This window comes from Sminthopsis crassicaudata, chromosome 5 (genome assembly GCF_048593235.1).
Source record: "Sminthopsis crassicaudata isolate SCR6 chromosome 5, ASM4859323v1, whole genome shotgun sequence".
Lineage (NCBI taxonomy): Eukaryota > Metazoa > Chordata > Mammalia > Dasyuromorphia > Dasyuridae > Sminthopsis > Sminthopsis crassicaudata.
Genome location: NC_133621.1, coordinates 265,080,163 through 265,152,251, shown reverse-complemented (window position 1 = coordinate 265,152,251; position 72,089 = coordinate 265,080,163). Strand labels below are relative to the sequence as shown.

The 72,089-nt window shown below is 33.7% G+C and overlaps 1 pseudogene; it reads right to left on the bottom strand.

The window, feature by feature from the left end:
* Positions 1–42,163: 42,163 nt before the first annotated feature.
* On the bottom strand, positions 42,164–44,891 carry LOC141544570 (cullin-2 pseudogene; annotated as a pseudogene).
* Positions 44,892–72,089: the final 27,198 nt, after the last annotated feature.

Here is a 72,089-nt window from a genome sequence, read left to right as displayed (position 1 = left end):
TGATTTGGCTGCTACCAACAGCGCATCTCCAGAACCATGGAACAGCTGAAGATAGCAACACTGGTATAGCAGCTTTGAGCTTAAAGTGTGACTGATTCAAGAGATTTCAAAGCAGGGTGTTGAGAGTTTGCCCCGTTTCTGACTCTAAGCCTTTCCTCATGCTTGGATCATTCCTGATTGGGGAGAGGAGAGTGGAAGAGAGAAGGAAAGAGAGAGAGGGGGGAAGTTGTTAGAGTAGAGGGGAAAACTATTGGAGAAGTACAATCTGGGGCAGCCAAAGAGTGCAGAACTTTGGGTCCTGAAGTCAGAAAACTTGAATTCAAATCAAGTCTCAGACACTTACTAGCTCTATGGTGCTGAAGAAATGAATTTCTTTATTTGTAAAATTGGGATAATAATAGCACTTAATGCTGAGAGTTATTGTGAGGATCAAATGATAATTATATATAATGTAATATTTCCTGTAATAATCATCCATATAATATAATATATTATTTAATATATAGATTCTATATTAATTATACAAGGTTTAGCAGATAGTAAGCCATCATAAATATTATCTGGCTGAGCATTGCTCAGTACTGTACATTAATCTCAGAATTAATGCACTTTAGAACCCTTTGGGCCTACATGATAATTATGCTACTTAATAATGCTATAGTATAACAGATAGTGTTGAAGTGGGAGGTAGGAAGATCTAAATTCAAATCCTAACTAAAACATTTACTAAGTGATTGTGAATAAATTTTTACTTACTCTTTTTTGTGCCTCTGTTTCTTTCTTTGCAGGGAATAATAATAACATCTTTTTTTATTTAATAGTTTTTATTTACCAGTTATATGCATGGGTAATTTTACAACATTACAACATTAACAATTGCCAAACCTTTTGTTCCAATTTTTCCTCTCCTTCCCAACCCCCCACATGGCAGGTTGACAAGTACATGTTAATATGTTAAAGTATAAATTAAATACAATATATGTATACATGTCCAAACAGTTGTTTTGCTGTACAAAAAGAATCAGACCTTGAAATAGTGTACAATTAGCCTGTGAAATAAATAAAAAATGCAGGCAGACAAAAATAGAGGGATTAAGAATTCTATGTAATGGTTCATAGTCATTTCCCAGAATTCTTTTGCTGGGTGTAGCTGGTTCAGTTCATTACTGCTCTATTGGAACTGATTTGGTTCATCTCATTGTTGAAAATGGCCACATCCATCAGAATTGATCATCATATAGTATTGTTGTTGAAGCATACAAAGATCTCCTGGTCCTACTCATTTTAATAGCATCTTATTTTAATGAGGTTGTCATGAGGGTTACATGACATAAGAAATATAAGTGTTCTGTAAGACTTAAAGCACTATATAATACTAGTTTTAATAATAATGATAATAATAATATCCCCCTTGTAGGCTATACATTGGGTGGAAAGTAAGGTATTATCTTCATAAATATGATGTACATATTTATCTTTTATATATGCATGCATGTATATATGATATTCATAAATATATTCTATATGTATACTCATAAGTGTGAATTTATTTATCTATTGTAAGGGTCCTTTAAATGGGTGGCCACAGTGCAACAGGAGATTTGAGTTGCCCAGAAGTAATCTCTATGGGCAAAGGACTGCCCCTTGGGCGGGATCCTGACCATATTGAGATAGCTTTGTAATGGGTGACAGCTCTCTCGCTAATTGGCTGTGTGTATGACCTCACAGATCCTTTTAAGCCCACTGCAGGCAGCAAGTCGCTCTCTTTAACCTGGGATAGCTGAGAGAGGTAAGAAGTTTGGTAGTGAACACATGGATCTTCAAACCAAGTGTTCACTAGAGACTTAACAAGTCGGGGCATTAAGTTAGGGCATTATGTGAGTAGGGATAATAAAGGCTTTAAGTTTACATGTGGCTGTTCTTGAGCTTGCTATGGTTATTAAACTATGATTCAAGAAATCGTGGTCAGAGACCTTTGAAGGCCTCAGAGGAGGCGAGTTGGTAGAATTAATTGACACTGAAAAGGTCAGTGGCCAAAGGTACTCTAGGGCCTAGGAATGAGGAAAGACTGGTGGTAATAGTAACTGCTAGGAGAGCATATTACAATCTATAAGATTATGGCCATTATGAAATTTGCAGCTTAATTGATCAATAATAATAACAAAGTACTTTACAAATATTACTTAATTTTATTTTCACAAGAACCCAGGAAGGCAGATACTATTGTTACCTACATTTGAAAGATGAGAATGAGGCAGACACAAATAGAAGTTAATTATTTGGTTAGTTAGAGTCACACACCTAGTGTCTGATATCAGATGTGATTCACTAACTCCAGCTCCGGAATTCTACCCACTGCTCTCCCTAGCTGTTTCTGCTAGGTTCCGAAATTTAGAACGAAGAGGAACTTCAAGAACCATCTAGTCCAGTCTGTACAGATAAAAAAAAAAAAAAAAAAACTGAGGCTATGATATGTTAACCTGGATACTAATTGTAAGAGATAGGATTTTAATCCCAATTCTTTATTTCTAGGAAGAGCTTTCTTTCTATTGTATCACTCTTCTTTCTTTGCCTATGGTTGCTCTCAATGTTTTGGTTCATAACATGTTCTTATCCTGGGTGTTTCTGTATCCATGACTTCCCCTCCACAAGGATTTGTCCAAGATGTCTGTGGATCTATCTTACTTAAGTTAACTCTTAAAAAATTTTTTTATTTATTTATTTAATATTTTCCCCTAGTTACATTCAATTTTTTTATTATATTTGTTTTTAAAGATTTTTAAGATAGGTTTAAGATAAGATTTAAGATATGTTCTCTCCCTTATCCCCACCCACGTGAAGTTATGCAAAACATTTCCAAAAAAGGACAGTTGTGAAAGAAAAAAGATCTCTCACCCTAATGAAAATAAAAATCCTCAAGAAAAATTATTACTTAATTACTTAACTCTTAACATTATGTAGGCACTAATGCAGCAATACAATTTTTCATTTTCTTTTTCATTGGTAGTAAGTTCACCCTTTTCATTTCTGATACTGGTGATTGGGTTTTTTTCTTTGCTTTTTTCTTATCAAACCAAAGATTTATCTATTTTTTTAATAAGACCAACTCTTAGTTTTATTTATTAGTTCAATAGTTTTTTTAGCTTCTAATTTATTAATCTTTCCTTTGAGTTTCAAATTTGTAATTTGCTATTTAATTGGGAGTTTAATTTTTTTTTCCCCTAGCTTTTTTAGTTGCATGCCTAATGAACTGATCCTCTCTTTTTCTATTTTATTCATATAGCTATTTAGAAATATAACATTTCTCCTAAGAAATGCTTTGACTGCAAACCATGAGTTTTGGTACCTTGTCCCATTATTGTCATTGTCTTGGATGAAATTATGGATTGTTTCTGTGATTTGTTGTTTCACCCTTCATTCTTTAGAATTAAATAATTTAATTTCCAATTGGTTTTTAGTCTATCTTTCCCTGGTCTTTTATCAAATATAATTTTTATTGCATTGTGTTCCGAAGAGGAAACAATTACTATTTCTACCTTTCTGCATTTGATTTTGAGGTTTTTATGCCCTAATATATGTTCAATTTTTGTGTAGGTGCCATATACTGCTGAGAGAAAAAAAAGTTTATTCCTTTCTGTCCCTATTCAGTTTTCTCCAGAGGTCTATCATACTTAGGATTTCTAGGATCCTATTAACCTCTTTGGTTTCTTTCTTATTTATTTTGGGATTAGATTTGTCTGATCCCGTTCTTTTTTTAACTCACCTTGCCTACTACCTTATCTTCTATCACCTTTCCTCCCTTGTCTTACTTTTCCCCCTAGTGTTTCTGTCCTTCTATCCTTTTATCTTCCCTTCTATCCTGCCTCTCCCATTTTTCCTCTTTCTCCTCTTACTTTTTTATAGTTTTACATAATTTTCTATATCCAAATGAATGATTAAGTTATTTTCTTTTAGAGCCAAAACTGATAAGATCAAGTTTCAGACAACATTCATCTCCCTTTCTTCTTTTCCTCTATCTTGTATTAGGTCTTTTGCACCTCTTCATGTGAACTAATTGTCCCATTATACCTCCCATTTCTTCTTTTTTTTCAGTGCAGACTTTTTCCAATCTTTAATGTCTTTTTCTTTGATATTATCACATCAGAGTCCATTCACAACCACACCACTGGTCCATGTCCAAACTCAGATAACTGTAATAAATGATATTAAAGAAGTATATGAAAGATTTGTAACATAGTGTTCTGTGAGATCTGAGGATAAATGAGGATCCTTATTGACCAGAAACATCAGGAAAAGAATGCTGTTTGGGCTAAGTTTTAGGGAATAGATAAACATGTATTACATGTTTGTATTACATGATGAACAGGAAGGAGTTATTTATATGAAAAGGAAGCATTAGAATAGTATGAGTAAAGGGCCAAAGGCAAGAGAGTATCTCACCTATTGAAGAAAGACTTTCGAATTGCCACTGAGCTACTATATGGTTTAAGAAATGGAATAATGGGAAATATTTCTAGCAGCTCTCTTCATAGTGACAAAGAACAGGAAATTGGAGGGATGCCCATCAATTGGAGAATGACTGAACAAGTTTTGGTGTAGGATTTTGATGGAGTACTACTGTGCTATAAGAAATGATGACTTCAGTTTTTTTAGGGGAAAAACCATAGAAAGATTTGGTCCAAATAATGCAGTGAAATAAACAGAAGCAAGAGAACATAACAATATATAGTAATAGCAGTGATGTTTTAAGAATGATTTTGAGCAAATAAGTTACTTTGACTCATGAATAACCAAATTAACTATAAAGGATATATGAAAAAAAAAACTATGTGAAGATAAAGAATTGATAAATATTAGTATGTATATAATAATTTTACACATACTTACCTATTTCTATCTAATTGTAGCCTTCTCTGGTGGTAGAGGGAAGGGGAAAAAAGAAATACATGGTAGCTTTGCTGTATATTTGAAAGGAATAGCAAGTTGTAAATAATAAATTTGCAGTTTTATGTGCAATCATATTTTTTATTTACTATGTGAAACAAGAGGCAGAGTCAAAATGGCAACGGCAGGAATTTACCTGAACTCTTTTCCAAACTTCTCCAAATACCTGTACATAATTCTTTAAACAAATTCTAGAGCAGCAGAACCTAAAAAAGATGAAGTGGAACTGTTTTCTAGCCCAGAATGAAGAGGTTAAAAGGAGATAGCCCAAGACATAAATGATTAACAGAAAAGTTTGTGTTAGAAGTTCTGTGTTAGAAGAGGTCAAAAGAGATAACCTGAGACACAAATGATTAATAGACTTTAACATACTTAAGAGAAATTCCTGTCTTAGACAAACTTCAAAGAATTTACAAGTGTCTTCAGGAACCTCTTTGTTATACAAACATCTCTATATCCAAAGGAAGCAGAAAAGTCCTTTGCAAATACAAACTCTGTTTTATGCTCCTGTTTCATGTATAAAATGAATCTCCAAAATTCTATTCTTTGCACTAGGATTTTCTCTGCCTTGTGCCCACTGACTTTGCTTCAGTGTCCCCTTTCAGGCAGTTTGGCCTTTCTCCCTGGAGGCCAATTGCCTGCCTATCCCTTTCCTAATCAATAATGATTTTGTTTTAACACAGCATGGAGTAGCGAATTCATTTGCTAACGAACCTGGCCTTGGTACTTTGGAAGGGAGGAGGAGAGAGATAATCAGAGAGCCAGGAAAAGGAAGCACTGACCCATCTTGGCCTTAGAGCCTCATTTTTCCCTCATCACAGGACAACTTAGACAATCAGCAAGAAAGTTCTGTCATACTGAGGTGAAGTAGTCACAATCCAGCCCAGGTCATCAACTTAGCTCTGGCCATGGAAGACTAGAAGCTCTTTGAAGCCACTGAATAGAGTGAGGTGTCCCTCACTTCTAGAGGTCTCAGCCTCCAGATGATAAGGAGGGGGAACACCTAGTCAGAGGGAAGTCTTTTTGCTAGCATTGAGGCAGGACTCTGTTGCTTTGCCCATACTCAGATCTGGGTCACAGTCCTTAGTGGAAGTCCCAGCGTGAAGAGCACACTACAACTTGCAGCAATCATGAAGTGTTCTTATCTTGTTCTACCAAGGTCTTATAAACTAAAAAGTATATCTTTCCTGGAACAAGAGAAATTAAGATACTAAAAGTGTTTTATTAATAGAGCAACCCCCAATTCTATTCATATTAGCCTAGAGGGAAATTGCTAAAGGTGCATTGCAAGATTGTATGCCCATCCTCTTTTTGGCTATTGTTTTATTAAAGAATTGGTGTGAGATGCAGGAGTCATATTTATGTAACTTGTGCATGACCCAAAACTGGGAAGGGGATAGCAACTCTTAGAATGACAGATTTAAAATCCCTCCAACCTTTCAATAGTATAGGGTAAAATAATAAAATAATCTAACAAACCTGCATGTAAGGATAAATATCACTGAGCATATAGGTACAAAAGAACAACTATACTAAATGGCAGAGGGAGAAAAGACAACATTTCCTGAGATAAAGACTCTAGGGTTTTGGCTGATTGCACGCTGTATATTTGGCTGGATTTTGTCAGACTGCAAAAAAGCTAAGACCATTTTAGGCTATATTAGTAGGAATAATCTATCAACAATCAATCAAGAAAAATAAAAAAATCAATCAACAGATATTTATTAGTCACCTATTGTATACCAGTTAGTGCTAGGTGCTGGCAAGGCCAGTATAAAGAGTGAAACAATCTTTATTAGCTTAGAGAAGAAGATGTACTGGCTTAGACACCATGAGGACCTGGATTCAAGTCTTCCTTCTGACACACTTAGACATTTTAGCTCTCAGTATTCTAAGCAGATTTTTAAAACTGAGCTGCAAATAAGATGATTATGTAAAATTGTAGAGAAAGTTTCCTAACTTGAAAATTCTGTGTAGCTTTGATAGATGTCCAGAGCTCCATGATGATGGCATATGGTAAATTAGACAGCCTACAGGAAAGCATGATACAGTCCTGAATGGGTAAACATTCCTCAAGTGAGGCTTCCAAGATAGGAACTCTGGAGTTTATAATAGATATTGTATTGAGGAGTTTTATAGTTACACACATATGCATTTGTAACATATGCATACATGCATTTTTCTATATACACATTGTCCTCCCCATTTGAATGTAAACTTTGAACTCAGTCCTTGATGATGTATTGCTATATTGATTATATAGTCTACATAATCAGCACTTAGCTTAGTAGCTGGTACACAATTTTATTTTTCAGTTGTTTTAGTTGTGACTTCTCTGAGACTTCACTTTGGGTATTCATGGCAAAGATACTAAAGTCATTGGCCATTTCCTTCTGCAACTAATTTTACAGATGAGGAAACTGAGGTAAACAAGGTTAATAGCTAGTAATTATCTGCTGCCAGATTTAAACTCAAGGTTTTTTTTTTTAATTAAGGCCTGGTGCTCCATCCATTGCCCTGGCATACAATAGACACTTAAAAGTGTTAATGAGTAATTCTCAATGATACTTTGCAAAACCAACTATATCTTTAAAAAATATCCCTAAAAGAACTTTGTGAATTTTCACAAACAGTCCCTTATTTTTTCTCCTGCAATGGCTAATTTTCCTCTAAAACTCTATATTATTGGGTTACATAGATTTAAAGCCAAAAAAGACTTCAGAAGCCATGAAGTACAATCTCCTTTTAAGAGGTGTGAAAACTGAACCCCCAGAGATGTTAAATGACTTTCCAAGAGTCACTTGGTTTATAAGAACTGATCCCAGATCCTCAGCTTCTGACACTAAGGTGTCAAGACTTTATTCAAGTTATGCTCTCCTTCAGTTTTAACTCCTTTGTACATCAGCAGCAATTTTTCTACATTTGATATGACCTGATTCCCATAGAAGTTCTTGGTAACTAGATTGTTTTTCTTTTCTCTTAGTGTTCCCAAATTTAGCAAAATAGGCACTTTAATAAATGTCTATTAAATTGAACTTCAGACAAATCTTATTAGGAAGACTTGCATTTTAATATGATAAATTCTAATCCCTCCAAATTCTAGTGTTTTCTCTCTGTAGTTGTCTTCAATTTTTTTATACATAACTTTGCTGTGCACAGTAATTTGTACATTGTCTCTTCAATTGGATTGTAAAATCCTTGTGGGCAAGAGCTGTTTTTGCCTTATATTGTATCACGAATGGTTATCATGAAACCCAGTTCAAAGCAATAAAATGCTTGGTGATTTGCCAACATATTGGCAAAAATTTTCCAATTATATGCCAGAAGGAATTCTAATTATTTCATATACTGCCCTTTCTCTCCTTAGAAAGCTGAAGTTCTGGGAATGCCTTTTCTTGGTCAATGAAACTATGTTTGGTCTTAATGTTTTTCATAATGATGTCCTCATTGTATTTAATGCTTTGCTTTTGTAAATGTAGTGTGTCCTATGTCGAGAGCAATATCTACAGTGAAGGTCACAACCCTTGTAGACTCATGAAGGGAAAAGAATGTCACCAAACAGTAGGTAGCAAAATATTTTGCTATTCAATGAACAACAAGGTCAATTGCTTCATATTTGTATGTGGTTCAACACAGCTGGAGTGAAAAAAAATCATAATGCTCGACTGACACTCTGGAGTAGATTAATGTGGAATAATAATGGAGTTGGAATCATCAGTTTATTTAAAAAAAATGTCAGTTTAGCAGGGCAAACATTGAAAGCTGAGGCAGCTTGTCTGTCCAAAAGGAAAAAGTGAGAAAAAATATTAGAAATATGTGTAAGGAATATAAAATGTACTACTTTTCTCTTTTAAATGTCAGACCTGGAAATATACATATATATATATATATGTATATTTCCATACATACATGCAAATGTACATATTTTTATACATATCTATGCAAAATATATTTTTGAAGAGTTGAATGCTTTTTAATAGCTGGACTGTAATTTGTCATTATGATTACATTTTTGAGTAAAAAAATAATCAGTGTAGGAATTTAGTTTGAGGTACAGTGATGAAATAGTTGCAGTAATTGGAATTAAATTCTTTATATCATATACCTCACTGCAAGTCTAACAAAATTGATAGTTTCCTTTCTTACCCCTTTATCCAAGAAAAAAGAAATTTAAAAGAAACATACTTGGAATCCTTTTGAAGGATCAAATATGGAAAGCACCAAATTCTGATAATTTTGCAAAAGAGAAATCAGATATAAACCATCTTCAGGATAGTGAGAAAAAGACCAAGTTGTCAATTAAAAGGTTGCATGTCCTGCTCTGAATTGATAAAGGCAAACCATTGCAAGGTATACTGAGAGTAAGGTTTGACATTTTAACCAAAGACTGAGGCTTCAACACCCTCTAAACCTAATATCTTTTGACTTTATTGGGATATTTACATGCATTATGAGCTGGGGATGAAGTTCCTTATGAAATATGTTTTGTTCATGGAATTAAAGAGTTTACCTATATATTATGATCATAATTAATAATTTATGACATTCAAGAATACTATGTATGACTTAATCTGAAGTGTTTTTTTTTTAAACTTAAGTAGGGCTGGGAAATAAATGACTAAAATAGCCATATCAAACACTGCTAGGCTAGATAGATATAGAGTTTTGCAGATGATTTATATGGTGAAAAGAGTATCAGATTCTTAAACTGAGTTGTTTTGAATAGTATCTGATATATTTTAGATATATGATACATATATATGTATGTATATGTATATATACATATATACATACATATACATATACATATACATATATATATATACACACACGAATGTATATAGGCTCTGTCAGTTGTGGGACTTTGCACAAGTTACTGAGAGCCAGAGGGATTAAGTGATTTACCCAAAGTTTCACAAGTAGCAAACTGAAGAAATAGTATTCAAGCTCATATCCCATGATTCCAAATTATCCCCCTTTATGCTACAGAATGTACCTGGTTTTCTAGATTCCATTATTTCCTCTTTATAATAATTCCTTGAAGCTATTTGTGATATTATAAAAATATAGGTGGAGGTGAAGCCAAGAACATGGAATAAAGCCATTAACTCACCAACTTTTTCTCCAAACAACTCCAAACTACTTTAAATAATGATTCTAAACAATTTTAGAGCATCAGAACACCTAAAAAGACAGAGTAGAACATTTTCTAGCAAAAGACAATTTAGAAGATCAACAGGAAAGATCTGTGGAACCAGGGTTGGAGTATTGCACACAATCCCAGTGCACGTAGCAAGCACCAAAGTGTCTCTAACCCTAGACCCAGTTCCATGTCTGCAAAGCAGGAACAGGCATACAAACCTCTGAATCATCATCAGCACTGACAATTTCTAGACCTCTCAGTCTAGAGACATCAAAAATGACTTGGAAGATCAACAGAAAAGGTCTGTGGAAATAAGATTAGAGTCTAGGGCACAGTCCCTGCAGAAGCAATGCCAGTGAAGCCCCAGCAGCCCAACCCAACAAAGCAAGAACAGGTCTAGCGACCCCTGAATCAATAACAGAACTGGTAGTTTCTTGTCCTTTGCCCAGAGACACCAAAAAATGACTTGGAAGGTCAGTAGGAAATGTTTGTCATTAAGGTGAGAGGACCTTGGGAAACCAGCAAATCAAGAGTGGGTGTGGGCAGTGTTGGCAGTAGTTGCTTTCTGGAGGTCTCAACTCAGAGGAAGTCTCTTAATTAGCAGTGAGGAAAGATGCTGTTGCTTTAGCACACTAGTTCTTATGGTTAGAGTGGACGCTAACAGCTCTAGGTTGTAGTCAGGTTTCTAGAAGGGTCTCTGAAAATAGCTACACAAAATTTCTGAACCTTGGAACAGTGTACCCTCCAACCTGGAAACAGAATCCTACTTTAACAGAGAGTTAAAAGCCAAGTAGTAGGCTAGGAAATGAAAAGAAAACAGAAAAAAGTTTCTGACCATAGAAAGTTGTTATGGTGACAAGAAAGATCAAAACACATACTCAGAAGGAGATAACAAAGTCAAAGTTCCTACATCCAAACTCTCCAAGAAAAATAAGAACTAGTCTCAGGTTATGGAAGAGCTCAAAAAATAATTTTGAAAATCAAATAAAAAAGAGAGAAAAAATTAGGAAGAGAACACAAAAGGAAATACAAAAAGCTAATGAAGAAAAGAATGCCTTAATATATGAATATTACGGAATATCATTGCTTTATAAAAAATGATGAGTAGAGAAATTCAAATTAAAACAACTCTGAAGTACCACTACACAAGTTTCATATTGGCTAAGATGACAGGAAAAATAATGACAAATATTGGAAGGGATGTGGGGAAACTAAAACACTAATACATTGTTGGTGGAGTTGTGAGCCAAATCAATCTTCTGGAGAGCAATTTGAAACTATGCCAAAAGGGCTATCAATTTGTACATACCATTTGATCCAGCAGTATCTCTCTACCAGGCCTGTATCCCAAAGATATCATAAAGGAGGAAAAGGGACCCACATCTGCAAAAAATGTTTGTGGTAGCCCTTTATGCAGTGGCAAGGAACTGGAAACTGATTGGATGGCCATCAGCTGGAGAATCTTTGAATAAGTTATCAAATATAAATGTTATGAAATATTATTGTTCTATAACAAATGATCAGCAGGATAATTTTAGAGAGGCCTGGAGAGAATTACATGAACTGATGTTAAGTAAAGTGAGTAGAACCAGGAGAGTATTATATATAGCAACAAGATTATGTGATGATCAATTCTGATAGGTATAGCTCTTTGTACCAATGAGATGATTCAGGCCAATTTCAATGGTCTTGTGATGGATGTAGCCATTTGTGTCCAGAAAAAGGACTGTGTGGATGAAATGTGGATTGCAACATGCCATTTTCATCTTTTTTGTTGGTGTTTTGCTTGCTTTTTGTTCTCTTTCTTATATTTTCCTTTTGATTTGATTTTTCATGTACAGCATAATAAATGTAGAAATATATGTAGAAGAATTGCACCCATTTAACATATGTTGTATTACTTGCTATTTAGTGGAGATTAGGGGAAGAGAGAGAGAAAAAATTGGAACACAAGGTTTGTAAGTGTGATTTTGAAAATTAAAAGCTATTATTTAAAAAAAAAGAGGCAAGAAAAAGCTTTTACATTGAAGGGGAAGAGAGGAAGGACACTAAATTGGATATGAAAATTTATTTTACACTGTAGGAAAATAGGAAGAGAATGGGAAATGAGAAAGGGGGAGGGAGATTAAAAGAGAGCATATTGGGAGACAAAGTGATCAGTAGCAAAACAGTTTTGAGGAGGACCAGGCTGAAAGGAGAAAGAGAATAGAACAAATGGGGGAAATATAGTTACCAATAATAATGGCAAAAAAGAATTTTGAAGGGGCAGCGAGTGGCGCAGTGGATAGAGCACTATCCCTGAAGTTAGGGGGACCTGAGTTAAAATCTGATCTTGGACAGTTAACACTTCCTGGCTGTGTAACCCTGGGCAAGTCATTTAACCCCAATTGCCTCAGCAGGAAAAAAAAAAAGAATTTTGAAGCAAGTTTTTCTGATAAGGCTTCAATTCTCAAACATATAGGGAACTGAGTTAAATTTATAAAATTTAACATGGCCAAGTTGATAAATGATCAACATATATGATCTATTCCCAAATGCCTATCAATTCATGCATATCCTTTGACCTTGCAGTACAATTACTAGGCATGAATAACAATAGATTTTTTTTTTAAAGGAAAAGCACTTATAGATAAAAAATATTTATAGAGCAAAAAACTGAAAATTCATTGTCTATGGTACCCTTTAACAAAATATAGTTTCCTTCCTCTTTTAATGAAGATCTATTTTTTGTTTTGCTTTGTCTGGGATCAGAATTGTTACTCTTATTATTTTTTGCTTCAGCTGAAACATAATGAATTCTCTTCCAGCCTTTTACCCTTATTGTTTATGCATCTCTTTGTTTCAAATGTGTTGCTTGTAAACAATCTATTGGAGGATTCTGGTTTTTAATCTGCTCTGCTATCCACTTATGTTTTATGGGACAAATACAGTTATGATTACTAGTTGTGTATTACTCTCCATCCTTTTTTCTCTTGTTTATACTTTTTTCCTTTCTTTTCACCCAGTCTTTCCTTAGTAGTATTTTGTTTCTCACTAACCCCAATTACTTTCCCTTCTACTCCTCCTCCTCTATTCTCTTACTCCTACTCTCCTAGTTTCTACCCTCTATCCCTCCTTTTTCTTTGCCTCATTTCTTCTTACATCTTTATAGGGTTAAAAATATTTCTTTACCCAACTGAATGAATATGTTATTCCCTTGTTGAGCCAAAACTAATGAGATTAAGCTTCAGACAATGTTCTTTCCCCTTATTGCAATAGATCTTTTATCCCTTTTTCATGTGATCTAATTAATTCCATTTTACCATCACATTCCTCATCTCCCAATTCGATCCCTTTTCCACTCCTCAGTGTCGTTTTTCTTTAATATCATCACATCAATTTATCCTTCCTTCCTTCCTTCCTTCCTTCCTTCCTTCCTTCCTTCCTTCCTTCCTTCCTTCCTTCCTTCCTTCCTTCCTTCCTTCCTTCCTTTTTTGTGACTTTTAAAGTTGAATTCTGCTCTTGATGTATAAGGTACTCTGTCCTAATCTTCTTGTACAGCTTTGAGCACAGGTTCTCTTCTGTTTTATGTATTGCTTACAAAAGGGGATAGTCTGACCTAGTCCTCCCAGTTATTATCTGGTTTCCTGGACTGGCAATTTACTTTCTGTGTTGGAACTGGGGGCTGCCCCACTGTTCTGTTCTGCTATTGAACCAGTACCTAGAGTCCTAAATGCTGAGTTGCTGTGATTAAGACCCTCTCATTGACTTTCCTTGACAGTATCTGAGCTGGGCTGAGCACCTCCTTTCACTAGTGAGACTGGCATTACTTGAAGTCCTTCCAATCTATCTTGAGCTGGAGAACAGTTTTATTCCATTTCTTCAAAGGATCTGTCATTCCACACTATGTTCTGAGGCATTATTTCATGTGATTTCCAAGGAAAATTATGTTTTATATATTTATTTTTTTGGTTTACCTTTTAAAGAAAATTTGTTGGCACAGTATTTCTGGCTTCCTTGAAATCATTCAGAAATAACAAACAAGATATTAAAAAATATTACTTTTCAGGAAAAAAATCAATTATCATAATTCTGCCTAAAGAATCTGGGATCATGGTTATGTTATGAGGAAAACCAAGCCTATGAAATAAATCCTGAGAGGTTTCTTAATTTTGCTTCCCTTTTGTAGTAACAAAAAATGTAGTTCTTAATTCAGATGATATTTCTCCCTCAAATTTATTTTATTTGCTTCAGGATACATTTTCCAATGCAGGGATTTCTAGAAGGTCTAAAAGAGATGTTTGAATTTCTTCATCTGAAAATTGTTTGTTCCTATCCTTTGACCACTTAGTAATTGGATAATGTATTGTATTCTTGTAAATTTGAGACAATTCTCTCTATATTGTAGACATGAGGCATTTTTTAAAACCCTAGGATGTAAATTTTTTCGCTAGTTTATTTTTTCCCTTCTATACTTGTCTGCATTGGATTTTTATGTACAAAACTTTTAAATTTAAAATAATCATAATTATGCATTTTGCATTCCACAATGTATTTCTTTGGATGCAAATGTTTTTCTTCTCCACAGATCTGAGAGGTAGATTGTCCAGGAGACAATACTTTGCACAAATCTTCAAAGAATAGGTTTTCTGGCAAAATGAGTCTCTACGTGTTTTTCATCATTCAGGATAAATTTCTTCTCTCTCCAGGTTAGTTGGACATAATGGTATTCCAGGCACAAGGTTCAAATTGTTGATGCTTCTTTTTTCTTGGTTAGCTGTGTGGAATAATGTTATATGAATAGTCTCTGAAATGGGGAGTTTCTGGGTTGCCTCTACTATCATTCATTTAGCCTCACTCCACCCAATTATTTAGGCAAATACAGAAGAGGGTCTGTTTCATGAGTTCTAAATTAGATTCCTGATATTAGTTGAAGAAGCAATAAAGCTTCTTCCACCTATTATCTTGGTTTAAATTGTGAATTATTATTAACCAGAAAATATATCACATCTTCATTGACTTTTGTAACCATCATTTTTCTTCCAAATGTCATCTTTAATTAGATTATATTTTGACTTCCGCAAAGAATCTTGAACTTCTCTAAAGAACACCATGAAGATGAAAATTCAGAGCCTCTGTCAAAACTTGTGGTTGTAGGTGAAAAAAGAGTCTTGGAATTTCAAGTAAATCCAAATTATTCTGAGATTTCAAGTCAGATTGCATCACCTGTCTTTTTTCTGAGGATTTTTGAGTACCAACAAAAGGAAACCTAGACCACTGAGTGATGAAGATATGACAGATTCAAGAATAAAGTCTTTCCTCAAAGAAATATCTTCTTAATGTCAAAACAAAATCTACTTCAGGAAGACATCTTGAAGAAAAGCAGCAAAAATTTAGGTTGTTTTTGTCAGATGATTCTGTGTATACTATTCATATAGAGAGCTGCCTTTTCTGAAAGAAAGAAGGAAAGGACAAGTTATGTCTACAAAGGTAAATTAGAAACTCATGTATTTCCTGTTTAATAAAATATATGTTGGAACTCATTTTGCAAGAAAACCTATTTTTTCATTTGACATTGTCTCCTGAAAAAGTCCTCAAAACATCTAACACAAAAACTAAATTTCCCCAAGGCAAACAGACCTTCCAGGAATTCCTCCATTGAACAATGTTTCATCCAAAAAATACAACAAACTTTGATGGAGAAATATCTTCTGAATTAAGCATTGCATTCTTGGTGACTTCAAAAGGGAATGAAAACTGAGAAACATCTTAGAATTTTTCTTTTAAGTTTGCTTTTTGACTTCCGGCCAAGATGGCGGCTTGGAGGCAGACAGCTGCTTGAGCTCCTCATTTTCTCTCAGAACTTACTTCATGACAAGCCTCAGATTTAATGCTTGACCTAGAAAGAAATCCACAAATAATCACCAAGAGAAGACATCCTTGAAAGTCGCCAGAAAAGGTCTGTGTTTGCTCGGGGGAGGGTCAATCAGACTGGGCGCAGACTGAGGGCAGGCAAGCCAGAGCAAGACAGGCAGCTCACACAGCTCAGACCAGAGGGGGAGGGGTACTATCTCTGCCGTTTCTGCAAAAAGACTTTTTCCCCAGTGTGGATACTCCGTCTTGGCAGCAAGCCAGGAGCAGCAGAGAGGGTGTAAACACTGGAGGTAAAGATTAAAACCCCAGAAAGCCAGCGTCTCTCAGAACCCGGCCACCCCAACCCCCACCTGGACTGACTCAGCGAGTTCTCAGAGCGCAGACTCAGTACAGTCATTGCTGTTCTGTTAGTGGCTCTCTGCTGCCCTACCCCCAGTCTGTAGAGGAAGCCCATTAATACCATCCAGCCCCATCCCCCCAAAAACAGACCTATTGTTTCTCTTGTCAATTTGTTTTCTTTGATTCCTACTCTGACAAAATGAACAAAAAATTCAAAAGGGCTCTAACCATTGACAGCTTTTGTATGGAGAGAGAGCAGACTTCAAACACTGAGGAGACTAAAAACAGACTGTCCCAAGAGGAATCCCCTAAGGGAGATATGAGCTGCTCCTCAATACAAAAGAATCTCATAGAAGAAATCAAAAAGGCTCTCACAAGAGAGCTGGAAGAGAAATGGGAAAAGGAAAGGGAAGCTTGGCAAGAGAGCCTGGAGAAGTCATCCCATGCATTCAAAGACAGAGTGGATAAAGAAATCAAATCATTGAGAAACAAGATTAGTGAGCTGGAAAAGGTAAACAACTCCAAGGAAAACAGGATTAGTGAGCTGGAAAAGGTAAACAACTCTCTAAAAAATAAAATGGATAAAATGGGAAAAAATTCCATAGAAGATAAAAACTCAATTGGACAATTACAAAGAGATATAAAAAAAGTGAGTGAAGAAAATCACTGAAAATTAGACTGGAACAAATAGAAATGAATGACTCAAGGAGAAACCAAGAGGTAGTCAAGCAAAACCAGAGAAATGAAACAATTGAAAAGAATGTCAAGTACCTTATCAGAAAGACAACAGACCTGGAAAACAGATCCAGGAGAGACAATTTGAGAATAATCGGATTCCCTGAAAAATGGGAGGAAAAAAAGAGCTTGGACACTATTGTCGAGAAAATTATCAAAGAGAACTGTCCAGATGTTCTGGAAACAGAGGGTAAAATAGACATTGAAAAAAATTCATCGATCACCTACTGAAAGGGACCCTAAAATCAAAACGCCAAGAAATATAGTGGCCAAGTTCAAGAACCATCAGACAAAGGAAAAGATATTGGAAGCTGCTAGAAAAAAAACAATTCAGATATGGAGGATCCACAATAAGGATAACCCAGGATCTAGCAGCATCCACATTAAAAGAAAGCAGGGCCTGGAACATGATATTCCAAAAGGCTAAGGAACTTGGTATGCAACCAAGAATAACTTACCCAGCAAGAATGAGCATCGTTTTCCAGGGAAGAAGATGGACATTTAACGAAATAAATGAATTCCATCTATTTTTGATGAAAAAACCAGACCTACATAAAAGGTTTGATCTTCAAATACAGAACTCAAGAGATTTCTAAAAAGGTAAAAAGAAATCTTGAGAACTATACTTCTGCCAAAAAATATGTAAAGAACATATGTACAATTTGTCTTAGAAACTAGAGGTGGAAGGGAAATTATATCATAAAAAAGTGTAAAGTGGTGGTACTACATCTCATGAAAAGGCAAAGGTAACCTATTGTATCTTAGAGAAAGAAAGGAGGGAGATGAACATAGTGTGTATCAATACACATATTCGATTTATGGTGAAACTTCTTCTACTTCATTGAAAAGTGAAAGGGAAGGAGTAAACTAAGGGGAAGGGAATACAGAAATTTGGAGGAAAAGGGGTAAAATAAGGGGAGGAACTTTAAGGTGGGGGAGGGATCCTAAAAAGTTTAATACTGGGTAGGGGGGTAAGAGGGAAGGAAAGGGGAAAAGCATAAGCAGGGGTTAATAGGATGGCAAGCAATATAGAATTAGTCCTTCTAACCATAAATGTGAATGGGGCAAACTGCCTCATAAAGAGGAAGCAGTTAGCAGACTGGATTAAAAGTCAGAACCCTACTATACGTTGTTTACAGGAAACAAACCTGAAACAGGGTGAGACATTCAAACTAAAATTAAAAGGGTGGAGCAGAATCTATTATGCTTCAGGCAAAACCAAAAAAGCAGGAGTAGCCATCCTCATCTCAGATCAAGCAAAAACAAAAATTGATCTAATTAAAAGAGATAAGGAAGGGCATTATATCCTGCTAAAGGGCAGGATCAATAATGAAGCAGTATCAATATTAAACATATATGCACCAAGTGGTGCAGCATCTAAATACTTAAAAGAGAAATTAAGAGAGCTGCAAGAGGAAATAGATAGCAAAACTATAATAGTGGGAGATCTCAACCTTGCACTCTCAGAATTAGATAAATCAAACCACAGAATAAATAAGAAAGAAGTCAAAGAAGTAAATAGAATACTAGAAAAGTTTGATATGATAGATCTCTGGTGAAAGCTAAATGGAGACAGAAAGGAGTATACTTTCTTCTCAGCAGTTCATGGAACCTATACAAAAATTGATCATATACTAGGGCATAAAAACCTCAAAATCAAATGCAGTAAGGCAGAAATAGTAAATGCATCCTTTTCAGACCACAATGCAATCAAAATTACATTTAATAAAAAGCCAGGGGAAAATAGACCAAAAAATAATTGGAAACTAAATAATCTTATACTAAAGAATGATTGGGTAAAACAGCAAATCATAGACATAATTTATAACTTCACCCAAGAGAATGACAATAATGAGACATCATACCAAAATGTGTGGGATACAGCCAAAGCAGGAATAAGGGGAAGTTTTATATCTCTACAGGCCTACATGCATAAAATAGAGAAAGAGAGGGCCAACGAATTGGGCTTACAACTAAAATTGCTAGAAAAGGAACAAATTAAAAACCCCCAGACAAAAACAAAACTTCAACAAATTCAACAAATAAAAGGTGAGATTAATAAAATTGAAAGTAAAAAAAAACTATTGAATTAATTAATAAAACTAAGAGTTGGTTCTATGAAAAAACCAACAAAATAGACAAACCCTTAGTAAACCTGATTAAAAAAAGGAAAGAGAAAAAGCAAATTGTTAGTCTTGAAAATGAAAAGGGTGAACTCACCACTAATGAAGAGGAAATTAGAACAATAGTTAGGAGCTACTTTGCTCAACTTTATGCCAATAAATTCGATAACTTAAATGAAATGGAAGAATACCTTCAAAAATATAGCTTGCCCAGATTAACAGAGGAAGAATTAAGTAATCTAAATAGTCCCATCTCAGAAAAAGAAATAGATCAAGCTATTAACCAACTTCCTAAGAAAAAATCCCCAGGACCAGATGGATTTACATGTGAATTCTACCAAACATTTAAAGAACAACTAACTCCAATGCTATGTAAACTGTTTGAAAAAATAGGGATTGAAGGAGTCCTACCAAATTCCTTCTATGACACAGACATGGTACTGATACCTAAACCAGGTAGATCGAAAACTGAGAAAGAAAACTATAGACCAATTTCCTTAATGAATATTGATGCTAAAATCTTAAATAAGATATTAGCAAATAGACTTCAGAAAATCATCCCCAGGATAATACACTATGACCAAGTGGGATTTAACCAGGAATGCAGGGCTGGTTTAATATTAGGAAAACTATTAGTATAATTGACCATATTAATAATCAAATTAAAAAAATATATAATCATCTCAATAGTTGCAGAAAAAGCATTTGATAAAATCCAACATCTATTCCTACTAAAAACGCTTGAGAGTATAGGAATAAATGGACTATTCCTTAAAATAATAAGGAGCATATATTTAAAACCTTCAGTAAACATCATATGTAATGACGATAAACTAGAACCTTTCCCTGTAAGATCAGGAGTGAAACAAGGTTGCCCACTATCACCATTACTTTTCAATATAGTACTAGAAACTCTAGCCTCAGCAATAAGAGCTGAGAAAGAGATTCAAGGAATTAGAGTAGGAAATGAGGAAATCAAATTATCACTTTTTGCAGATGACATGATGGTATACTTAAAGAACCCCAAAGACTCTGCTAAAAAACTATTAGAAATAATTCAGAATTTTAGCAAAGTCGCAGGATACAAAATAAATCCACATAAATCCTTAGCATTTTTATACATTACCAACACAATCCAACAGCAAGAGATACAAAGAGAAATTCCATTCAAAATAACGGTCGATAGTATAAAATATTTGGGAATATATATACCAAAGGAGAGTCAGGAATTATATGAGCAAAATTATAAAACACTTGCCACAAAAATAAAGTCAGATTTAAATAATTGGAAAGACATTCAGTGCTCTTGGATAGGCCGAGCGAATATAATTAAGATGACAATACTCCCTAAACTAATCTATTTATTTAGTGCTATACCAATCAGACTTCCAAGAAACTATTTTAATAACCTAGAAAAAATAACAACAGAATTCATATGGAACAACAAAAGGTCGAGAATTTCAAGGGAAGTAATGAAAAAAAAATTAAGTGAAGGTGGTCTATCGGTACCTGATCTAGAACTGTATTATAAAGCAACAGTCACCAAAACCATTTGGTATTGGCTAAGAAATAGACTAGTTGATCAGTGGCATAGGTTAGGTTCACAGAGCAAGATAGTGAATAAAAATAGCCATCTAGTGTTTGACAAACCCAAAGATCCCAAATTTTGGGATAAGAATTCATTATTTGACAAAAACTGCTGGGAAAACTGGAAATTAGTATGGCAGAAACTAGGCATGGACCTACATTTAACACCACATACTGAGATTAGATCAAAATGGGTCCAAGATTTAGGCATAAAGAACGAAATCATAAATAAATTGGAGGAACAGGGGATGGTTTACCTCTCAGACTTATCGAGGAGGAAGGAGTTTGTGTCCAAAGGAGAACTAGATATCATTATTGATCACAAAATAGAAAATTTTGATTACACCAAATTAAAAAATTTCTGCACAAACAAAACTAATGCAAACAAGATTAGAAGGGAAGTAACAAATTGGGAAAACATTTTTACAGTTAAAGGTTTTGATAAAGGCCTCATCTCCAAAATATACAGAGAACTGACTTTATAAGAAATCAAGCCATTCTCCAATTGATAAATGGTCAAAGGATATGAACAGACTATTTTCAGATGATGAAATTAAAACTATTTCCACTCATATGAAAGAGTGTTCCAAATCACTATTGATCAGAGAAATGCAAATTAAGACAACTCTGAGATATTATTACACACCTGTCAGATTGCCTAAGATGACAGGAACAAATAATGATGAATGTTGGAGGGGCTGTGGGAAAACTGGGACATTGATGCATTGTTGGTGGAGTTGTGAAAGAATCCAACCATTCTGGAGAGCAATCTGGAATTATGCCCAAAAAATTATCAAAATGTGCATACCCTTTGACCCAGCCATACTACTACTGGGCTTATATCCCAAGGAAATACTAAAGAAGGGAAAGGGACCTGTATGTGCCAAAATGTTTGTGGCAGCCCTTTTCATAGTGGCTAGAAGCTGGAAGATGAATGGATGTCCATCAATTGGAGAATAGTTGGGTAAATTATGGTATATGAATGTTATGGAATATTATTGTTCTGTAAGAAATGACCAACAGGAGAAATACAGAGAGGCTTGGAGAAACTTACATCAACTGATGCTGAGTGAAACGAGCAGAACCAGAAGATCATTATACACTTCAACAATGGTACTGTAGGAGGATGTATTCTGATGGAAGTGGATATCTTCAACATAGAGAAGAGCTAATCCAATTCCAATTGATTAATGATGGACAGAATCAGCTACACCCAGAAAAGGAACACTGGGAAATGAGTGTAAACTGTTATTTTTACCTTCTGAATCCAATTCTTCCTGTGCAACAAGAAATTTGGTTCTACACACATATATTGTATCTAGAATATATTGTAATATATTTAACATGTATAAGACTGCCTGCCATCTGGGGGAGGGGGTTGAGGGAGGAAGGGAAAAAATCTGAACAGAAGTAAGTGCAAGGGATAATGTTATAAAAAATTACCCATGCATATGTACTGTCAAAAAAAAAAGTTATAATTATAAAATAAAATAAAAATTAAATTAAAAAAAGTTTGCTTTTTTTTAACAATATAATATTCAATGTGTGTGCTTCATTAAACTGGAAGATAATAATTGCTTTTTGCTGCCAAATAATGGATTATTTCAATGATTTGTCTGCTATAGTTTTGGATAATTTCAAGAAATCCAGGAAAGCTGTGCCAACAAAAATTTTAAAAAAGAAAAAAAAAAAAAGAAGAATCTTGAACTTCTCTGAAGTGCTCCTCATTATATAATGAAGATGAAATGTCAGAGCCTCAAACAAGACTTGAGCTTGTAGGCTAAAAAAGGCCATGCTATCTTGTTTCTTGGAATCATCAGTAAATCCAAATTACTTTTGGATTGCAAGTCAGTTTGTATCATCCCTTTATTTTCAGATATTCCCTTCAATACATGAAAAGGGAATCTGGAGGGATGAATAATGAAGAAATGACAACTTCAAGAAGAAGCTTTACTTAGAAGAAATGTCTTCTCAAAACCAAAACATAATATCTTTCAGGAAGACATATTGAAGAAAAGAAATAAAAAAGGTTGCATTTTTGTCAGATTATTCTGGATATTCTCTTCATATAGAGATCTGCCCTTTCTGAGAGGAAGAAGGAAAAGTCAAATGATGGCTACAAAGGTATATGAAAAAGTGATGTATTTTGTGTTTTATAATCATTCACAATTTAAATCAATCTGATAGAAGTTATTTTTTATAATAGCTTGTCATTTTCAAAATTCATGCAAAGATAATTTTCAACATTAACCTTTGCAAAACCTTGTGTTTTCAGTATTTCTTCTCAGATTTGTGCCAAGTATCTAATTTAGAACTAATGCAAAAGGAATTCTTCTGTATTTGGCTAAATTACATGTGTGGAGTGAAGCTACATGAATGATGATAGAGACTGGACTTAAACTCCAAACTTTCATCTTTCTGAAACAATTCATATACCCTATATAGTTGACAAAGAAAAAGAAGCACCACTAATTTGAATCTAGTTCCTTCATGAGTGTAAAGGCTGGAGAAAAAAGATATTGAGACATCATGATAAAAATATTTTTGGACTAATTTTGCAACAAAAAAGAAGTATTTGGAAAGATTTTGACAAACTGTGGTCTCTAGAAAGTGTTCTCATAATATTTCATTATACAGATCTTCAAATCCTTCAATTCAATAATCATTCTCATACCTTACAAAAATTCTTCTATTAGAAAATATTTGCTCAAACAAATATCATAAATTTTGATGCAATATCACAACTAAATGAAGCATTATATCCTTGATAACAGCAATATGAAAGCCAAGTTGAGAAAACTCTAAGGAAAGATGTCTGAGCTTTCATTTGCCTCAATAAAATCTTCACCTTCTGAGCCTTAGTAGACTGCAGGATGATGATTGCCTTTTACAGCAAAACCATGGATTGTTCTCTAATTTGTCTGATATATTCCTGGATAGTTTTAAGAAATCTAGGAATCTTGCACTAAAACAAATTAACAAAATGTAGAAAATAGGGGGGAAATGAAAAGAAAAAGCTTGAGTTCCTCTAATTTGCTAGTGATTCAATAATGAAGATGAAAAGTCAAAGCTTTAACCAGCCAAAGACAGTTACCATTTTGAATAAATTAGTTGGGTTGTGTGGGAATATATGAATAACTAAAGTGGCTGGTCTTGAAATCAAGACCTCCACACTGATAAAACCATTCACCACACAGCTGACAAAGAAGCACCAGAAATTTTAACCTATGTATGTGGTTCATCATGCCCTGCTAATGCAGGAAAAAGAAGAGATTCTGACCTGATGATTAAAAATAAGTCTGGACTCATTTTGCAAAAAAACAAATTGAAGAGTTTTGACAAGATATCATCTCCAGAAAATTATGTCATAATATTTCATTATACAAATCCTCAAGTCACTTAAGTCAAACATCACTTTCAGACTTTGCAGGAATTCCTCCATTAGCAAATGTTCCCTCAAGCAAATGTAACAAACACGGATTAAGGAATATCAATGCAATAAAGAACTACATTTTTTGTAACTGAAAAAGATAAGTGAAATTGAGAAATCAGGAATTAACTCTGAGATTTGGGTTTCCTCATTAAAAACCTCACTTTCTCAGCTTGATTAGACTGAATGATGATGATTGCTTTTTGCTGGGGGAAAAAAGGTTTTTTCAATGTCTTGTCTGATATATTCCTTGATGATTTCAAGGAATACAGAAATGTTGCATCAAAAATAAAAAAAAATAGAAAATAGAAAAAAGAAAAGATTCTTGAACTTCTTTAATTTGCTACTTATCCAATAATAAGGATAAAAACTAAAAGTCTCAATAAAGACTTGAGATTGTGGATAAAATGCCTTTTTGCTTCCTTGAATCACAATTAGTCCAAATTATTCTTAGATTCCAAATCAGATTTCATCACAACTGCTTTTTTTCTGAGATTTTCTTCTGTAACTGAAAAGGAAATCTTGAGTGCTGAATGATGAAGAAATGTCATCTAGAAGGAGAAATCTCTTCTTCAAAGAAATTTCACCTCAAAGTCAAGACAAATTTGACTCCAAGAAGTTATCTTGAAGAAAAGGAAGCAAAATCACGTATGTTCTTGGTAGATGATTCAATGTCTACTTTTCTTATAGAGAGTGCCCTTTCACAAAAACAAAGAAAAAAAGGTCACATAATGGTCCCAAAGGTGAGAGAAAAATTGACATGTTTTCTGTTTCCTTATCATCCAAAAGTTAAACCAAGGGCATAGGTGGAAGAAATTTGAATGCTTCTCAAATTCATACCAAGAATATAATTCAAACTTCCTGCAAAAAATACTGTTACCTATTCTGCTTAATTGACTGTATTATAATTGAGAGATTATGAATGACTGAAGAGGCTGGTCTTGCACCTAGGCCCTTCACACTGCTGAAACATTCAGATAACCACACAGCTGATAGAAAAAGAAACACCAAGTAGATGAACCTACTGACCTTTCATAAAGGAAAAGGGAAAAAATCATATGATGTCTCCCGAAAAGAATGAACAAACATATGTTTTCTGCTTTCTAATCACTCAAAAATTAAACCAAGGGTTTTGGTGGAAGAAGTTTGAGTACTTCTCAAATTTATACTGAGTCTCTAATTCATAACTCATGGAAAATACACTCATCTATTTGGCCAAATTAGCAGTGTGGAATGAAATTATGTGAATTCATGGAGAGATTCATTTTTGAACCCAGGACATGTACACTGCTAGAAGTGTTCACATAATGACTCATCATATAGCTGTCAAAGAGAAGCACCAAGAATTTGAACCTAGTGCCTAGGGGACTATCAAGGCCTGCTAAGGCTAAAGAAAGAAGTAATTTAAATGTAATGATGAAAAATAAGACACATTTTGCAAGGAAAAACAAACATTTTGAAGAGTTTTCACAAGAAATCATCTCCTTAAAATATCCTCAAAATATTTCATTATACAAATACTCAAGTCACCCAAATCAACCATCACTCTCAGAACTTTCAAATTCCTCCCTTAGAAAATGTTCCTTTAACCAAAAATAACAAATTTTGATCAAGCAATATCACCTGGACTTCTGGGGGTGGAGACAATGGTGGAGAGAAACTGGGAACTTTTTTGAGCTTTCCCAGTAAAACCATTTATTGTTAAGACTTTCTGGTCTTCCAAGCTGTAGGTATCTACTGGCTTCTGTCTTTTGGTCAACTGTGTGTGTGTGTGTGTGTGTGTGTGTGTGTGTGTGTGTGTGTGCCTTTCTGAATATCTTCAGAGTATAAATACTATAAATCACTCTTGACCAGAGAAATGCAAATTAAAATAACTCTGAGGTACCACTGCCCACATATCAGATAGTCTAAGATGACAGGAAAATATAACTATGAACATTGAAGGAAATATAGGAAAACTGGGACATTAATAGATTTTTGTTAGAGTTGTGATCCAAACATTTTGGAGAGCAATATAGAATTAAACTCAAAGGGCTATCAGACTGTGTTTACCCTTTCATCCAGCAATGTCTCTACTAGGCCTGTATCCCAAAGAATATATAAAAAGGGAAAAGAACACATATATGCAAAAATGCTTGTAGGAGCCCTTTTTGTAGTTGTAAGGAATGAGAAACTGAGTGGAGGCCCATCAATTGGAGAATGGCTGAATAACTTATTGTATATGATTATAGAATATTATCGTCCTATAAGAAATGATAAGCAAGATGATTTCAGAGAGGCCTAGATAGACTGACATGGAATCATTTCACAATCAAATTCCCTTTTCAGATACTGAAGTGTACCTTTAACTTGATTGACCATATGCACCCAACTTGAAATTTAAGATGAATTTGGATTTTCTTCTGAATGCAGATAGAAAGATGGATTTGTCTTTTGTCTACCAGCTAAGTTGCTGCTTTTACATTTCATCTTCAATATGGATTGAAATAGTATATAAGCAAAATGGAATCTTCTTCCTCTATTTCATTCTTTTTTGTATCACAGCTGTCATGATTTCCTCGAAAGCATGTAGAAATAAGTCATAACTCATAGAAAAAAAATTACTGTTTATCAGGACATCATCATTCTGTCTAATTATGCTGGGATATTTGTTATAATACAATTGGAAATCACACTGGCAGAGAAATTCAGAGATTTTTTCTCAATTTTGCATCTCTTTTCCTATCACCATGAATGTAGTTCTTCAAATACATGATGCATCCTAATGAAGTGTGATTTCTTGCTTTGAGAAATATTTTCTAAAATAAACATTCCTAGAAGATGTGAAAGAGATTTTTGACTCCATTGAGTTTTATTTCTTCATCCTAAAAATTAAAACGATTTTGGAAAACCTTTTAAAAGTTAGTTTTTCTTAACAAATGTACTCCACCTAATTTTTCATCAGTTCTTGAGAAGTACTGGTTTCTCCAGGCTTAGTAGGACTTTCTGGTCTTCCTAGCTATAGGTATCTGTTGGCTTCTGTCTTTTGGTCAACTGTGTGGTGCGTGCCTTTCTGAATATCTTCAGCAGGCTGGAGGTTCTGAGTTCCAGACCAGCCTCTACCATTAATCAGTAAGATATACACTACACAGCTGCTTTGATGAATACAGAACATTGTCTTTTGCAGATCTCATGAAATATATCCTAGTTATAAATGACTTAGAGAAGCACTGAAACTTGTTACTCTCATTTACTTCCTTTATCTCTTGAATGTTTTTGAAATGGCAAATGTCTGAGTTTTTTTCTTTTGCTTATTGATGTAGTCATCTACTGATTTCCTCTCCTTTTCTTCAAAAGAACAGATGGTATATGAGGAGCCCACTGATCATTATCTCACAAAAAGTCTTCCTTTTTAGCTTGCTTTCCTGGTAGTTGTCTTCCTGAAGTAGTTGATATTTTGCTATTCCAAAGACATTTCATGGAAGTAGGGTTTGCTTTCAATATTGTCCATATCTCATCATTTTGGAGTCAAATTCTCCTTTCAGATATTGTACTTTACCTCTGAGTTGATTGGCCATATTTACCACAATTGAAATATAACATGTGTTTGGATTTTCTTGATTGCAGACAGAAGTTGTAGCTTTTACATTTCATCTTCAATATGGAATGAAATTGTATATAAGTAAAATGGAAGTTTCTTCCTCTATTTGTATTTTATTCTTCTTTTGTATCACAGCTGTCAAGGATTCCTTGAAAGCATGTAGAAATTACTCATAAGTCATAGGAAAAAAAATCTACTGTTCTCCAGAAAATCACAAACATCAACATTCTGCCTAATTATGCTGGGACTTTTATTATTATGTCAAAAAGTAACAAATGGGAAAATCAAATTTGCAGATAAATCCCAAGAGTTTTATTCAATTTTGGATCCCTCTTTCTGTCACCAAGAATATATTTCTCCAAGCACATGATAGTGTGATTTCCTTATTTGATGGAACATTTTGCAAAGCAAGTATTCCTAGAAGAAATGACAGAGATTTTTGACTTTGTTGTATTTTATTTCTGCATCCTGAAACATTACACAGACTTTTAAGAACCCTTTAGAAATTAGGTTTTCTTGACAAATGTGTTCCACCTAATTTTTCATCATTCTTTGAGAAATGCTCATTTTTACATGCTTAGAACTCGGTGGTCCTCCAAGTCCTAGGTACACATTTAAATACTATTGTTTGGCCAAATGTAGAACATTGGATTTTGCATGACTTATCATATAGAATCTAGTTATAAATTACTATGAGTGACACTGAAATTTTTTCTCCCTATTTACTTTCTTTAATGCTTCAAACTTTATTAAGTGGTACGTGCATTTACCAGTGTAGCTCTTGATTGTCTTTCCCTTCAAAAGTGCACATATCTTTATACTGCACACTGAGAATTATCTGGCACAAAGTTTTTCTTTTTGACTTGCTTTTCTGCTAGTTGTCTTCCTGAATTTGTTTATATTTTGGTTTTTAGAAGACATTTTGTGGTAGTAGGGCTTATTTTAAATACTGTCCTTTCGTTGTCATTTTGTAGTCAAATTCCTTTTTCAGATACTAAAGAATACCTCAGAATTGATTGGCGATATAAACACTCTTGAAATCCCAGATGGATTTTGATTTTCTTCTGATTCTAGAAAGGATGATACCTTGGTTCTTTGTCTACTCTCTAAGTTTATGCTTTTATTTTTCATCTTCTTTAGTTAATGAAAGAGTATACTACTAAAATCTAGTGTTTTATTCCAATTTTTTATCACAGCCTTCATGGATAGTAATACCCACAAGTTATAGAAAAAAATCTACTCATTACCATCATCATCATTCCATCTAATCATTCTGGCATATTATTTATGAATCAAATCAAAATGTTCCTACAAATTCTAAAATGTTTCTCAAATTTGCATTACTTTTCTAGTCACCAAGACTGTTCTTCAAGCACATGACATATCTCTATCAGAGCTGTTTTCTTGGTTTCAGTGAACATTTTTCAAAACAGGAAGATCCAGGAGAGATATTTGACTTGGTTAAATTTCATTTCTGTATTCTGAAGTATTATGAGGACTTTGGAAAACACTTTAAATTTGCTGTTTCTTTAAAAATGTGCTCAACTTGATTTTTGTTATTCATTGAAATCTTCTTGTTTCTCTAGGATTAGCAGGACTTGATTGTCTTTCAGGCCCTAGGTACTAATTCTTGAGGTTTCTCTTTCCTGCCCATTTGTGAATTGTGATCATTATGATGGCTCCATTGATTTTCTGAGTACAAAACCAGTCTTGACTCTCATTCAGCTAGGAACATTCCATACAGCTAATTTAACAAAATGCAGAATATTGTCTTTTGGACTAATTTGTTAAGAGGAATTTGGTTTGAATTCCAGTTTCAGAAGCACTCATTCTGCTTTTACCCATTTACTTTGAAAACCCCTTTAAATTAGTTTTTCTTGAAAAATGTGTTCTAACTCATTTTTCATCATTCATTGAAAGTCATTTGTTTTGCCACACTTAGCATGACTTGCTGGTCCTACAGGCCCTAGGTACAAGTTTTTGGTGCTTGTGTGTTTTGTGCCTTTCTGAATGATTTAAGGAAGTTGGAGGGTCTAAGCTGAACATCATCTTCTGCCTAATTCTGCCAAGTACACAACAAAGATTTTAGCCGAATACAAAAGAATGTCTTTTGCACGACTTAAGAATGAGATTCTCATTATGATTTTAAGAAGGAACCATTCTTTGGGCACCTTCTATTTCATTTAACATTTCAATATTTATGAAGAGTCAAATACATGAGTTTTGGGTACACTTATATAGATATAATTTGACTTTTCTTTCTTGCCTTCAGAAAGGCAGATATCTATCTGAAGAGATTATTTAGAATCATCTGGCAAGTACAACTTAAATTTTTGCTTGGCTTTCTTCCAAATGTCTTCCTAAAGTGATTGATATTTTACTTTCTGAGTATATTTCTTTGAGCTGGGCCTTCCTTCTTGCTGTTAATTCTTCATCATTTTGTAATCAAATTCCCTTTTAAGATAGAAAAAAAGGTTACTTCAAACATAATTGGGGAAATGCACACCACTTGAAATCTAAGATTAATTTGGACTTTTTGTGATTCCAGGAAGAAAGATGGCTTGTTTTGTTCCTACCAGCTCAAGTCTTTGTTCAAGCTTTTTTCTTTTCATCTACATTATGAAATGAAAGTGTATATACTATTAAAATGGAAGATTCTTCTTCTATTCTTGTTTTTTCCTTTTGTGTTACAGCCTTCATGGATTCCTTGAAAGCATGTAGGAATATCACACAAGTCATAGAAAAAAAACCTATTGATTAACAGGAAAGCACAACCATAATCATTCTGTCTAATCATCTTGGCATACTGATTATGATATTGTAGAAAATCCAATGTACTTCTAAATCCTCAAAGGTTTCTCAAAATTTCATCCCCTTTCCACTAACCAAGAATGACATACTTCCATCAGGTGATACTTTTCAATCAAGGGTTTTTTGTTTTGTTTTGTTTTTAGGGTACATTTTCCAAAACAGGAATTCCTAGATCTGAGAGAAATGTTCAACTTGGTTGAATTTCATTTCTGTATCCTGAAGTATTATTAGGACTTTTGAAAACCCTTTAAAATTAATTTTTTTCTTGTAAAATGTGCTGCCCTTGATTTTTGTCATTTATTGAAATCTTGTTTCTGTAGGTTTAGCAGGACTTGCTCATCTTTTAGATCTTAGGTACAAATTCTTGAAGCTTCTCTTTTCTGGTCAGTTTTTTTGTTGTGTGCCATTTTGATAGCTTCACCAGCATTGATTTTCTGAGTTCAAGACCAGCCTCTGCCCTTATTCAGATAGACACATTCCATATACCTAATTTAGTAAACTGCAGAAGATTGTCTTTTAGACGATTTGTGAATAAGAGTCTGATTTTGAATTCGAGAAGCACTCATTCTGTTTCCACCCATTTATTTTGAAAATTTTTTAAAGTAAGTTTTTCTTGAAAAATGTGATCTAACTCATTTTTCATCATTCATTTAGAATTACTTGTTCCTCCAGACTTACCAGGATTTTCTGTCCAGGCCCTAGGTACAAGTTCTTGGCACTTCTACCAATTTGCAAGTTGTGTGTTGTGTGCCTTTCTGAATGTCTTTAGCAGACTGAAGATTCTGAGTTCAAGATCAGCCTCTGCCATTATTCAGTAAAGTACACAATACATAGCTGATTTGGCCAAATATAGAAGGTAGTCTTTTGTTTTACTTGTGAAATAGATTCTGAGTATATTGATTTGAGAAGCACTCAGAGCTGTTCCTCCTATTTTCTTTAACACTTGAATGTTTAAGACACACAAGTCATAGGAAAAAAAATCTGTTGTCCCCCAAATCACAAGAATCATCATTCTGTGTAATCATTCTGGGACTTTGGTTATTTCACTGTGGAAAATCAAATGTGCCTATAAATTCCAAAAAGCTTTCTCAATTTTGCATCCTTTTTTAGTTTCCAAGAATGTAGTTCTTTTATCAATGCTATCTTCTTGGTTTGAGGGAATATTTTCCAATGAAGGAATTCCTAGTAGATCTGAGAGAGATGTTTGACTTGTTTGCATTTTGTTTCTGCATTCTGAAGTATTATGAGGACTTTTGAAAACCCTTTAAAATTAGTTTTTCTTTCAAAATATGCTCCAACAGATTTTTTCTTTCATTGAGATCTTTTTTAATCTTCAGGCTTAGTAGAACTTGTTCATCCTCAGGCCCTAGGTAAAATTCACAGTACTTCTCTTTCTTGGGCAATTGTGAGTTGTGTTCCTATATAAATGGCTACATTTGGATAGAGATTCTTAGTTCAAGGACATCCTCTGCCATTATTCAGCAATGCATACAACACATAGCAAAATTAGTAAAATGCAGAAGATTGTCTTTTGCATGACTTGTGCAATAGATTCTAGGTATGGATTTGAGAAGCACACAAACTTTTTGCAACTACCTACTTGATTTAACATTTGAAAGCTTATGAAATGGCAAATGAATGAGTTTTTCCTTTACTGATGTAGCCTTCAATTCACTTTTTTCTCCTTCCCTTTAAAAGTATAGATATCTATATGAAGAGCTCACTGAGAATTATTTGGCAAAAAATGCTCCTTTTTGGCTTGCTTTTCTGCTGGTTGTCTTCCTGAAGTAGTTGATATTTTGGTTTTCAGGAGATATTTTGTGGAAGCAAGGCTTACTTTTAATATTGTCCATTCCTCATCATTTCGTTTTCAAATTCCTTTTTTCAGATACTAAAGGTTAAGTCAGAGATGACTGGCAATATGGACCCCACTTAAAATTCAAGATTATAATGTCCAGGCTAGCTTTCTGGAGGGTCTTGGGACCAGCCTTGGTTTTAGCAGAATAATCATCATGAAAATAGTCAGAAATCAACTTCAAAAGTCTTTATTATCTCCTTCACAGTCTGTCTCCTTTGTCTGTGGCTGGGCTAGCTTTCTGGGGGACCTTCAGATGGGCTTTGGTCTTAGTGGAGGAATACAGAAGGCTCTCTGGCCAAGATGGTGGGAGATGGAATGTCTCTCTTCCAGTACTTGTTGGCTCTTATACACTTATAATTACATCATTTCAAACACAACTGATTATGTGTTAACTTAGAGAACCATTACATCACCATGCTAAGTACTAAGTATATATGTAAAGTAGATAACTATTGTGTCATCAATTCCTCTGAATTAACACCTTGTTTCAAGTATACTTCTCCACAGGTCTGGCTCTCTACACAAGATGAATTTGGATTTTCTTGTGATTCCAGACAGACAAATTACATGGTCTTTTGTCTACCAGGTAAGTCTTTGTTGAGGTTTATACTTTTCATCTTCATTATGGAATGAAAGAACATACTACAAAATGGAAGTTTCTTCTTCTATTTGTGTTTTCTTTTTCTTTTTTCTTTCACAACTTTCATTGATTCCTTGAAAACATGAAGGAATATTACATAAGACATGAAAAAAATCTATTGTTTTCTAGGTAATTACAAGCATCATCATTCTATCTAATCATCTTGAGACATTGGTTATTGCATTGCGGAAAAATCAAACATGTCTATAAATCCCAAAAGTTTTCTCAATTTTGTATTCCTTTTTAAGTCACCAAGAATGTAGTTCTTCCATCAGATGATACTCTTCTATTAAGGTTATCTTCTTGGTTTGAGGGAATATTTTCCAAAGCAGAAATTCCTAAAAGATCTTAGAGAGATGTTTGACTTTGTTGAATTTATTTTCTCTACCCTGAAATATTATGAGGACTTTGGAAAACCCTTTAAAATTTATCTTTTTTGCAAAATATGCTCCTACTGATTTTTTTTATTCTTCACTGAGAACTTCTTGGTTCTCCAGGCTTAGCAGGACTTGCTCCTTGTCCAGGTCCTAGGTATAAATTCTTGGGGTTTCTCTCTCTTGGCCTGTTGTGCATTGTTTGCTTATATGAATGGCTTTAGCAGGGTTGATATTCTGAGTTCAAATCCAGCCTATGCCATCATTCAGCTAGACGCACTCCACACAACTAATTTTACAAAGTGCAACAGATTGTCTTTTTTTTTTTTTTAATAATTTTTATTATATATTTTTTTATAATATTATCCCTTGTATTCATTTTTTCAAATTATCCCCTCCCTCCCTCCACTCCCTCCCCCCGATGGCAGGCAGTCCCATACATTTTACTTGTGTTACAATATAACCTAGATACAATACATGTGTGTAAATACCATTTTCTTGTTGCACAATAAGCATTAGATTCCGAAGGTACATGTAACCTGGGCAGAGAGATATTAGTGCTAACAATTTACATTCATTTCCCAGTGTTTCTTCTCTGGGTGTAGCTACCTCTGTCCATCATTGATCAACTGGAAGTGAGTTGGCTCTTCTTTATGTTGAAGATATCCACTTCCATCAGAATACAAACAGATTGTCTTTTGCCGACTTGTGAATTAGATTCTCATTTTGAACTTGACAAACACTCTTTCTTCAACCACCTATTTATTTCATTTAACTTTTGAATGTTTATGAAGTGGCAAATACATGAGTTTTTCCTTTAGTTTTCCTTCTTCCCTTCTGAAAGGTAGATCTCTATCTGAAGAGCATACTCTGTTCTATCTAGCAGGAACAATCTAACTTTTTGCTTGATTTTCTGTCAAATGTCTTCCTGAAGTTGTTGCTATATAGGCTTTCTGAAGATATTTCATTGAAGTAGTGCTTACTTCATAATTGTGTCAATTCTTCATCATTTAGTAATCAAATTTCCTTTTCAGATACTTAAGGGGACCACAGAGAAGATTGGGGAATATGCATCTCACTTCAAATTAAAGGTTATTTTGTATTTATTTGTGAATCCAGGAAGAAAGATAGCTTATTCTTTTGCTTCCCACCTCAATGTTTTGTTGAAGCTTTTACTTTTTATCTTCACTATGCAATGAAAGAACATACTATAAAAATGGAAGATTCTTCTCTTTGTGTTTTTTTTTTCAATTTGTTTCATAGCATTCATGGATCCCTTGAAAGTATGGAGAAATAACATAAATTTATAGAAAAAATTTATTGTTTGCCATAAAAACACAATCATCACCATTCTGTTTAACTATCATGGGACATTGGTTATTATATTGTGGAAAATCAAACTTACATGTAAATTCTGAAACTTTTCTCAATTTTGCATCCCTTTTCCAGTCACGAAGAATGTAGGTCTTATTTGGGCTGGAAAATGACAACTGTATGCAGAGAGAGAACTATGCAAATGGGATTAACTTTTTTCCACCTCTGTTGTTGCAGTTTGCTTTTTCTTTCTCAATAAATTCATTTTTATTCTTATTTTTTCATAATATGACTAACATGCAAATATTTTAAAAATCATTGTACATGTATAACTTATATATGATTCCTTGCTGTCTTTGGGAAGGTAAGGTAAGGCAGGGAGTAAGAAAACAAATGTAACTCAAAATCTTACAAAAATGAATGTTGAAAACTACCTCACATGTAACTGGAAAAAAATATTATTGACACAAAAATTAGAAAAAAAACCCTTGAATTTGGATGCTGTACCAATTGGTGCATATATATTTAATAATGATCTTGGTTCATTCTCTATAGTACTTTTTAGCAAGATCTAGTTTTCTTATCTCATTTAATTAGGCCTATCTTTAATTATGTTTTTTTCCCTGTGATCAGGATTGCTAACTTTTCTTTCTTTCTTTTTTTTTTTTTTGAACTTCAGCTAAAGTATAAGATTATTCTTCAGTACCTTACTTTTTCTGTACATGTTCCTTTCTGCTTCAAGTATGTTTCTTATAAATATAATATTCATTTTCATTGTATGGGAGAGCTCATCTCGTTCATATTCCTGGTTATGAATTACACCAGTGTATTTTCCTGTATTCTATTCCTCTTCTTGTTTGTGATTTCTCCTTTTTACCTTTTTCCTTCTTTTAAGTGCTTTAGTTTATTTTACCATCTCTTCTCATTTGCCCTCCTTAGTCTCCATCTTCTTCTTTTTCTTAATATCCTCCCCTTCCTTTTCCCCATCTAGTAAGTTTTATTTCTACATTCTCTTGATTGTATATATTATTCCTTATTTGAGCTATTACAGATGAAAGTGAAATTTAAGCAATGCCTAGGGCTACTTTTCCATCTTTTCCTTGTAATACATTTTTTTTTTTTTTTTAATTTTTTATTTTATTTTATAATTATAACATTTTTTGACATTACATATGCATGGGTAATTTTTTACAACATTATCCCTTGCACTTACTTCTGTTCAGATTTTTTTCTCTTCCTCCCCCAACCCCCTCCCCCAGATGGCAAGCAGTCTTATATATGTTAAATATATTACAGTATATTCTAGATACAATATATGTGTGTAGAACCGAATTTTTTGTTGCACAGGAAGAATTGGATTCAGAAGGTAAAAATAACAGTTTACATTCATTTCCCAGTGTTCCTTTTCTGGATGTAGCTGGTTCTGTCCATCATTAATCAATTGGAATTGGATTAGCTCTTCTCTATGTTGAAGAAATCCACTTCCATCAGCATACATCCTCATACAGTATCATTGTTGAAGTGTATAAAGATCTTCTGGTTCTGCTCGTTTCACTCAGCATCAGTTGATGTAAGTCTCTCCAAGCCTCTCTGTATTTCTCCTGTTGGTCATTTCTTATAGAACAATAATATTCCATAACATTCATATACCATAGTTTACCCAACCATTCTCCAATTGATGGACATCCATTCATTTTCCAGCTTCTAGCCACTATGAAAAGGGCTGCCACAAACATTTTGGCACATACAGGACCCTTTCCCTTCTCTAGTAGTTCCTTGGGGTATAAGCCCAGTAGTAGTATGGCTGGGTCAAAGGGTATGCACATTTTGATAACTTTTTGGGCATAATTCCAGATTGCTCTCCAGAATGGTTGGATTCTTTCACAACTCCACCAACAATGCATCAGTGTCCCAGTTTTCCCACAGCCCCTCCAACATTCATCGTTATTTGTTCCTGTCATCTTAGCCAATCTGACAGGTGTGTAATGATACCTCAGAGTTGTCTTAATTTGCATTTCTCTGATCAATAGTGATTTGGAACACTCTTTCATATGAGTGGAAATAGTTTTAATTTCATCATCTGAAAATTGTCTGTTCATATCCTTTGACCATTTATCAATTGGAGAATGGCTTGATTTCTTATAAATTAAAGTCAATTCTCTGTATATTTTGGAGATGAGGCCTTTATCAGAACCTTTAACTGTAAAAAATTTTTCCCAATTTGTTACTTCCCTTCTAATCTTGTTTGCATTAGTTTTGTTTGTGCAAGGAAACTTTTTAATTTGGTGTAATCAAAATGTTCTATTTTGTGATCAATAATGGTCTCTAGTTCTCCCTTGGACACAAACTCCTTCCTCCTCCACAAGTCTGAGAGGTAAACCCATCCCATGTTCCTCCAATTTATTTATGATTTCGTTCTTTATGCCTAAATCTTGGACCCATTTTGATCTAATCTTAGTATGTGGTGTTAAATGTGGGTCCATGCCTAGTTTCTGCCATACCTTGTAATACATTTTTTTGGTGCCTCTTCATATAAAAAAAATTTACACCATTCTACCTCTCCCTTCCTTTTTCATCCTGTGTACTTTTCTTTCTCATTACTTTGTTTATGTGTGTGTGTGTGTGTGTGTGTATATCATTCCTTCAAATTTACCATATAACCATACCCTCTATGTGTATTTCTTCTAGTTGTACTATTAATGATACAATCATGAAGTACAAGAATCATTTTCCTATGTAAACATTTACCTTACTGAACCCTTCTGTTTTCTTTTCTCTGTATAACTGGATCTTATTATTGGAAGCCATTTAAAAAATATAGTTCTGGTATTCTTTTTTATGAAAGCTTGAAATTCTTCTATTTTGTAGAATGACCTTTTTCCCTCTTGAAGTATTATTAGACTTATTTTTTCCACATAGGTGACTCTTAGTTGTAGTTCTAGCTCCTTTGCTTTCCAGAATATCATGTCCCATAACCTCCATTCCTTTATTATTGCTACTGCCAGGTCCTGTGTAATCCTGATTATGGCTTCTAGTATTAGAGCTGTTTCTTTTTTTGCCATTTATAGTATTATTTTTTCTTTGACTTGATAGTTCTAGAAATTGACTATTATATTCCTTGGAGTTTTTATTTTGGGATTTCTTTATTGAGATGATTGGTAGATTTTTTCCATGTCTATTCTGTCCTCTGGTTCCAGTACATTAGGACAGTTTTCCTCAATTATTTCATGGAATATGCTGTCCAGGTCATCCTCTTGATAATGAATTTCAGGTATTCCCACAATACTGATATTGTTGTCTTTCCTGATCACTTTTCCAGTTCAATTATTTTTCCCCATGAAGCATTTTATATTTTCTTCCTTTTTTATTATTCTTTTGAATTTGCTTGATTGTTGTTTTCTCATAGGGCCATTAGCTTTCAATTGCCCAATTCTAAATTCCAAGCTGTAGTTTTTATAAATTTGGCTTTGTATTTTTTTCCATTTGACCAATTCCATTTTTAATCTATTTTCCAAGCCATTGACTCTTTTTTCATAATTATCTTACATTTTCCAATCTTTCTTCTGCCTCTTTTATTTTAAAACTTTTTTTTTTTTTTTCTGAGCTCTCCCATGAGTTTTCTGGACTTGAAATCACTTCTTGCTTTTTCTTTTGAATTTTGTTTACACGTTTTTTGACATTGTTGTCATCTTCTGAATTTTTGCCTTGGTCTTCCCTGTCATCATTATAGCTTTCAATTGCTCATTTCTCTCTCTCTCTCTCTCTCTCTCTCTCTCTCTCTCTCTCTCTCTCTCTCTCTCTCTCTCTCTCTCTCTCTCTCCTCTCCCTTTCTCTTTTCTTCCTCTCTCCTTTCTTTTAAATTTGAGCTTTGTTCCTTATGTGGAAAGAGTTCTGTCTTGGTCTTCTTGTTCCAGTTGCTATAGTTACTGTTGAGCTGGGGTCCTAATGGTATGTAGTATGTACTTAGGCCAGATAGGATTTTTTTTTTTTTGTCTCACTGGGGGTATATTAAGGCAAGTAAAGATTTGACTTCTAGGGTAAGCCCAAATAGCCTGGGCCTATGCCAGAGCATGTAGTAATGATTCTTTGGAGCTGGAGTTTGCAGATTCACTTGGTTTTGCCAAGGTACATGGAAGTTCCTGATATTGTTTGTTCTCCTGTTTCACCACTCTGGAGCTCAGAATATCTTGCTAAGGTGATTCTTGCTCTCAGCTTGCTGGAAAGCAACCTATCTTGGACTGTAGCCAAACCCCTACCCTAGGACTAAGAGACTTCTCCTGCTGATCTTTCAAGTTTTCTGGGGTAAACAATGTTATAACTTCTCCCCTTTGCTAGTTACACCGCTCCAGAACCTGTCCTAAGTATTTTATGGTTGTTTCGTGGTGACTATGGGAGGGTTGCAATGATTCATTGCTTGCTCTGCTATCTTGGCTTTTAAACTTAGCTTTCTCTTCTTTTTAAGAAGACTTTGTTTATTCTTATAGCCTCAGTTTTGAGCATGTTAATCCTCTTATTAAGAAGCTTCATAGCTCCCTTTCTCCTCTAGAATAAAATATATACTCTTTTGTTTGACATTTTCAATTTATCACATTCTGGTCCAATTTCGCCTTCTGAGTTGATTTTAAATTGTTCCCTACTCAAAACTCAATATTCCAACCAAATTGACCTAATTATCATTTTACATATATGCCATTAAATATTTGCACTTTCCAATCTTTTTCATAAATTGTCTCACATGCCTAGATGTGTACTTCATTTTTTCCCCCTAAAACACTTAAACATCTTTGAGGTTTGTCTCAAATACCTTTTACAATAGTTCTTTCCCAGTTGTCCTAATTTCTCTTTTGAGATTACTGTCCATTTTTTTGCTATCATTTTTTGTAGCTGTTTCTTTCTCTTTCTGAATTCATTTTGGGTTTTCTTGTCAAGATACTAACATGGTTTCCTATTTTCTTCCTCAAGTTATTTTGGGAATGAGAAAATGGAGGCAAATAGGACTAAGTGACTTGCCTAGGATCATACTGCTATTAAATGCCTTAGGCCAGGTTTGAAATCAGAAAAATGACTCTTCCTGATTTCAAGTGTGATATTCCTTCCACACCTCTATATAGCATTTACCTTGAATTTATCTTCCTCTCTATTGGCTGTTGCTTCCATCAGAATGTAATCTTGAATATAGAAACTACCTTTATTTTCTTTGTATTTAATTTTTTCAGCAACTACTCTCCAAAATGAGTTTCCCACTACTTTTTATATATTTTGTACTGACATGTATACACTCAGTGTACACCTACCTTTGTAATTGTCTTCTTCCTTAACTCCCTCTTAAAAGAATTTAAGTTCCATGAGAGAGCAGAAAGTTTTGTTTTTATCTTTGTACCTCCAGTACCTAATATATAACAGTAATTTCTGCTCTAAAGAACATGTGCATTTAAAAAACCCATCTTTTAAAAATGCAAAACAATGCAATAAAACTCACAGAAATTATTCAAAATGCATTTAAGGGCAAAATACCAAAAATCTTTGCTGGTGACTTACATAAAAAGAGAGGGACCTAATGAAATTATAACTGGTTTTATACATATTAAATATTTAAGAAATAAATGCTACAATATATAGTGTCAGTTCCCACAACTAGTTTGCAAAATCAAGGGCTTCCAGGATTTGAAGGAGTTGTCAAAGGAGAAAATTGACAGAAATAAAAGGATGGCATGTGTGGGTAAGGATCAATCCTCCTTGGCCCCAGTCCCAACTATAACAGAAAGTATAAAATAAATATAGCATATTACCCTGAAAATGACTTTAAAGCTTGTTCATGGAAGAAGACATGAAATAGGTCCATCCTCTGAATTATTGTGAAATAGTAGGAGGAAAAGGTGTAATATTAGATGTGGTTAGATGGCCCTCATTGGTTTCTCATATTTTCTTTAGGTTTGCATTTCCCAATGATTGAAATTGCACATATAAGTACACATGAAATTTAAACTTGCTCAAATTTTTAGAATTAATGTAGGTGTTTGATGATTTAAATCAACCTAAATAAGAGATGGAATGGGAGCTTCCCCACAATGAAGATTGCTTGATTGCTTCATTTTTGTGTTTGTATCCTTCAGTGGAATGGGCATATGTGACTGGGAAACAGTATCATTGAGTGAATAGGAACAGGAATGTTGTTGATTCCAATAGTTTTAGATTTAGGTCAACTGAAAGTGGGGAAACTGAGGCTTAAGAAAATTGCCCAATGTCACATAGGTGACAGGTAAGCAGTGATTTGAAACTAAGACTTATAACTCTAGAGGTCGTACTCTTTTCATAATGTTCTACTGCCTTATAAAATTAAATAATGCAAACAACAAAAAAATTGTGACTTAATTTTCCATTTGGAAATAGTGAACCTTATGTAGCCTCTAGGAACCATTTTGCTAAATTTATGAAATACTGATCCATTAGGATGAAACAGTCCTGAAAGGTAAAACTGCTTTCTCTTTTGACTGTTGGAATGATGCACATCTGGCAGAGTTTTTTGATCTCATTCTGTCTTACAGCACAAGCTGGATTTCTGACAAGCTGTCAAGTCCAGTAAAGAACTAGCAACTTTCTTCCCTGTAGGAGATGCCTCCTCCCAGAGTGATTTGAAATAGGAAAGCTGTCTTTAGAACCTGAAGGGTAGAAAGGCAGGATAGGAAAAATTAAGATTTAGTTGATCACCTTTTCCTTGCTAATGCATATGATCAGCTGATTTCACAAGAGTCATTTGGAAAGAGTTTTCTGTGCTTGTAGTGTGGGAGATGGATTGTTGCTGTTACAATCTATAAATGTATGTCTGTGTATAGAGACAGATCCTGAAAATTCAGAGTAGGTGCACATAGAATGTAATACTTCTACTTGCCTTCACAATGAGTGCTAGCCAGAATTTGTGATGCTAAGTCACCTTCAGTGGGTGTTTTCATAATGAGGCTGGATCTATGACTATGCCTTTGGCATATTGGAAAACTTGGCAAATCCATGCAGGGTATCATACTCTTTTCTCTGTCAGAAAGAAAGAAAGGGAAAGAGAGGAAGAGGGAGAATAAGAAAAAAAGGGTAAGGAGGGAAGGATTGAGGGAGGGATGAAGGAGGAAAGAAAGAAGGAAGAAGAAATAGAGAAAAAGAGAGGGAGAAAAGAAGGAAAGAAAGGAAAAGACATCAAGAAATGAATAAAGGGAGAGGAGGAGGAAAAGGGACAGGCACACATACAAAGTCAGAGAAAAAAGAGACAGACAGATAAAAACAGACAGACAGGCTTTCAGAAAGACAGAGACAGAGGCAGAGACACAGAAAAAGAGAGATAGACAAAAAGATACAGAGAGACACAGAGAGATACAGAGATAAATGCAGAGAGAAAGACAGAGACATAGAGACAGAAAATAGGAGGAAAAACAAACAAGAGCACTTTTTTTTTTTTTAAAGGCATTCCATTTCTTTATTTTTTTTTATTCGACAAGCAGCAATATCATGTTTGTCATTTTAATGTAGATACAATTATTAGGTTATCTGTCATATTACAATATTTAGGTTTTTACTTTATGTCCTTTAAGATACATTAAAAAAAACACATCAACTGCAAACGTGAGGGAGGAAAAAAAAAGCATGGTACCCAACCAAATTTCCACATTTCAGCAATACTTCACTCATTCATTTAGTAAAGTTTTAAGAAATGTCATAATGACATGAGCTTGAAATATCTATAGGCATTTTCATTGACGCTCATGACGTGGCACTGGTGATGTTGTAAACAGCAGAAAAACAGGGGCTGCCAAGTGACCAATTATGGAGGCACAAGCCTGCTTCTTCCCACAGGAACACACCAAATAGTGACTGTTATGATCTTCTTAAAAGCACACCTGCAGGGCAGCTGGCGTCATCACGCCACATAGCTGTATTCATCTGCTGATGCTTGGCTTCTTTCAATGTACTGTTTGTCTATCAGAACTTCAATGCACTTCTTGATCATGCTAATGCTTGGGTTAAACCGAGCTCTTGACTGACTAATAACCTCCTGAATAAGAGCATTATGCCGCAACACTTTTCGAGCTTTCATGATGCGGACTATAGCAGCTTGGAGGTACATTTTCCTGTCTTCATCTACAGCACTTCTGGTCTGTTCCATCTCCTGTGGTGTGTCTTTTTGCATTGATGTTGTAATTTTAAATTTTGTTCTTTTACTGCTGAAGTTCATATTTAATGAAAAAGAAGAGTCTGCATCTATGTCTTCCTTTTCTGAATCATGGTTAATCATTTTCACATCAAGTAATGATTTGATAGTTTTTGCCAATTCCTTTTCATTCATCTGTGTAATGTCATGAAGTTCTTTGAAACTGACAGTTTCGCTATTGTTAAAAGCAAGTAGTACTGCCATTTGGTATGTTGTCACCATGGCCACATAGGGTTTGGACAAATAATTCATTTTAACTTCACCTGTACAGAGATAATGTAACCATGTAAGCTTCCTTCCACTGAAATGCTGACTGTAAAATAATTCAAACATTTGTACACTTTTTTCCAGTTCCTGAGGGATGGCAAATGTAGAGGAAGGAGACTGAGTAAGAGGCCATGCACCAGCCTGTAGCACATATATTTGAAAACTAATTCCCAGATCTATTACAGTGTCCTGGTTTTTTATAAAATTGTTGAATTTGTTGTTAAGATCAGCACTGACATTCATGTCTGTATACATTCGATGGAGTTTGCTTGTAAACTCATATCCACAGGCTTGCTTTAATTTATTGATCATGGCTTCTTCAGAATCCATAGACATAGACAGGCCATGAATTAAACGTTTGGCCAACATTCTTGCATAAAACTTTTGAAAAACATCTTTATCATCAATATATTTGAAAACAGTAATGAAGCTGGTGAGCTTGTCTTCCACTTCATTCTCAGTCATTCCTTTTGCTGATTTTTTTAGCAAGTTGTCACAGTACTTAGCCAGCAGTTCAGGCGCTTTGCAAATAGCTTTGGGTTCTTTATAGTTTACTACTGAAGTCAGAGCCTTATCCAGGGCACTCATGAAGTGCTGATCACCATTCAAAACAGTGTTGATAAGTTGGGCAAATTTACCATGCACTTCCAAAACTGATTCCACAAATTGAGTTGGCATATTTTCCTGAGAAAGATTACCAGTTGCTCTAAGACCCTCATCATGAATATGATTTTGTAGTTCTTGAATCATATGAGGTAAACCACTTGACACAGCACGAAGCAAGGTGTACATATTTGCCATATCACTTCTTTTCTCTTGTCGGATAATATTGTGACATTCTGCATGTAGAAACTGTAAATGGTCTGCCACCATTCGCTGCTGACATTCATGAATCACTTTACTATATGAACTTGGATGCAAATATTTTCTACATCGCATTTCTTCATCTTTTAATCTACCTAGGACCTTTTCCATATATTGTGAACAGTTTGATTCTTGTAACAAATTTGAAGCTTCTTGTTTATAATACTCCCCTGTTTCAGTCAGAAAAGACAACTCAAAAATTTCCTGATAAAACTTTAAGGGGAATTTTTTCTTATACTGTTCAACATGAACAAAGGAGTTAATAACCCCATGGATTACTTTTTGATTTGGGTCTTCCCCACAGCGATCATTTTTTATTTCTCGAAGGAGCATTCGTATAAGGATTGCCTGAAGTGGCTCAACCATCAATTTCCTCCACATATCCAATGCTAGCTCTCCTATTTCCATAAGTGGTTCATTCATATCTACACCACCATAACCATATTGAAGATCAGCTTCTGTCAATTTATTCTTCTTAATAAATTGTGTGTTGAGATACCTGTATAAACAGTCCATATAGTCTGCCCCTTTGCTATATTCTTCCCAATACCTATGATACATAACCAATTACTTGTTCTTCAGACTCCAGAACTCTCTTGTGCAAATGGCGTACGTGATTTTCCAAAAAAATTTTCGTCTCTGTGTAAAGTCTTTCACCAAGAGGTTCAGGATAGGCCACACATAAAGCATAGATGTCTGAAAAGCGATCATTCCAAGTTGCTCTTTCAACGTAATCCAACATGACAACAGCTTTGATTGTCGTTAAGAGTTTGTTCCATGTTTCATCAAAATCCACTACTCTTGGTTTCAGGGAAATTGTGGGAGTTTAGTGTTGAAATTTCTATTTATCAGTTCTTTCTCTGGATGCAGATAACGTCTTTCTTCATATGTTTTAAGCTTATTGAATAATGTAGGTCTCCAACCACTGCTGGCAAAGATGCAATAAATTACAGCTCAGAAAGTACTCATTTTCCATCAGAAATCAATATTTCTGTCTGGAGAGGCCGGGCGAGGGGCAGGGAGCGGGCAAGGCCAGGCCGGGACGGGCCGGGGCTGTCAGCTCGGCCCCCTCCTCACGGCGCTGCCATGACTGCGCTGCCCCGGCGGCCCCGGGCCCGCGAGCGAGGGGGTGGGGAGAGGGTCTCCGGGGCAGGGGGGATGTCCAGCGCCAGGGAAAGGGGCAGGCGGGCAGGGGCCCGCCGGGGCCGGGGCGCCCCCCGCGCGCCCGCCACTCACCAGGCCTCCGGCGCGGCCACAGGGACGAGATGCCCAAACAAGAGCACTTTACAAAAGTACCCAGCCACTAATGAATTCTTCATTCTTGATAACAATAAATAAAAACTCACAGATGTGGAGCAGGCAGGGATTTCAGAAGCTGTCTAGTCCAAAACCTTCACTTTTTTCAGGGGAAAGCATTAGAGCCAATGGGATTAACTAATTTATTCATGGTCACAATGAAAGAAAGTCCTAGAGGTATATTATGAACCCAAGTTTTTTGACTTCTGAACCATTGTATCCTGCAACCCCTGAGCTGGCTGAATTCTTTTAGAATTTGGACTTTACTCATTGGAATTACCAGGCCTTTAAATTACTTAAATTTATATGTTTCTTCCCATTCTGTGAGAGTAAGGGGTAAATATAACCAGAATGTATTTAAATTGTAGGAAATAACAGTCAAAATACCTCGTTAGCCTGAGGCAATGCTGATGGAAAGAAGGGGTCATTTTATTCTTTCCTAGTTTTTTGTTAGGAGTAAGGTATCTAAACCCTTGAGGCAGTCAATAGACTAAGAGACATTTGGGTAAAGAGTACTTTGCTCCCCTCAATTCTCTATAACCTCTGTATCTTGGTTACATGGGAAGTGAATCACTTAGGCAATGTAGTAGGAAAGAAGCAAAATTACCAAGAGTCAGGATAGATGTATATTGAGATATAGCCACCTAAGGAGGGAAGGAGAGAGAATAATTCAAACCCCTAGTGACCTTGTGTGAGATCATAAACTACTAAGGTACAAGATCAGAAGTTATTCATGAGACTTATGTGTTTCCCTTAATAAAGAGAATAAATAATAAGCCCACCCCTATTTTAAATCATGGGAACTTATGGATTGAAGGAAATGCTCATAAATATCTTTCTAGAGATAAAGAAGAATCAGGCATTTAAAATACCCAGATTCCCAAGTCATCAGGGTGAGAAATGAATTCTAATCCATTTTATTTGCATAACAAAGAGTGGAAACAACGGAGAAATACCAAGAAGCATAATCTTTCTTGGCAGAAAACTGAGGGGACTTCTTTGAAAAAAAAGTTGCAGAAAACATGAATAGAATGAGATGAAAAATCATCTACTGAAAGTGGCAAGGTTACAAAGAGGGATGGGGCATCTAGCCTAGAATGGCAGCAGCTGGTCTAGACAACTCTAAAAAAATATGCAGTCAGAAAGAGACACAGAGGAAAGCATCCACATAAAGGATCAATGGCTGGGTGTTACTCACTAAAACCCCCACCTAAAGCAACTCTTTAAGTGACTGAGATTGAGCCTTTGAGGGAAAGATGCTACCTGGTGGACATTTTTGCTTTTTACATGAACCCAATTGTTTTCCTTAAACTCTAAATAAATGTACCAAATATTTGAGCATTGTGAGTGAACCTGTGTGCATGAAGTTGAACCTGATAGAATATAATCACCAGAGTGAGAGAGGGGTATCAGATGTAGAGTTCCTATATTCCTTGACTGGGACAATAAGACAGAGAAGTGAAGAATCTGCCAGCCATTAATATTTATCAAAGGCTTTTCATGTGCTAGACAGCTCCAGCTCTTAAGGAGAACATTGTATATTAGGGAAATCACTATGTACAATCAAATTACTAGCAAGATAAATTTTTAAATAATCAATTGAGGGAGGGCATTAGAATTAAGGGTGATTGAGAAAGGCTTTTTGGAAAGGGTGGAATTTTAGCTGTTACTTGAAGGAATCTAAGGTAGCAAGAAGATATAGATATAGAAGAGAGAACACCATAAGTATGGGGAATGACAACTAGAAAAAAATGCCCAGTCTGAACAGAGTGTCTTATTCAAAAAACAGCAAGAGATCTGTTTCATTGGATCATAGAGTATATCAAGATGGGAAAGAAGAGGAATAAAATGTAAGGAGACTCAAAAATCGGAAGGACAATTTATGAAAAAACAATAGGGGATTTTATATGCTACATGGAGGAGAGGTTGAGAGACACTGGCATTTATTGTGACATGATCAAACCTCTATTTTAGGAAGTCAAATTTGACATATCACTGGAGGATGAACTAGGGTGGAGAGACTTGAAGTAGGTAGAGCTACCAATAGGTTATTGTAATACTCTAAGTGCATAGTGATAAAAGTCTGGACAGAGACAGAAACAAAGTCAGAAAAGAAAAAGGGGAGATATTAGAAGGATTTTAATGAAGGTAAAGTCAACAGGCCTCCTTGCTGGTCATTTTGTCTTCAAGAATTGCCAGGCCTGCAATCCCAATAGTCTTTGAACATAAAATGTCATCTACATCCAGAAAAAGAACTAAGGAGACTGAATGTAAATCAACACATGCTATCTATGTTCTCTTTTTTCTTTCTTTCTTTCTTTTTTCTGATTTTTTTATCTCTCCCATGGTTTTCCCCTTTTGCTATGATTTTTCTCTCCCAACATGATTCATAAAACAATGTGCATTAAAGATAAATAAACTTAATACAATAAAAATAGAATTGCCTAGGCCAGTGAGAGGTTTAAATATTTGCCCAGATTTTCTGTGTCAGAGACAAGACTTAAACCTGAATCTTCTTGATTTTGACACTGGTTCTCAATCCACTATGGCAGAAGTGTTAAAATTAGAAGACAAAATTCCAGAGGATTAAAATGTAATTAGGAAATATTTAACAAAATAAATAGAATTACAACATAACATAAAAAATGTCAGTTTGTGGTCATTCTAAATAAAAAGTTGGCCAGCAGGAATGCCTTTCTATTTGAGTTTGTTATTTTAATGCATTAGATGGCCCAGTTGATAGAGCACTGGCCCTGACATTAGGAGGATCAGAGTTCAAACCCTTTTCTAGCTATGTGGCCCTGCATATCACTTAATCTTAGTTGTCTTGGGGGAAAATGTTTGACATTATTATAGTATGTTGTATTTTAGGAGGTTGAAATATAGTTGTAAACAAAGAATAATTTTTTTTTCAAGGAAAAGTCCAAGTAACTATGATCTATAAATCCTTACTGAGGTAGTAGTCTTTATTGATTTTACCCAATGTACAGAATTTTGTTGCCTTCAGATCTTATATAAATGAAACTATTTAGTCAAACTCCTATGCTTCAAATTCTCAGAAATCAGCATGGAAGAGTGGTACAACTTGGGAGAGATATGGGTTCAGAATCATATATTTCAGTAAAAGAAAATATATCTGTATATTTGATACTTTTGTTATTGTGGATAAGACAATTAATCTCGGAGAGTCTTAGGTTTCTGAATTGTAAAATGGGGCAATAACGTCTATAGTACTTATCTCACTATATGGTTTAAGGATCAAAATAAGACACTATATGAAGAATTTTTTTTTCTCAAGGTTAAAAAACCCATTGTTTCTACTTTTGATTGACCTTAGCCATTTGACTGTTGAACACTTGTCTTCCATTGTCACTTAAAATTTCTCTGAGGTAAGTCTTATTTCCATACTACTTTGCAAAGATGTTGTAAAGCATCTAAAAGCCAAGACAAGAAAAGTTTTACCTCTTGCACTGGTGCCATAGTTAGAATAGAGTAAAAATACTAGATATACAATTTTAAATATGTTTCTATTTTGCCAGTATACATTTTTGTTTATGATAATTTGTTCTTTAGGAGATAGAGAAAATAATTTTACTGATACCATATCAGTATATTAGGGTACTTGATGGATAATGAGCTCCCTGTAACTAATCATTGTTTTTTTGAGGCTGATTGCTAACTTTCAGTGAATATGGTAAACGGGATGCTTTAGTAGATGCTGTACCAGAAGACCTTTAAATTCCCTTCTAACCATGAGGTTTTTCTTGGAATTATCCCCAATTGAATTTATCTACAAACAGGGCAATCTATGATAATGGGACAAGACTCTGGCTTTGTAGGAGAAGACTTGGTTTGTAATCTCTGCTCTGCTAATTACCATGGAACTTTGAACCCAACACTCCACCTGTTAGGGCCTCAATTTTCTGTTCTATAAAAAAAGAAGTGAGTTAGAATCAGACCATCTCTTACCTTGCTCAGCTGAAAATCCAATAGTTCAGTAAATAGGAATACTTTGATAGAATGTCTGTTTCATTTTTGTCTTCTTGGTGGCTAGTTTAGTCCCTCATTTTTTTTAAAGACACCTATTCAATGTCTTTTGAATCAAATAAAATTAATTCATTATCTTCTCTAATTATGTATTTTTAATTTTTTTTCTTGAGGGGACCAGCATACTTCTAGTCACCCAGATTTACAACTTCAAGTGATTCTCAACTCTTTTCTTGCCTTTATCCTGTCATGTTCAAAATTTTCTATACCCTACCGATACTATCTTTCTGTTATTTGTTCCATCTTTCTTCTTAACTTCATTCAAAGAAACACTAACATTGTTAAAATTTATTCTATTCCTTGTTTGCACTGTGACAGTAGCCTATTAATTGTCCTCATTGCAATAAACCACTCTCCTCTATAATCTACATTATCTTTTTCCATCCCTGGAATGTCTCAAAATCATTTCACATTTTGACTTAAAGAAATAGAAAACAAACAGTATGTTTCAGGATATTTAGAGTGCAGCCATTAAACACAGATTTCTCCCCAAACAAAGCCAGCCATTCTATTCATAATTCATCAATACCATTGTATTTCCATACACAAATATGGAAATAGTTAATGAAAATAAAAATTTCCTCAAAGTACTGCTGAATAATTAAACAGGGTTTGATGAGGGATCTTGAAAGCAACTATATAAGCTTTGATTTCAGGAGCAGAATGAACTAAATAAAAAGTTAAGACTTTCCAAGGCTTTAATGATAGGAAGGCCTATAATTTTTTTTAAATTTTGATTTTAAAATGGAATTAAATGAAGGAATAGTGATAGTCTACCATATTCAAGATCCCTTTTTTTCTTTTTATTTTCATGAAAGGTCACTATGTGAATGTGGTAAGTATGCTCTAGTTCCGTTTCTGAGAGCTGGGGTGATTCTATCTGCCCTTCAAATACAGAAATTACCCAAAAGACTTGATGGTCATCTGAGTGGGAATTCAGCTTACAGGCAGCACTAATAAATCCCCAATCCAGCCCTTGCATCAGTGACAGTACTGGTGGCTTCCTGACCTCTCAGTTTGAGTCACCATAATGGACTTAGAAGGTCGGCAGAAAAGGTCTGTGGAAGCTAAGCACATATGTAATCCTAGCATAGGCTACACAAGCACAGCTCAAGTCCAGATCCCAATGCCAGACCCCAATGTGGGACTTCTGAATCATCAGTAGCGCTAGAGGCTTCTGGACTTCTCAGGCCAGGAATACCAGGGAAGATTTGGAAGTTCAGTGGAGAGGGTCTGTAGCACTAGGGTGGGAGGCCAGTTCTATTCCAGTGAAGGCTGCTTCAGGGAAGACCTGATCAGCAGCCCCACTTCCATCTAGCACATTAGATCTTACAGCTACAGGGGGGTAGGTACACTCCTAATAGCTCCAGGGTGGAAAAGAGGGCTTGTAGTCAAGTTCCTAGAAGGATCTCTGAAAACAGCTACATAAAACCCTTGAAGCTTGGCACAGTGCATCCCTTATCCTGGAAACAGAGCCCTACTTTAATGAAGAGTTAAAAGTTGAGTAATAGGCTAGGAAAATGAACAGACAACAAAAAAAGTTTCTGACCATTGAAAGTTATAATGGTGACAAGAAGGATCCAAACAAACACTCAGAAGATGATGAAGTCAAAGCTCCTATATCCAAAGCCTCCAAGAAAAAGAAGAATTGGTCTCAGGTCATGGAAGAGCTCAAAAGGAATTTTGAAAATCAACTAAGAGAGAAAGAGCAGAAATTAGGAAAAGAATTGAGAGTGGTACAAAAGGAAATGCAAAAATCTACTGAAGAGAAGCAAAATTGGCCAGAACAAAAATAATCTCCTCTGGCCTAGAATTATTTTTAATATATTGTACTGTATTATTACTTTATGACACTGAGAGAAGTTAATATGTATTTGAGGCATGACTGGAAACCAAGTATTCAGAACCCAGTTGGGAAAGGAGGTACAAAACCTCACTGAGGAAAATAATTAATTTAAAATTGGAATTGATTAATAATTAATAATCATCATACCTAATGTCATGAAAAATCAAGATGCAATAAAACAATCCCCCCAAAAAAGAAGAATAGAAAGGAATATGTATTTCTTGGGTATTTCTAATAGATTCAGGAGAGATAATTTAAAAATTGTTAGTCTACCTGAAAGTCATGATTAAAAAAAATGTCTGAACATAATATTTCAAGAAATTATCAAGGAAAACTATCCTGATTGATATCTTATAACCAGAGGATAAAATGGAACTTTTATTCTTAAATTTTATTTTATTTCTAAAATTTTGAGGAGGGACAAGGTGAAAGGAGGGAGAGAATAAATGGCAGGAAATACAGTTAGATGATAGTAAAAGTAAAAAGAATTCTGAAGCAAGTTTCTCTGATGAAAGAATTTGATAAACTAAGCAGCTGAAGAAATTAAGGCAAAAGATATATGAAGGTAAACCATCAAGGCTCTTTGCATGTCACTACATCCAATCTGAGTTTCCCATGTGGTTAGTCCACAATAAAATCAATTAAGGCAGGTTTTTACAAACCAATTACCCAATCTTTCCGTGGTACTTCCCCTACAAACCATTATGAATCTCATAGAAGCAGGCTTCCCTAATTTTCCATATAGAGAATTTGCATCAAAAAACTAACATGATTGAATTTATGCATATTCTAGACACAGACTATAAATATACAAAAAGATCTGTAATTTCAATTTTTGGGGGAAACTTCTGATATTGAAGTTTCTCCACATTCAATATACCTAATTTTTTTAAGCAGATAAGAACTATGAAGTTGCCTCAAATTTAAAAAATAAAGTAGAAATCCTATATCTTGTTTACAAATGCATTTAGCATATTTAGTTTTAATATAGCATCTAAAGAACTTTAAATTTTTAAAACTTCATACAAAAATAATTTAAAATTAAAGACAAAAATTAAGGGAATAAAAATCATTTGGGATGTTGAACAAATAATGTTTTTTCATAGTTTTTTATCTATTTTTCTTTTTGCTCATCTATTTTGTTTGTACAGACTTATTTACTTATTTATTCATTATTTTACTTATTCATTTCTATATTGGTCCATCTATTTGCTCATTTATTTATTTGTCTATTATCTATTCATTCTTTTACTGCATAGACCTAAGATTTCATTGATAGGAAACTTAATTTGAAAAAAAATGTTCTCTGGTATAGAATTTTTAAAAATACTTTCTAATATATGATTACTTTATGACAGTGAGAGAGGTTAATATGTATTAGAGGCATGACTGGAAACCAAATATTCAGAACCCAGTGACCAAATCTATTCATGTTACAAATGTCTTAAATTGATCATAAAATGATATGTTTCCCAGTGCCCCAGCATCTGGGTCATATTTTTTCTTTTCCTTTTTTTTTTTTTTTTTTTCCCTGAGGCTGGGGTTAAGTGACTTGCCCAGGGTCACCCAGCTAGGAAGTGTTAAGTGTCCGAGACCAGATTTGAACTCGGGTCCTCCTGAATTCAAGGCTGGTGCTCTATCCACTGCGCCACCTAGCTGCCCCTGGGTCATATTTTTTCAATTCATAGATTTAAAGCTAGAAAGGAATTTGGGGTCAATTAATCCAATTGCCTCATTTTGTAGATCAGAGAAGTAAAGGTCAGAGATCTGCAATAACTGATCTAAAGTCAAACAGGTGACAAGAAACAAATCCAAGCTATCTCTTTCCAAAGCTAGTACTATTTTCCTTGCACCATCTTAATTCTCTCTTTACTGTTCTGTTATTTCAATTTGTCAATGTACTCCCTAAAGGATGTCACACAGAATTAGGTATAACATTCTTAATATAATTTGATCAACATATAATATAGGTAGACCATGTCCCTCATTTTAAAGACTATGTCTCTTTTAATTCATCCTAAGATTGTTATCTTTTTTTGCTTTTCTCCTCCAACTTCCCTATAAGTTGAGAGAATTTTCTCTGTGAATTTTTGGTTGTGAATCCAAATATGTTTAATATTCTCACTTTGAGCCCAATCTAATGAGAGTAAGAGTAACATAATGTTCATACCCGTCCCTTTTTTCCCAAATTTATAATAGGTTTTATTTGCCTCCTTGTGAGATATAATTTCCCTAATTGTTCCTCCACCTTCCCCCTTTTCCACTATAATCCCATTTCTACCTCTATTTTTTTTAATAATAGTAAAATCAAATTATACATGTGCTCTCTATGTATAGCCATAACAGAAATATAGTTCTCAAAAGTTCTTTTCTTTTTACCTTTTTGTGCTTCTCTTGAGTTTTATATTTGAAATAAAATTTTTTGTTCACCTCTAGTCTTTTTATTAGAAATAAATTAAATTCATCTGTTTCATTTAATGTCCATCTTCTTCCCTGAAAAAAAAATGCTTAGTTTAGCATGGTAGTTTATTATTGACTGCATTCCAAGTTCATTTGCCTTTCAGAATGTCAGAATCGAAGCTCTTTGATCCTTTAAGGTGGAAGCTGATAGGTCCTGGATAATCCTTATTGTGGCTCCTCCATTTCTTTCTAGGACTTTGGGACTGTTCTCTTTGATTATTTCCTATAAGATAATAGAGTTCTTTTTTTCATCATGGTTTTCAGAAAGTTCAATAATCCTTAGGTTGTTTTTTCTAGATCTACTTTCCAGGTCAGTTGCTTTTCCAAGTAGGTATTTCACATTTTATTCTATATTTTCATTTTTTGGTGTTTTTTTCTTGACTAATTCCTGATGTATCATTGAGACATTCATTTCAATTTGTTGAGTTCTGATTTTTAGTGAATTATTTTCTTCATTTACCTTTTTTGGTTTATTTTGTGTAATGTTCTGATCTTCTCTCAGTTGTAATCCTTCTCTGGGAGGAGGTTTCTTTTCTGTATAATCTTTTCCTCTATGAGCAGGTTTCTTGGGAGGCTTCTGGAGCCTCTAGCCAGCCTCTTGGTCTTCCTGAATCCTGGCTCTGAATCTCCTCCAGCTCTTGTCCTTCCCCAGTCCAGGCTGCTTGTCCAGGCCCAATGTTGCCTCTTTTATCCTCCCAGAGAATGGGTGTGGGATAATTCAAGGGCTTTTGGGAAGAAGTACTCCAACCAATGAGCTTGCTCCTCTTAGAATCTGAGCCAGAGAACTATCAAGTCAACCTGAGTTCTCACCTTGTAATTGTCCAGACAACCTGAATTCTCACCTTGTCATTGTCCAGACAACCTGAGTTCTCACCTAGTAATCCTAACAATTTTGTATTTGGCCAATTTAAATTTTTCTTTTTTTTTCCATTTCATAAATTCTGTTTTTCAGGGATTTGCTTTATTTTTCCACTTCCTTACAAAATAGATTTAGTGAAATGGAAAAAGCATATAACACCTTACAAAACAGATTTGACTATTGGAAAGTGGATTGTTATATTTTTATTGTGATGTTATCTTTCTGCCTTATATTGAGATTGTAGTTCACTAAAATTTCTGAATAACTTTCATTCAAAATATTTCATTAAATAAATATTATTCCTCATCATCTGAAATCATAGTTGATTCTTTAAATCAATATGTAAGATTTTATACTTTAAAATTTTTCTTTTATTATGTTTGGGCTATGTTTCTAGATTGTTTAGTTGCTATGTTGCTGCAATTATTTATTGTTGGAATTGATGATAGAAGGTTTTTTTTTTTTAAATACTTACTACTTCAATCCATCATGTTAGATATACCTCCTAAATTGGCACTGTCAATACATTTGTTAAGCATTCCATGCCATGGATACTACTAGCCATTAAAAAAAATCTTGATCAATACAAGATCAAAGGCACTCGAGATGAACTTTAAGGTTTTCATTGATCCATGGATAGCAACTTACAAAAACCTGTCAATCAACCAGTTTTGAACCCTATCATCCTATCATCATAGTTATCTCTCTTTACATTTTCAGACAGCATAATAAGGTTTATTAACTATTGTGCTGAAATCTCAGTATATCAACTCTATAGTATTCCCTTTATTAGTAACCTTGTCCAAAATTTTTTGAGATTAATTTGAAATAATGTGTTATTTGTGAAACTATGTTACATTTATTGGTCATAAGTTTCCTTTGGTAAATGCCAACAATCAATTTCTCTCATAATAATTATACTCCTGAATTACTTTGTACTATATCTCCATATTATGGTACATGAGAATAGAAACTAGATCTTATCTAAATTGTATATCTTTCCTGCCATATAAAAATTTGTTGAATTGAAAAAGAAATTATACTTCAATGAATCTGTGATCTTATCCATTTAAATTAAGTGTTCTCAACTTACTGTCTATCTATAGTTTTTTTTTTTTTTTGGTCTTTTTATTATAGATTTTTATTTACAAGACATATGCATAAGTAATTTTTCAGCACTGATCCTTGCAAAACCTTCTGTTCCAACTTTTCTCCTCCTTCCCTCCACTTCCTTCCCTAGAGAGCAGGTAGACAAATTCATGTTAAATATGTTAAAGTATATGTTAAATGCAATATATGAATAGATATTGTACAATTATCTTGCTGTACAAGAAAAAATGTATTTAGAAATAAAGTAAAAATAACCTGAGAAGGAAAACAAAAATGTAAGCAGATAATAACAGAAGGAGTGAAAAATACTATGTTGTGGTTCACACTCATTTCCCATAGTTCTTTTGCTGGGTGTAGCTGGTTCTCTTCATTACTGAACAATTGGAACTGATTTGGTTCATCTCATTGTTGAAGAGAGCCACATCTATGGATAGATTTTAAGAATTCTGTAAACCTGGCTGGGAAAAAAAGATTATATATTTATTTTCACTAATTACTAACAAAATTTAATATTTCCCTGTTATTTAAAAATGTTATTCTGAAAAGGGGTACTTAAATTTCTCAAAAATTGAAAAATAAAGAATAAATCCTTTTTATTAAAAGAAAAAATGAAAATCCTTGGCAGAGAAACTGTAAGAAAATGGTACTGATACCAGCTCATACATACTTTTTTTCTCCTGATTTTTGTTAATGACCACTTATGAATCATTTTATGATCTACAAAGGCATGCTGATTATTATTCTTTCAACTTTTTAAGATTCTGGGGTTACTTGTGCAGATTTCAGATTATACTCTCTCTCTCTCTCTCTCTCTCTTTCTCTCTCTCTCATTCTCTCTCTTTCTCTTTCTTTGCCTGTCTCTGTCACTCTTCTTTTCCCCCTTCCTGTATCTCTGCTTCTGTCTGAATATTTCTTTTTTCTCTCTCCCTCCCTCTTTCCTCTTCTCTTTCCCCCCACCCCCCCTTTTCTCTCATTAGATGAGTGGCCCACCTTTTGTCCTTAACATTTGTAAGATAACATACCTCGGGTTGATTCTTTTCTACAAGTCATCATTGTAACAAATTTTAGTACATGCAAAACTATCCTGCATTTGTTAACTGTTTTTTCGGTCACTCTCAATTTTTGTGGTCCAGTGAAAATGATATTGTGTGATTCACAGTCAAACAGAATCATCAGAAGGAGATTTCAATTCTTTAATAGGGAGCAATTTTATCAGTGTGGATCTCCAAGTTCCTAGAAGACCAGGAAGAGCAGAATGAGACATCAGACATATCTTGCCCCAGCATCTTCATTTTACCAATTAAAAAAAATATGTCTACTATAGCAAAGATGTTTTCACTTTTCCATGTTATGTTTCTAAATAATAGAAAGAAATGATTATTTTCAATTAAAAGTTACCAAAGACAAGGATATAGTTTTTTCCCCATCCAAGTTTACATGCTCCATGAAGTTTGTTCCCAAACCAACTGGGGTTTAATGATCTCTTTTGTTGAGTTATAATTTTTCATTTTATATTAATACTCCTGGATACAAATGTGTTTTAAGCAGTTTCTCATAAGTAAAGATTATATAAGGATTAAGGACAATTTCTTCTTCTGCTAATTGGAAATGATTTTTTTTTCTGACATAAGTTTATCTTGGGAATTCTGAGCATACACTTGTTGAGGAAAATTATATTTCTCATTATCAATGAAGGCTACAAGATTCAATTAAATTCAGTAACAATTTTTTCCTGTGTCACACTGTATTTATGATTCTACCTTAGCTTAGAAGTAAATGTATTTCATGAACAAATGAAAACATTTGCATAGTCAGATGGAGATTTTGGCATGGATTAAGAAGTTGAAGGGAAACAGAAAAGAAAGCTGAGTTTGTCTTTTTAATCACTGAAAAAACAACAACAACAAGAACAATAACCTGTTGTAGAGATTCCTTTATTGCTTGATCTATAAACTAGGAATTAATAAAAAGGAAGACGCATTTTTCATCCATAAAAATCAAAAACATCTTCTAACCTTGACATCCAGATAGTCAGATTCTATATAGAGGCAGATAATGGGGGGAAAGGACAGAGAAAACACATAGGAAAAAAATCAGCATCTAGATTCCCCATTGGGTCTGTGGGGTGGAAGAACATATCCAACTAATAGATCAGCCGAATGAAGAAAAAAGTACTCTAAAGGTTGCTGAATTCCATTATGGAATTTGTAGAATATTATTATGTCATGAAATATACATCTTTTATATCTTCTTTTTGACACATGCAGATGAGGGTGCTCCTAGTGTGATTGCATTTATGGAAAATTTGATAGCTAGGTGTTAAAATGTGAAAAGTGACAAAGATACTGCTAGAAAGAAAAAACCCTTCAGCATACTGATGAGAAAAGACAGTGGGGATAAAAACTTGGCAGGCAGGCTTTATTTCCCTATCTTATCTCTGACCAAACCAGCACATCCTGAAAATAGTTCATACTGCTTCTAAGGGAAGACTACTTTATGTATTTCTTCAACAGAAAATCAGATTAAAATATTTGTGATGTCTATATCTACAACCAGCATTTGTGTGCATATACACCTGTATACTTGTGTGAAACATAATTCTCATGAATATTTCAATTTCTGTAAATTTCAAAGGATGATTTTAAAAAATGGTCATCAGTGAATATTTATGTGCAATCACATTAATCCTTATAAATAATGAAAAACACCAGTGTGCAAATAGCAGAGTAAGAGGTGATTTGCATTTGGAAATTTTGTGGCTAATGAAATATTATTTTCCTCACAATTTCTACACTTCTGAAAATATTAGGCCTTTTATCAAAACATGACAGATTTTATCCTTAAAGTTTCCATGAAACTAATATTAGTATAGCAGAAGAAACAGTAGATATGGGCTCATCTGCATGAATTCAAATTAGACACTTGTTAGCTATGTGATTCTGGGCAAGTCACTTAACCTTGTTTACTTTAGTTCCTCATCTCTAAAATGAGCTATAGAAGGAAATGGCAAATCACTCCAGTATCTTTGCCAAGAAAATGCTAAATGGGGTCATGAAGAACTGGATATGACTGAAAACAACTAAACAGCAAAAATAACTTTCATACTACATGGCCAATTTGTAGTTGTTAATTGCAAAATGCCATGGAAAAAATTGGAATGCAAGGTTTTGCAAGGGTGAATATTGAAAATAATCCACTCATATGTTTTGAAAATAATTAAAAAAAGCTTTTATAGTAATAAATCAAATCAAATCAAATAAATAAAATAAAACAATAAAATTAGAAAAAGAAAAGAGCCACAAACATTAGAATTGATCATCACATATTCATGTTTTTGCTGTGTACAGTGTTCTCTTGGTTATCCTCACTTCACTTAGCACCAATCTGTCCAGGCCTCTCTGAAATCATCTTGCTGATTGCATCTTGATTCTATAACATTCATGTATCATAACTTATTCTCTCATTCCCCAACTAATGGGAATCCACTCTGTTTCCAGTTCCTTCCACTACAAAAAAGGTTGCTACAAACATTTTTGAATATATGGGTCCTTTCCCTTTTTTATGATCTCTTGGGAATACAGAGAGATACTGCAGTATCCTAGAGTATGCAGACTTTGATAGTCCTTTGGGCATAGTTCCAAATTGCTCTCCAGAATAGTCCCATTCAAATTCTCACAGAATGTTTAGTAAATTAGAGTGCTTATGGTATTCATTCTTGTTATATATCTATGATTCCATTATTTTCTCCCCTCCCATTTTATAGCTATTATAATGCTTAAATACTACAAATATATTTCCCTTTCACTATTCTTCTCTAGACTAAAGGTCCAAAGTTTCTTCAAAAACTGCAACTGAAGTCATTTAAAATTAAAATCATAGAACAAACCTTTTTGTTTGTTTTAAGAAAAATAAAAACACAGTAATCACACAGTGGGACAGCTCTGTGCTATAGTGGATAAACCAATGGATATAGTATCAGGAAGATTTGAATTCTAATCTCCCTACACTAATTATGAACAAATCCTTTAATCTCAATTTGCTCATCTGCAAAATGAGGATAATAATAACACTCACTTGCCAAGCTTCTTGTGAGGGTCAGATGAGATAATAATTATAGAATGCTTTGTATAGTGTTAGTGGTACATAGTAAATACTCTACAAATACTATTATTATGCCTCACTTTACAACTAGAGTCCATTATTTCTATGCTAAGAGGAGTGTGTTTTGTATATTCACTGGAACCAAAATAATTAATGGCATTCTATCTATATTATTATCTATTTTAATGGTGATTGGCATAAATATTGCTGCCTAGGCTTTCTTTTATTTCTTCTGAATTACTCATCTCAAGGCTAGCATAGAACATAGATGCTAATGTTCACTTGAGATGTCAGGTCTAGTGATCTACATCTGTATATTTTTTTAACTTTATAAACATCCATTCAATAAATAAAGGGACAGCAAAGCACAAAAATACCAAAAAAACCTAGGACATATTACCTTCTCTATAATATCATATCTAAAAAGAACAGCATCCTCCTTAAAAGGTTTGCAACAAAGCATTCCCCCCAACTGATTTTACTTCTGAATTTTCACTTGTTTGGGTGTGGTAACTTAGTAGATGGGCTGAATTGTTTCTGGAATGTAATAATCAAAGTGCTAGTTAAAACTCTCTTCATCCTAGGCTTGGCTAATGGCAAAATCTCTTATGAACTCCAATTTCTGGGCCTCTGGTGACTACTGAGATCTTTAGAAGTTCACAAGGCTATTATTGCCTAGTCCAATCTGTTTACTCTAACTATCCACATAATATCAGGAAATAATGGAATATAACAGAAAGACTCTATGCTTCTCCATTTTTTGGAGTACCTGCCAACTCTGTCCAAATCACAAGATAATATTTATACTCACTCACCACCATGGAGGAAAGATACATCAGCCATTACCTAGCCATTACAGCTTGCCCAGTATTAGGGAAGGTTTTTATTTCTCCAAAGAGAGATAGCTTCCCCATCTTTATAGTTATAGACTCATCATATTCCATTCTGTGCAGTTGAGGGAAAATGATACTTTTGATTCCCTTGTCGTATTTACCCAAAAAGGGGAAGGAAAAGTTTAAATTCCACACACAAATCAATGATAAACACCATTACTACTAATATAGTCAACTGGGAGGCAAACAGACTTTGTTGGACTATAAATAGTTTTTGCAAGTTAGTTTAATTAATCAGCCACGGTTCACTTTTTCGTGGCTTCTCTGTAATGTTGACTCTTCCCTTAGAATTGGTAAATTCCTGATATTTTGTAGACATATTATACCTGTTGCTTTGATATCAGAGAAGGAGAAGATGCGTGTTTCAGACTTTCTGATACTTACAAGGATAATGATAAAGGAAAAAATATATATAAAATAGAGGTAGGATAGCCAAGGTCCAGGAAACACTCCTGATTCATTAATCCATGATACACATGGGGAATGGTGGCTCTGCTGTAATTATGTTAAGGGTAGAGAAAGACTACTATTACCCATCTGTCAATAAAATCACATCTTATCAGTTGTAGTTCTAATTCTAAGAGTTTAGTTATCAAAACCAGCACCTTATTTTCTATTTTGAAAGACACAGTAGCTTTCCCTTTTATTGTTGTAATGAACAATAGGACAACAAAGGGACTATTCAAGGTCCACCATAGTATTCTAAAGATGCAAATTTTATTTCATTGTAAAATAAATCACTTGGCTAAATAAAACTCATCATTTCCCCAGGGCTCCCAAATCCAGAAATAATCCTACTCCCCCAAATTTTCAAACATTGAAAACAGGTATAGAATATGCATAGATAGTGTGAATTTGGGTGAAGTTGATGATAACATAACCTGTAAAGTTCAAGGAAGAAAATTCTGAGTATGATCAGAAAAAAACTCCAGATTTTCTAAATCAGAAAAATAAAAGAAACATTTATTCCCACAGATACGTTGAAAAAAGCCTTAAGAAAATTTGAAGTAGCTCCCAATAAAAACACGACAATATAATTTCAAAAATATAAATCCCAATGAGTGATAAAATATATAGCTACAGACAGAAATCAACATGGTTGCATAAAGAGCTTGGAGAATTAAAAAGAAAATGCTAAAAAAAGTAAAAGAATGGTTCATATCAAAGAATAAATGAGAAAAAGTGGAAGGAAATTATAAGTGAATCCAGTTATCAGGGTTAAAATAATGAGTTAAAGCTTCTGAAAAATGCTAAAGACTTAAAGGGCATATGTTTAACTTTGGTAGAAAAAAAGTGGAAAATTACAAAATAATGACTGGAAAAAATTGTTATAACAAGGTTTTTCAAGGGCCAATGTTGAAAAATTATCCTTGCATATGTTTTGAAAATTTTAAAAAAAACTTCAAGAAAAAAAATTAAAAAGAGAGGGAAAAACCTTTAAAAAAAGAAAAAATGTTGAAACATCAACATATGCAGAAAAAGCACCACTCAATTCACATTTCCCCTCCCCCATTCTTTTTCTACCATCTGAAATAGTAGAAGAAATAGCATGCAGTTTAGATTCATAATAATATATTCATAAGGAGCAAAATTATAAAAATTTAAAAATATTTGGACATGAATCATTAATGTTTTTGTTGATAAAGATGACAGTATGAAGCATAAGTTCACTGAAGAAAATGATATGTTTATTGGTTACTTGGTTCTCATTAATCTGACAAACCTAAACTGGAATCAATAAAATAATAATTTTAAAAATTACTTCAGTTTAAAGGAGTCCAGAACTCCAAACCCAGATTTAGATATTAACCATCATTATTAAGAACATTTGAAAAATGGAAAATGGCAGAGCTGCTAAAAATTGAATATTAAAAAATGATTTTCTAAAAGCTTTTAAAATGAAAAGAAAGAAGACTGAATCTTAGAATAGCATATTAGTGAATGTGATAATACTTTCTGGAACAATTTTATAATTTATTCATCAGACAGTAAATATTTATTAGTACCTATAATATGCCAGGCACAATGCTAATTGCAGGGAATACAAAGAAAGTATAAAAAAATAGTTTCTGCTTTCCAAGACCTCACAGTCTAATAGACAAAACAAAATGCAAACTATTTCTATAATGAAGCTATATATGTTTCCATTAGAGATAAGAAACAAAGAGATGGTACTAAAATAAAGAGAAAATAGGAGTTTTCATATAGATGAAGCAATTTTTACAAGAATTTGAGGTTACAAAAGCCTGGAGGCATATATAGGAAGGGGAAGAATTCCAGATATGTAGGATATGCAGGGAAATACATATGGTTGTTATGCCCTCACCAAAACCAACAAACAAATAGATAAATAAACAAAACCAATATAACTTCCAAATTAAACCAACTAACCTCTCTTTCATTATTTAGTAGGATTACTAAACCGGTAGCTTAGAGGAGTGCTTTAGAGAAACTATATTTTGATTTTGCATAGCATTTACCAGTCTCTTACTATATCCATCTGAGCAATATGAATACATGTGAGATATATATTTGTGTCTTTACACAATGCATGAATATCTTTACCTGATGTATATTACTCTTCAATCCGTGTCTTTTCACTTTCATTTTTGTAAATCTCATATTGCAGATTCATGATTCAATGGTATTGTCAACCTTTTGTTCCAAAAGATCTCAACTAGTTGAAACCTTATGCTAAAATGGGACAGATTTATGCAGTTAATGGAAATAATATAAGTTTCAAAAGATCATACATTTTACAATCAGAGAATGGAGCAGGCTTAATAGCATCATATGAAAATAAGCAAAATCCTACAGATTTTATTTGAGCAGAAATTAAATGTGAGCAACAATGTAATACAGTTCCTAAAGAAAATTAATGCAATATGTTATTGATGTTGTACAGTTATATCAGTCATATCCAGCTCTTTATGATCCCATTTGGGTTTTTCTTGGTAAAAATACTAAACTGGTTTGCCATTTCCTTCTCCAGCTCATTTTATGTATCAACAAGTGATCAAACAATGTTCAGGATCCTCAGTGAGTGTCTAAGACCAGTTTTGAACTTAAAATAGCATTCCATGACTTCAGGCCAAGCACTCCATTCACTGTATGCATCACCAGGTTGTTCTACTACAATCTTAGATTTTATTAAAATAATTAAAATCTCTCTTTCTCTCTTTCTTTTTCTTTCTCTTTATCTCTTTCTCTTTCTTTGTCTCTCACACACTCCTATAAAAACATCAAAAAATTATTAAGTATCTTTACATGTAACTGTTACTGTATTAGTTGGTTGGGATGTTTTCAGCTCTCTCAATTTCACATCCTCTTGGTATATGATTGGGTTTCCCATCATCTTGGCTAACTTCAATTACATATATGATCATATCTTTTGATTATTTATCAATTGGGACATGGCTCTTATCATAAATTTCATTCAGTTCCCTCTGAGAAATGAGGTTTTTTTCAGAGAAACTTTTGAAATTACTTTTATAATTACTACTGCTAACTTTATTACTCCCCATTTATTCTCTCTCTCCTTACACCTAGTCCCTCCTCAAAAAGGAGTCATACTGATTACTCCCTCTTCCAATATGCCGTCTCTTTTATTATCCTTCCTCCCTTACTATATCACATTCTCTTCCTATTTTCCTGCAGGGTAAGATAAAGTTGTGCACCCCTTTTGAGTATGTATATATGTCTTCTTTGAGCAAATTCTGATGAGAATACTAACGTTCACTCTCTCAAAATCTCCTCCTCTTCCCCTCCACTGTAAAAGTTTTTTATTGCCTCTTTTTATGGCAGATAATTTGTACCATTCCATTTCACCCTTTATCTTTCTCTCACTCCTTAATTTCATCATTAAAAATATATTATCCCTTTATATTCAACTCATCAACTCACATTTATGCCCTCTGTCTATACATGTACTCCTTCTAACTACTATAGTAGTGAGAAAGTTCTAATGAATTACACATACCATGCTCCCATAAAGGAATATAAACAGATAAACATTATTAAGTTCCTTATGCTATAACTTTCCTGATTACTTCCTTATTCTTCTCCAGAGTCCTATATTGAAAATCAAATTTTCCATTCAGATCAGGTCTTTTCATCACAAATGTTTACAAATCCTTTATTACCACCTTTACTTTTATAGAATTATGCTTAGTGTTGCTAGATATGGGATTTTTGGTTGCAATCCTAGCTCCATTTCTGGAATATCACATTCCAAGTCCTCCTCTGGTTCTTTAATGTAAAAGTTGTGTAAATATTGTGATATCTTGACTGTAGCTGAAGAGTACTTGAATTATTTCTTTCGGAATGCTTGTAATATGAAATAGAGAAAGAGAAGATCAATGAATTGGGCTTACAGCTAGAAAAAGAGCAAATTAAAATCCCCCAATCAAATACCAAACTAGAAATTCTAAAAATTCTAAAAATTTTGTTCCAACTTTTCCCCTCCTTCCCCTCCCCCTTCCCCTAGATGGTAGGTAACATGTTAAAAATGTTAAAAAAAATATGTTAAACCCAATATATGTATACATATTTATACAGTTACCTTGCTGCACAAGAAAAATTGTATTTAGAAAGAAAGGAGAAAAACACCTGAGAAAGAAAACAAAATTTCAAGCAAACAATAACAGAAAGAGTGAAAATGCTATGTTGTGGTCCATACTCATTTCCCATACTCCTGTCTTTGGGTGTAGAGGCCTCTTTCCTCTGAACAATTGGAAATGGCTTGAATCATCTTATTGTTGAAGAGAGCCATGTCCATCAGAATTGATTTTCATATAGTCTTATTGTTGCCATATATAATGATCTCCTGGTTCTGCTCATTTCACTTAGCATCAGTTCATGTAAGTCTCTCCAGGCCTCTCTGTGATCATTCTGTTGGTCATTTTTTACAGAACAATAATATTCCATAACATTTATATACCACAATCTATTCAGCTATTTTTGTCCCCAAAACTGGGGTCTTTGGGTTTGTCAAACAGTAGATTGCTATAGTTTTGTCCTGTGAACCTAACCTATTTCACTGATCAACTAGTATATTTTTTAGACATTACCAAATGGTTTTGATGACAATTGCTTTATTTAGTTTTAAATCTAGTACAGTTAGGCCACCTTCATTTGATTTTTTTCCCATTACTTCCCTTGAAATTCTTGACCTTTTATTCTTCCAGATGAATTTTATTGTTATTTTTTTCTAGGTTAGTAAAATACTAATAATACAATAATACAATATTACAAAATTGAAAAGTAATGGTGTTAGTGGAAACAACTTTGTTTCATTCCTGATCTTATTGGGAATGGTTCCAGTTTACACTATTACATATGATGCTTACTAATGTTTTAAATAGATTCTACTGACTATTTTAAGGAAAAGTCCATTTATTCCTATATTCTCTAGTGTTTTTAATAGGAATTGGTGTTGGATTTTACCAAATGCTTTTTCTGCACCTATTGAGTTAATCATTTGGTTTTTGTTAATTTGGTTATTGATATAATAAATTATGCTAATAGTTTTTCTAATATTGAACCAGCCCTACAGTCTTTGTATAAATCCGACTTGGTCATAGTGTATTATTCTGGAAATGATTTTCTTTAATCTCTTTGCTAATATTTTATTTAAGATTTTTGCATCAATATTCATTAGGGAGATTGGTCTGTAATTTTCTTTCTCTGTTTTCAACCTACCTGGTTTAGGTATCAGTACCATGTCTATGTCAAAAAAGGAGTTTGGTAAGAGTTCTTCATTCCCTATTTTTTCAAATAGTTTATATAACATTGGAGTTAATTGTGCTTTAAATTTTTGGTAGAATTCACATGTAAATCCATCTGGTCCTGGGGTTTTTTCTTAGGGAGCTGATTAATAGCTTGTTCTATTTCTTTTTCAAAAATGGGACTATTTAAGCAATTTATTTTCTTCTCTATTAATTTGGGCAACCTATATTTTTGTAGGTATTTCTCCATTTCATTTAGGTTATCAAATTTATTGGCATAAAGTTGGGCAAAGTAACTCCTAATTATTGCTCTAATTTCCTCTTCACTGGTGGAAAGTTCTTACTTTTCATTTTTAAAACTAACAATTTGATTTTCCTCTTTCCTTTTTCTAATCAAATTTACTAAAGGTTTATCTATTTTGTTGTTTTTTTCATAAAACAAACTCTCAGTTTTATTTATTATTCAAAAGTTGTTTTTTTTACTTTCAATTTTATTAATCTCTCCTTTTATTTTTAGAGATTTCTAGTTTGCTATTTGATTGTTTTTTTTTTTAATTTGCTCTTTTTCTAGCATTTTTAATTGCAAGCTGAATTCATTGATTTTCTCTTTATTTTATCCAAGTAAGCCTCTAGAGATATAAAATTTCCCCTTATTACCACTTTGACTGTATCTCACAAATTTCAGCATGTTGTTTCATTATTGTCATTCTCTTGGATGAAATTATTATGATATGCTGTTTTAGCCACTCATTCTTTAGGACAGGATCATTTAATTTCCAATTACTTTTTGGTCTATTTTCCCCGGCTTATTATTTAATGTAATTTTTATTGCATCATAATCTGAAAAAAAAAGAATTTATTATTTCTGCCTTTCTGCATTTAATTTGGAGGTCTTTATGTCCTAATATATTGTCATTTTTTGTATAGGTTCCATGAACTGCTGAGAAGAAAGTGTATTCCTTTCTGTATCCATTCAATTTTCTCCAAAAATCTATCATACCTAATTTTTCTAATATTCTATTTACCTCTTTAACTTCTTTCTTATTTATTTTTTGGTTTGATTTATCTAGTTCTGAGAGTCCAAGATTAAGATCTCCCACTATGATGATCAATGCTGATGGACGTGGCCCTCTTCAACAATGAGATGAACCAAATCAGTTCCAATAGAGCAGTAATGAATTGAATCAGCTACACCCAGCGAAAGAACTCTGGGAGACAACTATGAACCACTACATAGAATTCCCAATCCCTCTAATTTTTGTCTGCCTGCATTTTTTATTTCCTTCACAGATTAATTGTACACTATTTCAAAGTCCAATTCTTTTTGGTACAGCAAAATAACTGCTTGGACATGTATATAGAATATTAGAAAAGATAGGTATGTTAGATCTTTGGAATAAAATAGAGAAAGAGAAGATCAATGAATTGGGGTTGCAACTTAAAAAATTAGAAAAAGAGCAAATTAAAAACCCCAATCAAATACTAAACTTTAAATTCTAAAATTATAAGCATAAATTAATAAAATTGAAAGTAAAAAATATTGAATTATTAAATAAAACTAAGATTTGATTTTATGAAAAAACCAACAAAATAGATAAACCTTTGGTAAATTTCATTAGAAAAAGGAAAGGGGAAAATCAAATTGTTAGTCTTAAAAATGAAAAAGGAGAACTTTCCACCAATGAAGAAGAAATTAGAGCAATAATTAGGAGTTACTTTGCCCAACTTTGTGCCAATAAATTTGATAATCTAAGTGAAATGGATGACTACCTTCAAAAATATTGGTTGCACAGATTAACAGAGGAAGTAAATTGCTAAAATAGTTCCATTTTAGAAAAAGAAATAGAACAAGTTATTAATTAACTACCTAAGAAAAAAATCCCCAGGATCAGATGAATTTACATGTGAATTCTGCTAAACATATAAAGAACAATTAACTCCAATGTTATATAAACTATTTGAAAAATAAGAAAAGAAGGACTCCTACCAAATTCCTTTTATGACACAGATGTGGTACTGATACCTAAACCAAGTAGGTTGAAAACAAAGAAAGAAAATTATAGACCAATTGACCTAATGAATATTGATGCAAAAATCTTAAATAAAATATTAGCAAAAAGATTACAGAACTAAGATTACAACTAAGTAAGATTTATACCAGTAAGATAGGGCTGGTTCAGTATTGGGAAAACTATTACCATAATTGACTATATCAATAATCAAATTAACAAAAACATACGATCATCTCAATAGATACAGAAAAAGGGTTTCCATAAAATCCAACATCATTCCTATCAAAAATACTTGAGAATATAGGAATAAATGGATTTTTCCTAAAAATAGTCAGTAGCATTTATTTAAAACCATCAGTAAACAACATATGTAATGGAAGTAAACTAGAACCATTCCAATAAGATCAGGAGTGAAACAAGATTGCCCACTTTCACCATTACTCTTCAATATTGTATTGCTAGCTTCAGTAACAAGAGTTGAAAAAGAGATTAAAGGAATTAGAGTAGTTATGAAGAAACTAAACGATCACTCTTTGCAGATGATATGAGCACCTTAGAGAATCAACTAAAAAACAACTAGAGAAAATTCATAACATTAGCATAGTTGCAGGGTACAAATAAATTCACAGAAATCGTCTGAATTCTTTATATCACTAACAAAATCCAATAGTTAGAGATACAAAAAAATTCCATTTAAAGTAACTGGCTGTCAATAGTACAAAATATTTGGGAATGTTTCTGTCAAGGGAAAATCAGGAATTATATGAGCAAAAGTACAAAACACTTTCCATACAAATAAAGTCAGATCTAACCAATTGGAAAAAATATTAAGTGCTGTTTAATAGGTTGAGCGAATATAATAAAGATAACAATACTACCTAAACTAATCTATTTATTTAGTGCTATACCAATCAGACTCCCCCAAATATTTTAATGACCTAGGAAAAATAACAACAAAATTCGTCTGGAAGAACAAAAGGTCAAGACTTTCAATGGTACTAATGAAAAAAAAATCAAATGAAAGTGGTGCACCTGAACCAGATCTAAAACTATATTATAAAGCAGTGGTTACCAAAAACATTTGGTATTGACTAAGAAATAGACTAGTTGATCAGTGGAATAGGTTAGGTTCCCAGGACAAATTAGTCAATACATTTAATAATCTAATGTTTGACAAGCCCAAAAACCCAAGATTTTGGGATTAGAATTACCTGTTTGACAAAAACTGCTGGAACAATTGGAAATTAGTATGGCAGAAACTAGGCATTGACTCACATTTAACATCATACATCAAGATAAAGTCAAAATGGTTTCATGATCTAGGTATAAAGAATGGGATTATAAATAAATTAGAAGAACATAGGATATTTTACCTCTCATATCTGTGGAGGAGGAAGGAATTTGTGACTGAAGAAGAATTAGAGATCATTATTGAGCACAAAATGGAAAATTTTGATTATATCAAATCAAAAACCTTTTGTACAAACAAAATTAATGCAGACAAGATTAGAAGTGAAGCAATAAACTGGGAAAACATTTTTATAGTCAAAGGTTCTGATAAAGGCCTCCTTTCCAAAATATATACAGAATTGACTCTAATTTTTAAGAAACCAAGTCATTCTGTAGTTGATAAATGGTCAAAGGATATGAACAATTTTCAGATGATGAAATTGAAACATACGAAAGGATATTCCAAATCACTATAGATCAGAGAAATGAAAATTAAGACAATTCTGAGTTACCACTATATACCTCTAAGATTGGCTAGGATGACAGGAAAAGATAATGCTGAATGTTGGAGGGGTTGTGGGAAAAGTGGGATACTGATATATTGTGGTGGAATTGTGAATGCATCCAACCATTCTGGAGAGCAATTTGGAGCTATACTCAAAAAGTTATCAAACTGCATATATCCTTTGATCCAGCAGTGTTACTATTGGGCTTATATCCCAAAGAGATTTTAAAGAAGGGAAAAGAACCTATGTGTGCAAGAATGTTTGTTGCAGTCCTTTTTGTTGGCTAGAAACTGGAAATTGAATGGATGCCCATTGATTGGAGAACAGCTAAATAAATTGTGGTATATGAATGTTATGGAATATTATTGTTCTATATGAAATGATCAGCAGGATGACTTCAGAAAGGTCAGGAGAGACTTACATGAACTAATACTGAGTGAAATGAGCAGGACCAGGAGATCATTATATACTTCAACAACAATACTATATGATAATCAATTCTGATGTATGTGGCTCTCTTCAACAATGTGATGGACCAAATCATTCCATTTGTTCAATAATGAAGAGAACCAGCTACACCGAGCAAAAGAACTATGGGAAATGAGTGTGAACAACAACATAGCATTTCCATTCTCTCTGTGTTTGTCTACTTACATTTTTTATTTCCTTCTCAGGTTATTTTTACCATATTTCTAAGTCCAATTTTTCTTGTGCCACAAAATAACTGTGTATGTATATATACATATATATACATATATATATGTGTGTGTGTGTGTGTATGTATATATATATGTATATATATGTATATATGTATACATATGTGTATATATGTATATACACACATAAAATATATATGTATATATATATACACATAACATATATATATGTATATATATATTATATTTAACATATACTTTAACATATTTAACATGTATTGGTCTACCTGTCATCTAGGTCCAGGTGGGGGGAAGAAGGGGGAAATTGGAACAGCAGATTTTGAAAGAGTCAATGCTGAAAATTTACCCATGTATAATCTTGTAAATAAAAAGTATAATAAAAAATAAATTTAAAAATTGAAAGTAATAAAAACTATTGAATTAATAAATAAAACTAAGACTTGGTTTTATGAAAAAATAACCAACAAAATAGATAAACCATTAGTTAATTTGATTAGAAAAGGGAAAGAAGAAAATGAAATTGTTAGTTTCAAAAATGAAAAGGGAGAACTTTCCACGAATGAAGAGGAAATTATAGCAATAATTAGAGGAGTTATTTTGCTCAACTATATGTCAATAAATTTAATAATTTAAGAAATGAAGAAATATTTACAAAAAAATATAGATTACCAAAGTTAACAGAAGAAGAAAAAAATTATTTAAAAAGTCTCATTTCAGAAAAAGAGGTAGAATAAGGTATTAATCAGCTCCCTAAGAAAAAGTTTCCAGGGCCAGATATGAGTTCTACCATACATTTAAGGAACAATTAATTCCAATAGTATATAAACTATTTGAAAAAATAGGAAAAGAAGAACTCCTACCAAATTCCTTTTATGACACAGGCATGGTCCTCATACCTAAACCAGGTAGGATGAAAACCGAAAAAAAATCATAAACCAATTTCCCTAATGAATATTGCTGTAAAAACTTAAATAAAATATAAAGAAAGAGATTATAGAAAATCATCCTCTGCATGATACACTATGACCAAGTAGGATTTATACTAGGAATACAGTGCTTGTTCAATATTATAAAACTATTACCATAATTGACAAAAATTAGATGATTATATCAATAGATGCAGAAAAAAGCATTTGATAAAATCCAATACACTTTCCTATTATAAATTAGAGTTTATAGGGGAAAATAGATTTTTCCTTAAAATAATCAGTGGCATCTATTTGAAACGATCAGCAATCATTATAAACTACACAAACTAGAACTATTACCA